The 72,089-nt window shown below is 38.1% G+C and overlaps 1 protein-coding gene across 3 annotated transcripts; it reads left to right on the top strand.

The window, feature by feature from the left end:
* LOC109851493 lies at window positions 20,684-39,307 on the top strand. Of its 3 annotated transcripts, XM_020421654.1 has the most exons (10): window positions 20,684-21,000; window positions 23,022-23,113; window positions 23,682-23,789; window positions 23,905-23,987; window positions 29,562-29,695; window positions 30,310-30,359; window positions 30,454-30,546; window positions 37,271-37,362; window positions 38,620-38,726; window positions 38,855-39,307. In XM_020421654.1, exons 1-10 carry the CDS (start codon window positions 20,791-20,793, stop codon window positions 38,894-38,896), a joined length of 1,011 nt encoding a protein of 336 aa, XP_020277243.1. In that variant the 5' UTR covers window positions 20,684-20,790; the 3' UTR covers window positions 38,897-39,307. The 3 variants fall into 3 exon arrangements, with proteins under 3 accessions (XP_020277243.1, XP_020277245.1, XP_020277246.1); XM_020421656.1 differs by lacking the exon at window positions 37,271-37,362; XM_020421657.1 differs by lacking the exon at window positions 20,684-21,000 and having other exon boundaries at window positions 23,678-23,789.

Here is a 72,089-nt window from a genome sequence, read left to right as displayed (position 1 = left end):
AGTAGTTAATTTACTGTAGCATGAACAGTTATTCTTTGATCCTCCTATTTGTATAAAGGAATAGATTTGCATCGGAAACCTGTCACTGACATATGGGCCATGGAGTAACAATAATTCTATGATTTTTGGGTTCATACTTATGTTAAGAAAAATTCCCTAAGGACCCAAAATATGGGACCAACAGGGGGGGACAGGTGAGGTGTCCCCCTCCTATTGCATAATAAACTGACCATCATTAAATGATGGCCAGCTCATTATATAATAGGAGAGAGACACATCACCTATCCTCCCTGTTGGTCCCATATTTTGGATCCCTGTAGCAAAGCTCTTATGTTAATGTGCAAAATTAACCGATTCAAATATTTTGTTAATCCTATATAATAAGTAAGTATATTTTCTTACTGGTATATTTTATACAAAATGATGATAAATACCTTCTTTTTTCCGGAGCCCAGAACAAAATTCTAACAAGTTCAGTAGGTAATTACTCATTCGCCCTCTCTGTGGCTTCCAACATAGAAGGTAGTTGGCCTCAAAATTATTTAGCAAAATAGACCTCTTTTTGGCCAAAAAGATGCAGTTTCGTAAAAGGGAGCTTCTGAAACATACGGGACTAGTAGTCTTATATGTTTAGTGGCTAGTAATTGGCCGCTAATGTGGCTCAGAAAACCCATGAGACTACTAGTCCCGTGGGTTTTATGAACCCCATACAAAATGTACGGGATTACTAGTCATGTACGTTAAGTCTGACTGTGCCCAACAATTAGGGCATAGTCTCCTCTCTCTAACCTTCCCGATCTCTGACCTCTCCAAACCCGATTTTCATCCACCCTTTCCCAATCTCTCTTCCTCAATAACCCTAACCCCATTCCATTTATTCTCATCAAAATCACCTCTTTCTCCCTTAATTTTCTCTCTCTTATTCTCACCAAACTCATTCTCTCCAAAATTATTCTCTTCAAACCCAAATAGAGACCTTCCCCAAAGTCCACTCTAGCATTGTTGAAGTCCAACATCGTCTCCTCTCTAACACTGATGAATTTTAGATCTTCATCAATGTATAAATTTCAATTTTTTCCTAATTTTCTCTCTATTATTTAGTTAAAATTATAGTTTGGAAATAATTATGTATTTAGAATAATTTTTTTAATTATGATAAACAATGTGATTTGGTTAAATTTTGTTGGATTAAATTTTGATAGATTAAAATTTGTTAGATTAAAATTTGATAAATAATTTGCCTATGATAAATGTTAATATTTCAGTTCGAATGGCGAATGGAATACCAGTTATTTGCTTATTCAATGAGAAACTGAGTGTTGGAATGAATAATATGTCTATATATGAGGGAGGATCTAGAAAAATGTTCATGTTATCTAGCAATTACAACTTCGACGGAATGATGGAGAAAATATACAGAGTTGCTGGAGTTAATCATGGAGAGTATGCCACTAAAGTCTTATGTAATTGTCCGATAAATAAAAAAGAACAATTGTTATAGAGATCACCAATGATCAAGAACTAAGTGACATGATACAACTTCCGAAAAACCAAATCTTAATCGAGTTGTTTATTGAAAATATTCCAATATCCGGTATTGCCCAAGTTTCATATGCTTCAGGAGAGTTCTCCCGCATACTTGACTTAGAAAATAACTCGAGAAAATTCATTTCATCTCCAAGTGCCTTACACTTAGAAAATAACTCGGGTGAAATGTCAAGTGATGTGTTCCATAACGTTTCGGGTCATGTTTCAGTTAATTTATGGGTTGGTTCTATTATAGAAGAGGATGAGGATGCATATGCAGATGATTATTATGGAGATACTAAAGAGGAGGAACGTCTTGATAGTATGCAGTGTGCAATTGGAGGAACCGATGAGAGCACCTGTTGGATGGATGAATATAGTGTACACAACGATTATGTTGAGTCTGAAGAACCGTTGCCAGAAGAGTTTCAAAATGAGGAGTGGATAAATGTCTCACAAGCTGAGTTCGTTGAACTTAGTCCTAATGGCGAATGACTCGAGGACTTTACTTTCATAAAAGGAGATGTTTTCGAGAATAAGGAAACTTTGGTTTTTGCTATACGTGAATGGTCAATCAAGAATCGGGTCAAATTCAAGCCGGTGAAAACGAATACAATCAACTACCATGTAAAATACTACTTCAACGAGAAAGCTCAATGGGAGTATGCAAGTGCTCAAGACGAGAGAAATTCAAAGTGTCCATGGAAGCTTAATGCAGCTGTTAGGAAAAAAATCTAATAGGAAATTTTTTATCTCTAGTTATTGCAAATTTCGTACATGTTGTAATCCAACTGTCAATGTCGATCATAAGGCAACAATGTCCTCTTATATCTTGAAGCTAATTATGCCAGAAGTTAGGCGAGAACTTGATCTTACTCCAAGTTAGATAATTACAACGGTATATGATATGAGAAAAATAACTATATCCAAATATAAAGCGTATGTTGCATGAAGGAAGGTATTGACTAAAATCTTTGGAGATTGGAAGAAATCTTACGAATTACTTCCGCAATATCTTGAAGCAATTAAGAGGAAAAATCCGGGTACCGAATATGAAATATTGTCTAAAGTGATTGCGCCAGAAACGGAAAGGTTCATGTGAGTGTTTTTGGTATTTGGACCCACTATCAAAGGGTTCTCTTTTTGTCATCCACTCTTGAGCATTGATGGCACACATTTATACGACAAGTACAAAGGAGTGCTCTTAGTTGTGACCAGTGTAGACACAAATGGTGATCTATTTCCATTAGCTTTCGCAGTTGTGGAGGTGGAGAATACATCAAGTTGGAAGTGATTTTTTAATATATTTATAGATTCATCCCTACTGTTCAAAATCCTAGAATGATTATTTTTATTTTTGACCGAATGAAAGGAATTCCACAAGCCTTGCATGAGGGGTTTCGAGCACCACGTCATCATTGATATTACTTACAGCATATAAGAGATAATTTTAAGAAAAAAAAATATGGAGATGTCAATTTACAAAATCTATTATGCCAAGCCGGGAGTGCAGCCGACATACTAGTATATGAGCATTATAGGGAGAAAATTAAGTCCCTATTAGTTGAAGTACACAACTGGATTGAACAAAACATGAAGCCGCAATACAAAGATCGATGGACATTATGTAGAGATAGTGGAGTGCGCTATTGTATGATGACAACTAACTGCTCTGAAAGTTTTAATGGCGTACTCAATGGTGCCCGTGCTATGCTAATTCAAGCCTTGGTTACAAGGACGTTTTATAGATTAAACGCATACTTTAATAAGAGACGTGGTGATGGTGCAAATTGGACGACAGGTTACACTCCAAAAAATGAGAGTATTCTGTAGAAAAGGATTGTGGCCGTAAGATCATGTAGAATTACTCCATTCAACGATAATGAATGAGAGGTTAAAGATTGTGAAGGTACTTACACCGTTTGTCTCTATGACTAGGAGTGCAATTGTACTTGTAATATATCATAATTATAAAAACTACCATGTGAACATGTTTTACCGGCTAGTTCCAATCAGGATGGTGGCACTAGATTACCTTATGATCAGTATTGCTCAGCTTGGTATTCAACAAATCATTATCGGAAGGCATATAAGGAGAGTTTTCATCCTCCCGACGATAGTCGTTATTAGCCGGTTTATAATGGACCATGTATATCACCACCTCAATACAAAAGACAGGAGGGAAGACCTCGCTCCGTGCGCATTAGAGGTACTATGGCCCAAGACCAAGAAAGAGTAGCGTCGTGAATTAAATATGGGCAATGTAATCAATTAGGTCATAATAGGTCTCGTTGTCTATCAAGAACAAGTACATAGCAATTAATTAGTAATATATTTTCTATCTCTATTTTCATTGTTATTATAGGCTTATTCATTATCATAGTCTTATTGAATCTACAAGAACTAATAAGTTAAGAATTATATGTTCAGGTATATACACTATGCTTCTTGGGCCAGAAAGTGATGAAGTCCTCTGTGATCAGTCACGACACCATTCAGAGAGTATATCATTTACATCGGTAATGATTCTTATATTTTTAGTCATAAACTTTTTGAATTTAGAGTCACATATTACTTACTCATTGTTATATTCTAATTTTTTTTTCATTATTGTGCAGAGAGGACCAGAGCTAGTTATGATTGATCACAACGTCGGACATATGCGATGGCCACTTGAAGATCCGCGTACGATTGCTTTAGCAGCACAAGTAGGTTTTCTCACATGCTCAAAGTTACGATGGATGAAACTCGATTGGGCTTAATGCATTGATGGATAGATGGACGCTAGAGACTAACACTTTTCATCTATGTGTTGGCGAGACGACTATTACGCTCTAAGACATAGCAGTGATCCTTGGTCTTCGCATTGATGACCCTTGTGTTATGGAGACTGATAGACATTTGTGGTGCCGAATTTGTGATGAGTTGTTAGGACTATCTCCGGAGTTCTTGCCCGTATTAGATTGAAGTGGCAAAAAGAAAATTTTACAAACCCCTTACCCGAAGATGCATCTTAGGTCATGATCCGGCAACATACTCATGCATATATTTGCACATGATCAGAACGCTTGTTTTCCCCGATTAAAGTAAACATAAAGTACATTTGAGGTAAGACAACTTCTTATTCATATACTACACTATATTGGTCATTTTTTCTAGATTTTTACTCATTATTCATAAAATACGATACGACTAAATGCATTTATCATGGGGTAGTGCTGTTTTAACATACCTATATAGGAAATGTCGAATGTTGCTTTTATTCAAAATAAAGAGCTCAAGGCGTGCTTGACATTGTTACAAGTTTGGACATGAGAGAGATTAGTTTTGATGCCAAGATTATGCGAGACGCTAGTTTTAGATGGACAGATTCCATTGGGCAGCATATAAACAATTTTGAATCTAATTAAAGAAAATTTAATTTTAAATTTTAAATTTAGAATTAGAATCTAACCTTCTATCATACACGCAGATGGAACGTCACTAAAGAATATGATGAGGTCCTAGCAAGACAGTTAGATTTTCACAGAGGAGAGCTCGACTAGATGAGAATTTATCAGGTATCGAATTTTTTAAATTTAAGTCAATTTAAGCTAGTTACTAATGATAATTTATATTTTGTAGTTTGATTGGCAGCCATACGGAACTTTTTTACATCGTCTACCACTGATTTGTATGGAGGGACGTGGTATATGGAGAGCTGGAGTTCATCTCATTTGCTTTAAAATTATGGAGATGCATGTGTCGGATCGTGTGCTTAGGCAGTTTTGTTTCACACAGCACGCTCCACAATTTGTAGAAAGAATAGAAAGAAAGACGTCCAAGGGTGGGCATCAGATTGACTGGCCACTTGTGCATAATTAGTACATTGCTAGATGAAATGAGCGACATTTGAGCATTATCGAGCATATTTATCCTCCGATGGAGGAAATCGATTATATAAGATGGTATTTGGGGATTACTAGAAGATGGTAATCACTCAAACCATGCCTCCAGTCGACGAAATTGAGATACGTTCCTAACAAGCAAGATATGTACCAAGGGGTGTAGATGAAAGAGAATGTGTAAGTAAAATGCGTAAATTTAAATAGTTTTTTTAATCCATTAGCTTTCTATATCCAAATATATAATTATATCTTTTTATGTGATTGCAGATAGACGCTATGGATGAGATAGAGGGGATTGTAAATGAAGGTATAGCTACCGCCAGAGAAGATTCAATACATGTATCAGTTATGCGGCGGTGGGGAGGGGTCATAAAGCTTTTCATCAAACTCATGAGGATCAACATGATGGTCGTGAGCAAATGTCACATGAGGAGAGGGTATATGTGCGCCGATGAAGACGAGGTGAATCTTGCTTGCACAATAATGAAGCTGGTTCGTCACAGCCCTACACACAACCGAAGAGCGAGCACGTACAATCTCAAATCAAAGGAGGACACCGACGATCAGAGCAGGTACGAAGAGGGAGACAAGGGGGATACGACAGACTTTTAGGTTACATGTGATATTTTATTAGTTTTTTGCTTAAACTAAATTTGTGGATAGACATGATAGACTTGATATATTTCGATTTGTTTGGACTATTTTGTCGTATGGATATGTTGTATATGACGTAGCTATTGTGTTGTGATGTTGTGAATTCATTAAATGTGTTTTTATCTAGTGTTTATTTCTTAAAATTTATAAATATATAAATATTATATTGTATAACAATTATATGAAGTGGATGTTATATTTTTCTAGCCCAAGGAGGTCCGCCAAATAATGTATATGAAGCGATATAACCCCGTGCATGTTCTGTGCACGTTTGAGGTGTGTCCAGCAAATCCACAGGACCGTGAGTTTTCACATTAGTGGCAAATTACTAGCCACTAAACATACAGGACTACCAGTCACATATGTTTCAGAAGCTCCCTTTTGCGAAACCGACCTCTTTGTGGCCTGCCAAAAAGAGGACGATTTTGCTAAATAATTAGTAAAACGGTCGATTTTGCTAATTATTTAGCAAAAAATGTCTTTTTTGTAAAAAAAACTCCCTGAAAGAATCCCACCCACCCACCCCCTTTCCAAATTAAGGTTCAAAAATTAGGATTCATTTTGGAGGTGTTCTTCTTTCTCTAGGGTTAAATTGGATTAAAGCAACTAAAATTTAACCCTAGGAGGGCTTAATGTTGAAAATTTCATCTTCAATTTTAGTTGGCCTAACCATTTTAGCCCTAGGAGGAAGAAGAATATCTTTTCCTTCGTTTTTGAAAGAATCCCACCCACCCACCCCCTTTCCAAATTAAGGTTCAAAAATTAGGATTCATTTTGGAGGTGTTCTTCTTTCTCTAGGGTTAAATTGGATTAAAGCAACTAAAATTTAACCCTAGGAGGGCTTAATGTTGAAAATTTCATCTTCAATTTTAGTTGGCCTAACCATTTTAGCCCTAGGAGGAAGAAGAATATCTTTTCCTTCGTTTTTCTTTTTTTGATTGTCACCGGATATGGACCGAACTGTCTCACGACGTTCTGAACCCAGCTCCCCAAATTGAACTTGAACTCTTTTGAGCCCTAATTTGAGAAAAGACTCACTTTCAGCTCATAAATCTAAGCTCAAAAAGCTATGTAGGACACACATGAGTGAACATGTGAGTGAATTCGTCGGAATTTTGGCTCCGGCCAAAAAGATAAGGGTATTTGTCATTGGTTTATAAAAACATACTATATCATCACCGAAGTAAGAAAATGTACCTAGTTGGTTAATAGGATTAACAAAAATGTCAATCTAGCAATTTTGCTTTTTTAACGAGTGTAAGAGCAATATAGAATAGGGTTAATTGCTAATAGACCTCCTTTTAGTACCCAATTGCAACTAGACCCATTGTAGTTTTGTTTGTGATGAACAGACCCCTATAATAATGGCTCAGTTTTGTATATACCCCCTTGATGATCTTTTTAACTCTAAAAAAAAGGTGATTTTGCTTTTAACTCAAAGTTTTACCTCCATTTATTTTTAAATTCATTTACTTCTACCTTTACTTATACACCCAAAATGTGTTTTCCTTTTTCTCTTTAAGCCCAAAACATTAAATACACTATATTTCTACACAATATTTACAAAAAAATTAAAATTAAATCTCTAGAATACTCTTGATTTCTTCTTCATCCACCTCTTTTCTTAACTCATAACCCATTCTTCTAAAGTATTCACTTTAATGACATCATTCTCCCTCCTTGGTCCCAACTTCTCCAAGCTCCATCATCTCTAACTCTCCACCGTTACCTCCTCTCCTCTCCTCCTACCGACACATTCTCCTCTCAACTTATCCTCTCCCTCCACCTCCCTCTCCTCCATCAACTTCTCTCCCCCTTTCCCAACGTATATAAATATAGCAATATAAAGTGTAAGTATAGCAATGACGTGTGTAAGTATATGTGACGCCCCAGGGTTCACACAGGGCTGCAGTCCCAGGTGAAACCCGGATTGTCAAACCTGCCAAGCACCAACCACCATGCTATGACAAGTTTCACCATCATAATCACTATCTCTCTAGTGGAAACAATAAATAGGTGAAGGTACAGATAGGTAAAAATAGAAATAGGACAACACTGGATATACACAGAAGAAGCATAAGAAAAATCAATAATGAGCCCAACTGGAATAAAATAGACATATCTCTGAGTCTGGACTGAATCTCAAATACAATGAGTCATATAAACAAAGTCTCATAATAGCTCTCAACTCTATGAAACAGAATATCAATCTAGATTCTGAGATTTATCAACTACATGTGGAGTTCTGCAATAACTACAAAATATGATAAGTAACTAAATGGACAACTAAAAAGTCCCATCAACCTGCGACTCTCCGTGCGCTATACTCGCTGCCTGAAAGGGGGGAAAACAACGAGCGTCAAAGCGCTAGCGAGATCATCACTACCTCTCCCCAGGGGAAGGGGTAGGAGTATATAAGAAAATAGAGTCAGTACATACATATATCAAATCATTCATATAACTCTCTATGAATAAAAAACCAATAATCAAAGATAAATACTCCAATCTCAACATAAAAAATAATCATCTCATCTCGAACTACGCCCGAGTGACATGCTCTATAATAAGAGGGTATTAACAATTGCTAAAAATAAATATATCTGCTGTTCATAACGGGTGCATCAAAATCTCAAAGGAAATACCCTACTCGCGGGTAATTTATCATAGAAGTAAAGCCCACAACTGATCAAATATTTATGTATGCATTATCTTATACTATAGCGATACTTTTGTAATGCTCGTTACTCAATCGCTCTGCGGTAATAGGGTTTATTATTTTCCTATTCCGGATACATATAATAACGATACTGCTGTAATACTATTACTCAATCGTTCTGCGGCAAATAGGTTTTATCTTCCTATTTCTGGATACATGAATTAACGATACTTTTGTAATACTCTTACTCAATCGTTCTGCGGCAAATAGGTTTTATCTCCCTATTTCCGGATACATGAATTAACGATACTTTTGTAATACTCTTACTCAATCGTTCTGCGGCAAATAGGTTTTATCTCCCTATTTCCGGATACATGAAATAACTATACTCTTTCATATGTATTCATCAGCTCAACGTGCGATAAAAAGTATGTTAACACAACATAATCTAAGTGTACGTGCACATATCTCGGTGTGCGTGTCCATATCTGGTGTTCATCATCATCCCAGATGTTAACCAACTCTTAAGCATTGTATATAATAGTACAAGATCAAGAAACTCTCTTAAAAATAACAAACAAGAGCGAAACTCAAGAAACATTTACGTAATATATCAATTTATTTCAAATCAGCACATCTGCAGTTTTCTGCAGGACATATCATTAGTAAATTGAGAATATCTTTCTCTAGACAAACTCTTTTTAAGAATAGTTTTTTTTGTTTTGAAAACTAGACTCACATAGCTATCATTTGACACTGATTTGGTTCAGTTTGGAGTTCATATGATATTTCTAATTTCCAGCCAAACATTTTATTTGTGCAGCAGAATTTCTGCAGAACATATCATCAGTAAATTGAGCATATCTTTCTCTAGGAAAACTATCTTTAGGTATGGTTTCCTGTTTTGAAAACTAGATTCACATATCAATTGGCATTAGTTTGGTTCAAATTTGATTTCATTTGTTATTTCAAATCTCTAGTTCAAAAGTATATGTGCAGCAGATTTTCAGCAGAACATAACAAGCATGATTATTTGCACAAGAAATCATATGTAAACCTTCAATCATGCACGAAACTTTAAAACGAAGCATAAGACATCTAAATTCAGATAAACAATGTTTAAATTATTTTTAGATCTTAAAATACTTCTGTAAATTCGTGCTTAATCTCTTTAACATGAAAAGACCTAGTCTTTATACATATATACAAAAGATCCAATTTTTTATATACAAAATAATTGATTAGGCTCTATAAAACTCATTAAAAACTCTTCAAAAATATTTTAAAAACTAGGAGGGGGATTAGTAGAGATGATACTCACCTGGGGTTGTAGGAAAACTTGTTAGAAGCAACGTCGAAGGAGATCTCCACTCCAAAAGCCAAAAATCAACAAAAACCCAACTTGAAAGCCTCCAATCTTCACCAAGAATTCAAAATAGGGTTTATGGGGGTTTGGTGGCTATTAGGGTTCTTAGATATGATAAAAGAAAGAAATTTTCGTAAAAAATACAGGTATTTATAGAGGCAAACCCGAAACAAACCTGTTAGACCCGAACTAGGAAACCTAGTCTGACTAGGAAAATACCCCTTCGGTATTTTAGTTATAACTTTCTCATACGACTTCGGAATAAGATAATCTAAGACTTGTTGGAAAGATGTTGAAGAGACCTACAACTTTGGTTTTTTACACTTTTCCAAATTATAACTACATCAGTGTGAAAAATATAAAAACTCATAACTGGTCATTATTCCCAGATTTTCACTCTTTTGGCCTTTGTGCATGTTTTGTGTATTTGCACTCATATTTTCACAAATATATATTGAATTGATCTCAAATCAATTCTTATCATATCCAAACATCAAAATATATTATTTTTCACCATATAACATATTTATCATTATTTATCATAAAATATTCAAATTTACGGGGTTTTACATTCTTCCCCCCTTAAAAGAATTTCGTCCCCAAAATTCCACAATCGCATCTCAAAGCTCAAAAACTGGGAAAACACAATAAGAAGGTGTAATTCATATTAAGAATTCCTTCTGCACCCATCTCATAGTATTAGCACAATGATATTTAAAGTTAACAACCTAGAATGCAAACATTCTCCCCTAAATCCCTAATTAAACGAAATTGGTACGTCGAGCGAAATAATCCAAACAAGGAAACCCTCATGTATATACCATATGTTTCAAATGATTAAGGATCAGGTGACAATATCTCCATTCTAGTGTTAAAGATAAATATCATTGTGACTAAACAACATAGATAAAGACTACTATCAAAGCACATAAGCATAAGAATTTATTAACATCATACCTGTCCAAACAGGTGCGGGTAGTCGCGACGAACATCCTCCTCGCGCTCCCAAGAAATCTCTTCGGCTCCTTGCCGGTTCCACTGAACTTTCACTAATGGAATGACTTTATTCTTAAGCTTTTTATTCTCTCTAGCAAGTAGGCATACCGGTACCTCTACGGTAGTCAAGTCATCCTGAATCTCAATCTCTGGTGAATCAATCACTCTCTACTGCTCATCATCCCGTAGATGCTTCTTAAGCATCGAAACATGAAAGACGTCGTGTACACTCGACATCGATGCTGGAAGATCTAATCTGTAAGAAACAGCTCCAATGCGCTCGATGATCCTGAAAGGACCAACATATCTCGGGGCAAGCTTTCCCCGTCTACCGAATCGCTGAACGCCCTTCATCGGTGATACTTTCAACATAACAGAGTCTCCGACCTGGAACTCTAAAGGTCGTCTCCGCTGATCTGCATAGCTCTTCTGTCGACTCTGCGCCGCAAGAATGCGCTCTCGAATCAATGCTACCTTCTCTGTGGTCTGTCTAACTAACTCTGGACCAATTAATAGACTATCCTCTGGCTCTGCCCAACATATAGGCGATCTGCAAGTTCTCCCGTACAAAGCTTCATACGGTGCCATCCCGATGGTAGTTTGATAATTATTATTATATGCAAATTCAATAAGTGGGATATGGTCCTCCCAACTACCCTGAAAATCTAAAATACACGCTCTCAGCATGTCCTCTAAGATCTGATTCACCCTCTCGGTCTGACCATCTGTCTGGGGGTGAAAAACACTGCTAAATGACAACTGACTGCCAAAAGCATCCTGGAAACTCCTCCAAAAATGAGATGTGAAGACTGATCCCCGATCTGATACAATCGTCTCTGGAACTCCATGCAATCTAATAATCTCCTGAATGAAGATCCTCGCATACGTATCTGTCGTATAAGTCGTCCTCACAGGTAAGAAATGTGCGGACTTAGTCAATCTGTCCACTATAACCCAAATAGAATCATTTCCTTTCTTCGTCTTGAGCAACCCCACTATGAAATCCATGGAAATATCTGCCCACTTCCACTCGGGAACAGGTAAAGGCTGTAGGGTTCCTGCAGGTTTCTGATGTTCTGCCTTAACTTGTTGGCAGGTGAAATATTTAGCCACATAATCTGCAATCTCTCTGCGGATACCACTCCACCAAAAATGTCTCTTCAGATCCTTGTACATTTTTGTTGTGCCTGGATGCACTGTATATCTGCTAAGATGCGCCTCGTCAAAAAGTTCCATTTTCAGCTGTAGATTGTTTGGCATAACGATCCTGCCCTTCTTCCTCAGTCCCCCATCTATTCCAATAGTCCAATCATCCTTGGGTTCTTTGGAGATCTCCCCCTTGCGGGTTTGAATCCAAGAATCCTCTAACTGAGCTCTGACTACTCTATCTCTCCAAGATGGCTGAACAGATAACGCTCCTAAGAACACGCGATTCCTGCCAATCTCTGGCATGAAATCAAAATGGCTGAGGGTATAAAGATCCCGATATAGTGAACACCTCAAAGCTGCTAGTCCGTGACGACGCTTCCTACTCAATGCGTCTGCTACCACGTTCGCCTTTCCCGGATGATACTGTATGGCAAACTCATAATCCTTAATAAACTCTACCCATCGTCGTTGCCTCTGGTTGAGTTCTTTCTGTGAAAAGAGGTACTTCAAACTCTGGTGATCTGTGAATAGCTCAAACTGTACTCCGTACATGTAATGTCTCTATGCCTTCAATGCAAAGACCACTGCTGCTAACTCTAAATCGTGCGTGGGATAATTCTGCTCATGAGTCCTTATCTGCCTCGAAATATAGGCGACGACTCTCTGGGTCTGCATCAATACACCGCCAAGACCTAATAAGGATGCATCAGTGTAGACAACAAAAGTCTTATCACTGCTAGGAATAATCAATACTGGTGCTGAAGTCAACTTAATCTTCAAAGTCTCAAATGCCTTCTGGCACTCTGTGCTCCAAATGAACTGTACACCCTTCTTAGTAAGGCATGTGAGTGGTGTGGCAATCCTCGAGAAATCCTGAATGAATTTTCTGTAATAGCCTGCCAGGCCTAAAAAGCTATGAATCTCGGTAACTGTCTTCGGTGGATCCCAATCAAGTACGGCTTCTACCTTAGCCGGATCTACTGCAATGCCCTCCTGGCTGATAACATGGCCCAAAAATCTGACCTCTGATAACCAGAATTCACATTTTCTAAACTTAGCATACAACTGGTGCTCTCTCAATGTCTGTAATGCTAACCTCAAATGCTGTTCGTGCTCTGACTCCGACCTCGAGTAAATAAGAATATCGTTGATGAAAACTATCACAAACTGGTCCAAGTACGGACGAAAAACCCGATTAATCAAATCCATGAATACTACGGGTGCATTGGTCAGCCCAAATGGCATGACAAGAAACTCGAAAGACCCATATCGAGTCAAGAAAGCGGTCTTGGGGATGTCCATCTCCCGAACCCGCAATTGATGATATCCGGAACGAAGATCTATCTTCGAGAAATACTGCGCTCCCTGCAATTGGTCGAACAAGTCATCGATCCTCGGTAATGAGTACCTGTTGCGGATAGTGACCTTGTTCAACTCGCGATAATCTATACACAATCGCATACTCCCGTCCTTCTTCTTCACAAAGAGGACCGGTGCTCCCCACGGAGAATGACTCCGTCGAATGAAGCCCTGAGACAACTCATCGATCCGGATCTGTAGCTCCCTCATCTCAGCAGGCGCCATACGGTAAGGAGCTCGGAAAATCGGTGCGGTGCCTGGCTGCAACTCTATACAGAACTCGACCTCTCTCACTGGAGGTAATCCTGGTATGTCCTGGAAGACATCCTGGTACTCTGAGACTACTCGCATCTCACTCAAATCTGCGCCCCGATCCCGCAATATCGCCTCCTCTACGTTCACCAGAAATGACTCCGCAAGCTAGTTGCCTCTGGAGGTAGCTACAACTAACTCTGATCCATCATATGTTCTCAAACTGACTGTTTTCGCAAAATAGTCGATACTCACATGGTAGGAAGATAGCCAATCCATACCAAGAATCACATTGAATTCAGACATATGCAATATAATCAAATCGATCACGAACTCAGAATCGTCTAAGCTGACGATGCATCTCCTACAAACACTCTCTAACAGAGACAGCTCTCCCAACGGAGTAGATACAGATAAAGGAAAATCTAACGGCTGAGCTATGAGCCGAAGTCTAATCGAAAAATCATAGGAGATAAAAGAATGCGAAGCGCCAGAATCAAAAAGAATACGTGCTGGAAAGGAATTCACATGGAATGTACCTTCCACCACAGCTCCGCTCGCGCCATGATCGCGAGGAACCACTGCATACACTCTACCGGTCTGCTGCTCTGTATCACCTGGAGCGAATAGTGCCATCTGCCTCTGCTGGATCTCCTGGACCACTCGAACCTATCCCTCTATCCTCGGAACTGCTGGAGGTGCCTCAATCCTCAGTTGCTGGCCCTGACCGCGTCCCTGAGCGCGGTTCTGCTGATGCTGCTGAGTCCTGGCCTGCTAGCCTGCTGCGGGTGCGTTGCGGCACTCGGTTGCTCGGTGCCCAATCTTGTTACAATTGTAACAAGCCCCCTGTTCTTACCTGCCGAGTCTGAGTCAAAATTTAATTGTTTTATTGCCCACATTGCTCGATGTTCCAACTTTACTGGTAGGTGACAAGCTTTTCCGAATACTAATCTGTATGGTGACATTCCCAAATTGGCATTGAAAGCAGTTCTATATGCCCACAGAGCATCACACAATTTTACAGACCAATCTTTTCTGTTATGGTTAAGGTGCGTTGCGGCACTCGGTTGCTCGGTGCCCAATCTTGTTACAATTGTAACAAGCCCCCTGGAATCGGTGCTGCTACTGCGCTCTCTGGTCCTGCTGGTGACCCTTCTTATTAGGACCTTGATGATGCGGACCCTTACCCTGCTGCTGGGGTCCTCCTGAGCCTCCAAATGGTCTCTTTCCTTTTCCTTTGTCCTTGGACTGTCCTGACTTGCTATTTCCCTTGTCCTTAATGAATATGGCTGTATCTGTCTCCTGAGCCATGGCAGCATCTGCTACCTCCCGCACTGACCAAAACCTCCGCGATACAATATACCGGCGTAATCCTGGACGAAGTCCCATTAAGAACATCTGAGCCTGCCGCTCCTCTGTGTGCCACATGCCGGTGAATCTAAGCAATGACATGAACTTACTCTCGAAGTCCATGATAGACATATCTCCCTGCTCTAACCGAGCCAGCTCTAACTCTTTTCCGGCTTTCGCTGCAGCCGAAACATACTGCTCATCAAACTGATATATAAAGGTCTCCCATGAAGCCGTCATCCTCTGCTCGGGGGTGAAACGAAGTCGATACCATCCTCCCGCATCGCCCTTGAGGCTGAAAGCCGCTAGCCTCTGCTTCTACACTGAATTAACATTCAGCATATCCAAGATGTTGCTCACATCCTCCTTCCACTTGTGTGCAGCAATAGAATCCGTCGAACCGTGGAACTCTGGAGCTTTCAACTTTTGATACCTCTCAACTAAACGAAGCCAAGCCTCCTGATCAGCTTCTCTGCCATCAACTGGTGGTGCCTGTGGGACCACTGATGTCCTCTCTAATACTTCCTCCCGAATAGATGACTCCTGAACGGGTGCCTCTTCAGGAACGGGGATCTCTGGACGAACCTGTGCTGCTAACTGCTCCTCAATAGCCGCCATACGAGCTGCCAATGGTGGTATGAGATCCACTAAGTACTGCGGAGCCTGCTGTGGCTCCGGCTCTCTATCTTCCTTCCCAACTCCCTGACATCTATAATTTCAAAATAAAGATTATTACGCAGTAAATAGGATCTCAAGCATGAAGCATATAACATATACCCATAAGTAAATCGTATCACTTATATTTCATGTCATGCTTAATTTGTCAAGCAAATAGTTCAAAAAAAATTTTTTTTGTAGATTTTTCGTGTACATATATATAATACGCCCTCACTCATACTAGGGATTCCTAACGGACTGTATACATGATCCCTAGGAAACTCTATCCTAACTCCACAATTTGACACAAGAATGATCCTAAGAATGCTGGCACTAGAGCTCTGATACCAACTGTGACGCCCCGGGGTTCACACAGGACTGCAGTCCCAGGTAAAACCCGGATTGTCAAACCTGCCAAGCACCAACCACCATGCTATGACAAGTTTCACCATCACAATCACTATCTCTCTAGTGGAAACAATAAATAGGTGAATGTACAGACAGGTAAAAATAGAAATAGGACAACACTGGATATACACAGAAGAAGCATAAGAAAAATCAATAATGAGCCCAACTGGAATAAAATAGACATATCTCTGAGTCTGGACTAAATCTCAAATACAAAGAGTCACATAAACAAAGTCTCACAAATAGCTCTCAACTCTATGAAACAGAATATCAATCTAGATTCTGAGATTTATCAACTACATGTGGAGTTCTGCAATAACTACAAAATATGATAAGTAACTAAATGGACAACTAAAAAGTTCCATTAACCTGCGACTCTCCGTGCGCCAGACTCGCTGCCTGAAAGGGGGGAAAACAACGAGCGTCAAAGCGCTAGCGAGATCATCACTACCTCTCCCCAGGGGAAGGGGTAGGAGTATATAAGAAAATAGAGTCAGTACATACATATATCAAATAATTCATATAACTCTCTATGAATGAAAAACCAATAATCAAAGATAAATACTCTAATCTCAACATAAAAAATAATCATCTCATCTCGAACTACGCCCGAGTGACCTGCTCTATAATAAGAGGGTATTAACAATTGATAAAAATAAATATATCTGTCGTTCATAACGGGTGCATCAAAATCTCAAAGGAAATACCCTACTCGCGGGTAATTTATCATAGAAGTAAAGCCCACAACTGATCAAATATTTATGTGTGCATCATCTTGTACTATAGCGATACTTTTATAATGCTCGTTACTCAATCGCTCTGCTGCAATAGGGTTTATTATTTTCCTATTCCGGATACATATAATAACGATACTATTGTAATACTATTACTCAATCGTTCTGCGGCAAATAGGTTTTATCTCCCTATTTCTGGATACATGAATTAACGATACTTTTGTAATATTCTTACTCAATCGTTCTGCGGCAAATAAGTTTTATCTCCCTATTTTCGGATACATGAATTAACGATACTTTTGTAATACTCTTACTCAATTGTTCTGCGACAAATAGGTTTTATCTCCCTATTTCCGGATACATGAAATAACTCTACTCTTTCATATGTATTCATCAGCTCAACGTGCGACAAAAAGTATGTTAACACAACATAATCTAAGTGTACGTGCACATATTTCGGTGTGCGTGTCCATATCTGGTGTTCATCATCATCCCAGATGTTAAACAACTCTTAAGCATTGTATATAACAGTACAAGATCAAGAAACTCTCTTAAAAATAACAAACAAGAGCGAAACTCAAGAAACATTTACGTAATATATCAATTTATTTTAAATCAGCACATCTGCAGTTTTCTGCAGGACATATCATTAGTAAATTGAGAATATCTTTCTCTGGACAAACTCTTTTTAAGAATAGTTTTTGTTTTGAAAACTAGACTCACATAGCTATCATTTGACACTGATTTGGTTCAGTTTGGAGTTCATATGATATTTCTAATTTCCAGCCAAACATTTTATTTGTGCAGCAGATTTTCTGCAGAACATATCATCAGTTTCCAGCCAAACATTTTATTTGTGCAGCAGATTTTCTGCAGAACATATCATCAGTAAATTGAGCATATTTTTCTCTAGGAAAAATATCTTTAGGTATGGTTTTCTGTTTTGAAAACTAGATTCACATATCTTTCAATTGGAATTATTTTGGTTCAAATTGGATATCATTTGTTATTTAAAATTTCTAGTTCAAAAGTATATGTGCAGCAGATTTTCAGCAGAACATAACAAGCATGATTATTTGCACAAGAAATCATATGTAAACCTTCAATCATGCACGAAACTTTAAAACGAAGCATAAGACATCTAAATTCAGATAAACAATGTTTAAATTATTTTTAGATCTTAAAACACTTCTATAAATTCGTGCTTAATCTCTTTAACATGAAAAGACCTAGTCTTTATACATATATACAAAAGATCCAATTTTTTATATACAAAATAATTGATTAGGCTCTATAAAACTCATTAAAAGCTCTTCAAAAATATTTTAAAAACTGGGAGGGAAATTAGTAGAGATGATACTCGCCTGGGGTTGTAGGAAAACTTGTTAGAAGCAACGTCGAAGGAGATCTCCACTCCAAAAGCCAAAAATCAACAAAAACCCTACTTGAAAGCCTCCAATTTTCTCCAAGAACTCAAAATAGGGTTTATGGGGGTTTTGTGGCTGTTAGGGTTCTTAGATATGATAAAAGAAAGGAATTTTCGTGAAAAATACAGGTATTTATAGAGGCAAACCCGAAACAAACCTGTTAGACCCGAACCAGGAAACCTAGTCTGACTAGGAAAATACCCCTTCGGTATTTTGGTTATAACTTTGGTCTTTTACACTTTTCCAAATTCTAACTGCATCAGTGTGCAAAATATAAAAACTCATAACTGGTCATTATTTCTAGATTTTCACTCTTTTGGCCTTTGTGCATGTTTTGTGCATTTGCACTCATATTTTCACAAATATATATTGAATTGATCTCAAATCAATTCTTATCATATCCAAACATCAAAATATATTATTTTTCACCATATAACATATTTATCATTATTTATCATAAAATATTCAAATTTACGGGGTTTTACAGTATAACAATAAAATTGTTGGTATAGTAACAACGTACAATAAGTAAAGTAATAAAACCTGTAAGTATAGCAACAATACATATAACTATAGCAATAAAATCTGTAAGTTGACTGTGTAAAGCTGGAAGAGGTGGGCATTGGGAGAGGAAGAGGGGTGAGGTGATGAAAAAGAGGAAGGAGGAGGAGGGTTGATGCAAAGGGTGGAGGAAGACCTACACGAAGAGATGAAGAAAATGGAGAGAGTGAGAAGAGGAAGATGTATTATGGATGAAGAGAGGAGGAGGAGGACAATAAAATTTAGGGGTTTTAACTTTTTCTTCTATAAATTTTTTCATAAATATTGTATAAAAATAAGTGTATTTGATATTTAGGGCTTGAAAATGAAGAGAAACGAAAGTATTTTCTAATGTATAGATGAATATAGAAGTGTGTTTAAAAATAAATGAGAGGGGTAAAACTTTGAGTGTAAAGGCAAAACCCTTTTAAAAATTAGCAATTGAGGATCTATCATCACCAGCAGAACTATAGGTGTCTATCCGCCTCCTAATTTTTTTTAATGATTTTACGAGTAAGAAATAAAAATGCATTAGGATCTGTTTGCAAAAATAGACCCATAAGGGGTCTATTTGTAATTGAGTAATAATACAGGTGGTCTGATCGCAATTAATCCTATAGAATAATTGATTACAAAACAATCCTATTAACAATGGACTTGTATCCCCTTCAATACCAAAAAGTAGTAGAGAGATTATTATCTTCTTAATCGTTAAGGACCCTCTCACAACCATCTCCATGTGAATGGACCGTTCTTGAGCCTTACACCAGGGGAAACAATTATCAAATTGCCTCCTATTTGTCAGGGGGTAAGGTTGAGAATTGTCCACTCGCATGTGATCATTTTGAGATAACTCATGCTCATTCTTCATAGTTGTTGGTTTTCCTAATGAGTAGTTGTGATTCATTTTAAATTTAGCTCTAATAATATCACTATCCCTAGTGCTTTTAGCCTAGTAAAATAAAAGATGGAGCAAAATTTAGAATATTTAAAGTGTTAATAACCCTTAGAAACTTCGGGATCTTGGAGTAGTACTCATAGGCAGCTTAACAACTTAGGTAAACCCCCTTGGGTAATAGGACAATATTTTTAATTTGATATTTTTTCATTTCCCTTTTGATATTATCGTAGTATTAATATCAACATTTGACGTTAGTTTAATGTTATTTATACAATAAAAATAACCAAATAGATATTTTCAGTGGTAGAAAAATAACTAGAGTGGTCCTAGTATTGATATTAACTAGTCGTGAACACCGTGCAAAGCACACCATATCATTTTTTTCCGCTACAGTAATCTCGATTTTTAAAATGCTACAGAATTTTTTTTTAATTTTTGAATAGCTACAGTTCCGCCTTTGCTACAATGTTTAAAAAATGTTACAGTATTCCCGTGTCCTACAGCTGTATTTTTTAAAAAAATGCTACAATACCCCGTCCCTGTTTGATACAGTAATTATGCCACAACAAATACTACTATAATATAACTGTAGCATGAATAGTGAATCTTAGATTATCCCATTTGTATAGAGGAGTAGATATCATAACGCGCAACTGGAAAAAAAGAGAGGCTAGATTAGAATAAGGAATAGTAAGTCTATCGTAACACACCCGGGACTATCCGAACCGTTCGTTTGGATAATGGGGACAGTTTGGTCATTTCTTAATCTCCCTATTTGGTACGTTCGGAAAAAGAGCGCTCCTAAAAAACGCCAAAAAAAAAAAGTGAACGCTCCTCTCTTCCTCGGCTTCTTCGCTCCTCCCTCCCTCGTGCCTTATCTCGAAACCACCAGATAGAGAAAAATCCAGGGGGGGGGCAAAAAAGGCAATGATTTCCCCATCCCTCCTCCTCCTTCGACCTTCTTCTCTATACCTATCATCATCACCCCGTCAGCTCTCTGCTCCAAGATTAGGCCATGGCTTGCTCACCCGCAGGCGCAAGGGAGCACGTCTGCTTCAAACCCAGAAGCACACCAGACAACCGGCCACTTGCTTCTTCAAACCGAGAGAGAAATCAAATGCTGCTTCGACTGACAAGGTACCCACTTATTATTTATTTATTAAATCTAAGCAGCAGTATTGGGTTTGGAATCGAGCAAGATTCCTATTACTGGGTTTGAATTTAGAGAAACAATTGAAGGAATTTGGTATTTGATCTGTGCATGATATTATATTCTTTAAGAGTACTTAAGTGTGAGGGTTACATAGTTCCCTCTTAAGTGTGAGGGTTATTTTTGGAATTTGAAAAATGGGAGCCACAAACCAAAGGGTGAGCTTTTCATAATTTATAGTATAGATTTAGGTTACGTCTTAATTTTTTCTTTCTTTGTGAACAATTGATAATAGGTGTATGATTTGACAGATAACTTAGTCTTCTGAGGGGATGCTGGGGTTAGTTGAGTTACTGTGCTCATGTTTCATTAGCTAAATGAACCATATGTTTATTGTACTGATCTGTGGAAATTCACCAATAACTTGCATATGCTGCTTGTGCTGCTAGGATCAGTGGTCACTCAGAGCAATCACTATACGATATTAAAGCTTGATGACTGGAGAATAAGAACGCTAGTTCTTTGATATTGGCAATCTATATAGTTATATTTTTCCGTTGTGCATATGGGGATAGATCTAATGATTTAGATTCGTTTAGAGATGATCTATATAGTTAAAACTTAGGCTCTATTTGAAAAATTGCACAAAACTAGGCCAGGACAGGTCCCGACTCAATTTTGAGTTAAATTGGTTGTATTTTGATCTAGGGTAGGTGGATCAAAATAGAGCCAGTTTAATGGCCTTTTTTTAAACTGGCTCTATTTTGGCCTAGGAAAAACTCGGCTAGCTTTGGCTCAGTTTTTCCAAAACTGGACTACCTGTGGCCCAATGTTTTCCCAAACTGAGTTCTTCTTGAAATTGGATCAGTTTGAACATGGTCCAACTTTGGGAGATTTCCAAACATGCCCTTGATATCAACTTTTAAGTTTAATGACTTAGATTTTTGGATAGCTAAATTATTTTGATGTATGGACTGAATTTCAAGTACTTAACTAGTTATTGGTTGTTCATTCCTCAATTACATGTTTTTTGGGTGCGAATATTCTATTTTTCTGAATTTTTTATAATTTTTACTGTATGATAGATAATGTATTTATTAAGAAAAATTCAAAACAACACAATTCCATGTAATCCGAGTAGTTGTTGCAATAATCCGATTGAACTCTACCCGCTCTGGGTCCGAACACAAAAAATCTTGTTCAGAACGTTGTTGTCTATTATGTAATATTCTCAATAAATTCAAAGAAACAATGGTATCTAGTTATTTTGAGGGAGGAACTGTGGAAAAACCCTGTAGTTTTGGCATGCTTAATTGGGAGTGGTACTACGATGAGTGACTTCCTAGAAAGTTCTCAGTTGGGACACAAATGCTACGAGAGTCAGCAATGACTATAAGAGTATTAGGAAAGCCATAGAGCTAAGTGTCTCTTTAAGTTATTTCTCCTTACAGAAGCTATAGAGGCAACAACCAGATGTGACTACCAAATGTATGGGAAGCCATTGCTGGAATCATACATTCATATTTGTTGTAAATGTATTTGCATGCATGTATGCATGGGGCAAGTATTGTGCATGATGTTGATTATAAAGAGGACTGCTAGACAACCCTAAATAATCTTGTTCATTTGATATCCCTTGTTCATACCTCAATAAATCCGATCCTGTTCCATCACATGTCACATCAACCAATTGGACAAACCTAAACCCTGTTCTATTTCTCCATGTAACACTATTGAATCATTTGTTTTCCCTTGAGCTTCCTCATACATTCTAGAAAATTTATGCATACTTGGGATGTCACCCCTAGATTGGCCTTTCTGGATGCTAATTGTGAGATCTTTACTAATCATGAATCTGGTGCCTACATGGAGTTCATAATCCAAGCTACTTTCGTATGGCATTATTTAAAGTTTTTGATGCATCCCACCTTGTAAAGCTTGTTCTTTCTAGTGTTCAGAAGGGACTTCAAACTTTGTGAAGTTCTGATTTATGCATGCTTTTATGCAGGGTTCATCTGGAAACTGGCCCATCCTTGAGCGATGGGATGTACCTTGGCAGTGGCAAACCGTTGTCCTCACTATGGTTGCATGTGGAGTAAGGTACTTGCCCATCTATGTTCACACTTATTAGGCAACAGTTTCACCAATACCTTTAAAATGACCTTCTATGTGCTATGTACCATTTCTTTTGTATGATTTTTATTGTAAATGCTTATTCATCTTCAGTTTCTGTGCAGCAGAATTTAGTGTGTAATCTTGAGTGTTTCGCATAAGGTTGACTCGTTTCTTACGTGGATACTTCAAATTTTTTTTGCTACTTTATGATTTTCTTTTCTTTGCCATTATTTTCCTTTGATTCATGATTGTCCAAACAAATCTAAGGTGTAGTCCCACCTCTCTTCCAATAAAGAGAAAATTTATCTCACTATATTGGTTCATGGCTTAAACTTGTGCTATGCCTTAAACTTGTGATATTTCTATATCACAGATGCTTTAACAACTGCCTCAGTTCCTTGTTTGATTAAAGCAATTGATTCTATTTCTATCTTTTGGGATTATCATGCACTCGTCTTTTTTTGATTGAACATGCACTCATTTATTTCCAGTCAATGAGTTGTCTTGAGTATGTTAATGCTGAGAAAATATTACCTAAAGTTTCTTCAGACAGCTTTGCTTTGACAGGGTTGGTTGAAGCGTCAGCTTTGCCTTATCTCGGTTTCCAGGGTGGAGACATGAGTTTAGACGAGAAGGCCGAGATACTTTTTGGTGGTCAATTGTACATGCTAACATTCAGATTTTTTTTTCTATACAGTGCAACTCCTTGTAGTTTTTAATGCTTCATTCCTTAATCTGCTATTTCTTCTTTGTTTTTCTTTTTTTTCCTTATCTAGTACTGTGACAGCTATTGTACTAGGAGTTGTATATGGCATCACCAACACCTTTCAGCCACTTCCTGATGATCTTTTCCGCTATGGTAGGTTTCTGTAAAAGTTATAATCACCTTTTTCAGATTTGAAGTTGGGAACTATTACTATTAGTATTTTGTGCTTACATTAAATGAACCAAGCTCTTATAGTTATCTGTCCTTTGACTCCAGATTGATCAGCTTGTTTTTTATCGATCTCTATTTGTTGGGTTAATCAACCCTCAGCGGTCCGCAGCGGTCTGATCAAATATACCAAAATTAACACACTAAACACAAAACCAGAAAATAGAGAGACGATCACAAACACGCAATATTTACGTGGTTCGATCAAATTGATCTACGTCCACGGCAAGAGGGAACTGTACCAATGCCAACTGTCTTGCAAACTGCATTGTTGCCCATCAAAACTGATCCACCACTTATAGATCTGTAAGTAGTGAACCAATCTTTATTTGGACACATATGATAAGACGCACCTGTATCCAAGATCCATTCTCTATCGGAACGGCCATCCAAGGGACAAACTGCAAGAACTGTCTCAACAACAACGACAATATCAGCCTTTGTCGTATTTAGCTGAATCTGAGGTTTCACCACGCTGGTTGTCTTTCTTCTTTAGAGCATAGCATTCTGACTTGTAATGTTTCACCACGCTGGTTGTCTTTCTTCTTTAGAGCATAGCATTCTGACTTGTAATGCCCTTTCTTGTGACAGTAGAAACACTCCACATGTTTCTTGTTTTGGGCTGACCTGGACTTTGAACGATTTCTGGATTGTCCTTTATCACCCTCTCCGGTCTTCATTCTACCTCTGGCTAGCAGACCATCAGCCTGCCTATAGGTATCTCTCCCATTCAACTTTGTTCTTAACTCAGTAGAATTCAAAGAGGCCTTTAGGCCCTTCACATCCTCAAGACTTATGGATTCTCTTCCATACAACATAAGTTAACAAAGTTTTCATAAGAGTCAGGTAAGGAACACAACACAATGAGAACCTGGTCTTCATCATCAAGCTTTAGATCCAGGTTTTTTATATCCATGACAATTTTATTAAATTCATCAAGGTGTTCCTGAATGGGATAGTGAGAACTTTATCAGATGTGAGACACATCCCAGACATAAAGAAAAATCTGATTTCTTTGAGTTCTTTGGATTCTATTGGGTGTTCTTACACTGGTGGAGGTGAAGCTCTTAGAGTTACTAAGGGTTCATTGGTTGTGATGAAAGATAGTAAGATGATCAGTCTTTATGTTCTTCAAGGCAGTACGGTGACAGGCTCTGCAGGTATGTCCTCTGATGCTGATAGGGACACTACTCAGTTATGACACATGCGCTTAGGCCACATGAGTGAGAAGAGGATGACTATTTTGAGTAAACGTGGCTTACTCTGTGGTGCACATGCGCTTAGGCCACATGAGTGAGAAGAGGATGACTATTTTGAGTAAACGTGGCTTACTCTGTGGTGATCATACATCATCACTGGATTTCTGAGAAGAGGATGACTATTTTGAGTAAACGTGGCTTACTCTGTGGTGATCATACATCATCACTGGATTTTTGTGAGCATTGTGTGTTTGGAAGCAAACTCGGATCAGCTTCTCGACTGGCTCACATACAACGAAGAGCACTCTCGACTATATCCATTCAGATTTGTGGGGACATGCTTAGGTTCCATCCAAAGATGGTGCTATTTATTTTCTGACGTTTATTGATGATTTTTCAGGAAAGTTTGGGTTTACTTTCTTAGGCGCAAAAGCGAGGTGTTCAAAACTTTCAAGAAGTGGAAAATACTTGTTGAAAATCAAACTAAAAAGAAGATTAAACGTCTCCGAACAGATAATGACCTAGAGTTCTGCAGTGGTGAGTTCAATCAGTTCTGCTCAAATTCTAGGATCGTATGACATCACACAGTCAGACACACTCCTCAGCGAAACGTGGTGGTAGAACGCATGAATATAACGTTGATGGAGAGAGCTAGGTGTATGATCTCAAACTCTGGGTTGGATAAAGACTTCTGGGCTGAAGCTGTTAACACAACTTGTTATTTGGTGAACCGGTCTTCTTCTACCGTCATTGAACACAAGACTCCAAATGAGGTATGGTCAGGTAAACCAAATGGCTATTCAAATTTAAAGGTATTTGGATGTCTCTCTTATTATCATGTTAGAGAGAGTAAGCTTGAGCGTAGAGCTAAGAAATACATATTTATTGATTATACTGATGACGTTAAAAGCTATCGTTCCTGATTCTCCTAAATTCATTATTAGTAGAGATGTTATTTTTAATAAAAGATATATGCTTGATCATGGGAAAGTTTCTGTTGAGTCTACAGGAAATATAGAGAAGACCATGGATAAGGTGGAGCTTCAGGTAGAGCTTGGAGGAGAGATTTCTCAAAAGTCGTCTATAAAATTTGCTCCTACAGTTGTAGAAGAGCAACATGATTCAGGCATCAGATGATGATGATGCTGAGACTGAAGAACCTTATTCCATAGCCACTGACAGAGAGATGAGACAAATCAAACCTTCTTAAAGATATGCACATACTGAATTAGTGGCGTATGCTCTCACGACAGCTGAAGAGATGTGTATTCAAGAGCCATCAAACTTTACTAAAGCTGTCTCATGCGGAGAATCTAGATGTTGGGTCACAGCTATGACAGAAGAACTCGAGTCACTTTACAAGAATCAGACTTGAGATTTGATGCAATTACCTAAGGGTAAAAGGACAATTGGATGCAAGTGGATTTTTAAGAAGAAAGAAGGGATCCTAGAGGTTGAAGATGCTAGATTCAAAGCACGATTAGTGACTAAGGGTTATAGACAAAAGGAGGGAGTTAACTATGATGAAGTGTTCTCTCCGGTTGTGAAGCATACCTCCATTCGTGTATTGCTTGTCATGGTTACTCTATTTGATCTGGAGCTTGAGCAGCTTGATGTGAAGACTATATTTTTGCATGACGAACTTGAGGAGACTATCTACATGTCTCAGTCAGAGGGATACTTTGTAGAAGGTAAAGAAGATCAAGTTTGCAGATTGAAGTAATCTTTGTATGGCTTAAAGCAATCTTTTAGACAGTGGTACAAGAGGTTTGATAATTTTAGGCTTAGTCATGGGTACTCAAGAAATACTTATGATAGTTGTGTGTACTACATGCATCTAGGTGATGATTCTTTTATTTATCTTCTATTATATGTCGATGACATGCTTATTGCTGCTAAGAACATGTCGCAAAATCTTATTTTGAAGAAACAACTCAGTGATGAGTTTGAGATGAAAGATCTTGGTGCAACAAAGAAGATCTTAGGTATGGAGATCAGGATGGACAGGAAAGCTGGAGCATTATATCTCTCGCAGAAAAGTTATATTGAAAAGGTGTTTGAACGCTTTGGGATGAAGAGGACCAAGCCTGTTACAACTTCTTTGGCTCATCACTTTAGGCTCTCGGCTTCAGATTCACCTACAAGTGAGAACAAGAAGAGGGAGATGTCATGTGCTCCTTGCTCTAATGCAGCGGGTAGCATTATGTATGCTATGATTTGCACTCGTCCAAACATTACCCAAGTAGTCAGTGTAGTGAGCAGATACATGGCTTAACCAGGGAAGACATACCGGGAAGCAGTGAAGTGGACCCTTCGGTATCTCAGGGGTACCTCAGATTTAGGTTTAGTTTTTGATAGTAGTATGTTGGGAACCTCAGTTGTAGGTAGGTTTTGTGGATTCTGATTATGCAAGTGATCTCGATAAAAGAAGATCTTTGACTGGTTATCTTTTACTCTTTCTAGCTCAGCTATTAGTTGGAGATTTACTCTACAGTTGACAGTTGCTTTGTCTACTACAGAGGCAGAATACATGGCAGCAACAGAAGCGGTAAAAAAGGCCATTTGGTTGAGAAATCTCGTAAGGGAGCTTGGACTTTAGCAGGAGGCTAGTTCAGTTGTATTTTGCGAAAATCAGAGTGTAATACATCTAAGCAAAAACTCAGCACATCATGAGAGGACAAAGCATATTGATGTCAGATATCATTTTATTCGTGAGGTAACCGCTGAAAGAAACATCACGATGAAGAAGATTGGTACTGCAGACAACCCAGCTGACATGTTGACCAAACCGATCCCGACCTTCAAGTTCAAGCACTGCTTGAATTTGGGAGGCATTCGCACTTGTTAGGTAGTCCCGCTTGGGGCATTGTTGGCAAGACGAGTGAAATTCTCTAGTTATTGATGTTTGAGGATTCAATCCAAGGTGGAGATTGTTGACTTTTTAGCTTGAATCCAAAATGGGTGGGACCCATTTCAAATCTCTTCTCTTAATTTTAGATTGTAGAATGACAGCATATCTCGGGGAGTTTTTTTATTTGATTGGGGGTCACTCTTACTTGTAGGCCCCCCCAATCAATCATACTCTCATTTTGTTTTCGGTGAGAGTTTTAATAAACATCAGAGCGACAAAGAGATATACATCCACGAGAGCTCTTAAAATTTTGTACTTGTGTGGAAACTCAGAGAGAAATAAAATTTAGCCCCCTCTTGCCGTGGATGTAGATCAATTTGATCGAACCACGTAAATATTGTGTGTTTGTGATTGTCTCTCTATTTTCTGGTTTTGTGTTTAATGTGTTAATTTTGGTACATTTGATCAGACCGCTGCGGACCGCTGAGGGGGTTAAATTTTATTTCTCTCTGAGTTTCCACACGAGTACAAAGTTTTGAGAGCTCTCGTGATTGTATATCTCTCTGTCTCTCTGATGTTTGTTAAAACTCTCACCGAAAACAAAATAATAGTATGATTGATTGGGGGACCAACAAGTGAGAGTGACCCCCAATTAAATAAAAAATCTCCCCGAGATGTGCTGTCATTCTACAATCTAAAATTGAGAGAAGAGATTTGAAATGAGTCCCACCCATTTTGGATTCAAGCCAAAAAGTCAACACTTTTCAATAACGGACCAGGTTGTTTGTACATATAGTTTATGACTTATGTAAGTTGTTTAACATAATTTACAATATAATTGCTTACCTTTATAATTACTAGTACAATATAGTATCTATAATTCTTGATCCCATGCTAGGACTATTGCTACATCTCTCATAACAATTGTTAGGGGGTGCATTTGCTCATGGGGAAAGCCTTTGGATATGTATATGACTGTAAATCGTAAGTGCAAGTGAGAACACACCATTGTTTGAATCCCAGTATTACAGTTTGATAGCCTCGCGTCTTTTCTCTTTAAATCCCCCATCCCCGGAGTCTTATTTTCTACATATGTTATGAGTCAATTTGCAGCCCTTCATAACCCTGTACACTTTAGTTTGAATGCATCCATTGATACTTGTCTAATGGTGATTCACTTTCCTCTGGTGTTTGCTTAATTGCTGATATCAGTATCTGGACCAGATGTCTGTTGCTGACTGGTTAGTGGTTACTGTATCCAAATATTTGTTGTCCTCTGTTTACTGTTTTGATGTCTCAAGACTTCTAACAGACATCTGATTCTGCCTGATCCTTTAATATAAGAAAATATCCAACAATCAAGCTGCAAATTTGTATAAATTACAAACTATAATGCTTTCCAATGGATAAGGAAGCTAACTGATTCTCTGCTCATGTTCGAAACTTCAGAATGGAAGGAACCTTTCAATTTGCAAAATGGCTGGCTACTATGGGCAGGAATTGGCCTCGGGGGTGCAATAATTACTATTGCTTTAGCGGGAACTGCCTTGACCTTTTTTAATGGAGAGCCGCCACAGAGAGAGGTTATATACAATCTTTGCATCTTGTCAAAATTTATATTGTATCCGCATGTTGATAAATGACGATGGCAGCAATATTTTTTGCTGAAATAGGCCAAAACACCCACTTTTCACTGCATATTTAAGTTCATGGTTGTTATTAGTATGTTACGTATTAATCTTCCCTATCAGGTTGTCGTATGTTCTTGTCTGTTATTGATTATGTTCAGTTAATGTATTTTATCACCTAGTGTTTCTAATAATCCTATATTTTGGTTATCTTCCTCTCCGCTGTTCGTTCTTGACGACAGTGCTGGTAACACCTAAAATTTTATAAGAGAATTTAACAACAAGAAACCATTAAAAAAGTTATATAGAAAGAATCACATCAAAAAAAGGAGAAAGAGCCACATTGTCTGCAGAACTAGGATGGACGCATGACTCAATCAATTTCAGAATTTTTTAAAGATAAAGTGGATGAGATCATAAACTCCAGCCAGTGATTTCATTAAGAAATTTAAGGTTAATCAAATTCTTTCTCTGGGATATACAAGTTGGTTATACACTTATACTAAAGGGATATAACTCTCTGCTTTGTGCTTCAATGTGATTTATATTTATATTTTTGACTGTTTCAGACTGATGCCCTAGTTCGCTTGTTGCCATTGATTGGCTCATCTGGTATCAGGTACTTCTTTTCTAGCCTTTTCTAAGCATGTGGAAGAAAGTAATAAAGGCTGATAGCACTATGACTAATATTTCTGACTGTGTGATTACTGTAGCACTGCCTGTTTAGTAGGCGTGACAGGTGTTTTAGCCCCAGTTCTTGAGGAGACTGTATTCCGGGGGTTTCTGATGACATCTCTAACGAAATGGTACTTTTTTTTTCTTTTCTAACATGGTAAAGCCTTTAAATTTGAAATTGATATTGACAGAGAGTTATACTGTAATTTATTTTTCCTTCTAGATTATTGTACTTCACTTTACAAATAAGTTGCTAATTTCCTCAGAATTCTTGAAGTATCTGGCAGCACAATTTGCTGTAGTCACATGCAGTATGGGCACTTAGAGTATACTCTAATCAAACATCTAAAAAGACTGGATTAAATTAGGTGAACCTTGGTAAATGCATCTTGTAATTCTTCCCTTCTAATATCAAATGTTAGATGTTGACATATTAGTATTAGTTAGGGACTTATTTGTAAGTTTTGTAGGGGCCTATATAAAGCCCAAGAGATCTCATAATGAATTAGGGTTTTCACATTCTATATGGTATCAGAGCCACCAAAACCCTATTTTCCGCCTGCAGACCACCACCCTTCCGACTCCTTTCCGGCCTGCAGCCCCTCGAACCTCCTCCTGTTTCCGCCTGCAGATCCCCCCCCAGATCCCCCTCTGTCCGGCATCCTAACCAGACCGGCTTTGTCCGATCCAAACCAGAACCCCCCACCCGAACCCAAAACAGTCCCTGACCTGACCCCCTTTCCAAACCCCTGACCTTCGAACCCAAAATTGCCCCAGGACCCGGGACCCGAACCCCCCCCAAAACAGCCCCCTTACCCGACCCCTCTCTAGCCCCTGATCATAGCCGCTGCCACCTCCAAACCCCTCTCTAGCCGCTGCACTTGCTGCGCCATGTCGGACCTAGAGTTTGACATGGGTTCCTTCGACTCAGTCCTCGAACTGATGATAGGAAGAGTATATATCTCACATCGATGAGATATATAACTGTTTTTGGTTCTTGTTTCCTCTGAGAAACGAGAATTTGTTTGTGATCCTACTCTTGTTGTGCAGCAGAGGTGCTGCCGAAATTTTCACTGCACACAACAAGGGTCGGAAGAGAAGGTGAACGGTTGGTGGGTCTGAAGCCTGTTCGATGGAGGAGATCATCAAGAAGTTGAACCCTGCGGAGGTGTCAACTTTGATGAAGTTGATGAAGTTGTCGGCTGATGAAAGCGCAACAAGACCATCGAAGAAGTTGGAGCTTCCGACCATCGATCTGAAGCTTGATGGACCGAGTACCTACCTGAGTTGGTCACGACGAGTGAGATACACCCTTGCAGGGAGGAACCTGGAGGGTTACTTGACCGGAGAGAAGACAGAACCAGATGAGAACTCGGGAGGACGAGATGAGTGGAAGTCCACTCATATGTTGGTGTACATCTGGCTTCTCAACTCGCTGGTCCCGACGATCGCCGCCACGGTGGATGGCATTGAGAAGGTGAAGGACGTCTGGGAGAAGTTGAGGAGGACATATGATGGAGTGGGGAATAACCTGAGGGTGTTCCAGATTAAAGGAGAGATCGACGCCACAGTCTAGGGAGAGAGGACTATACAGGAATATGCTACAGAGCTGGAGCGCCTGTGGCTGGACTATGATCATTTTTTTCCTCGGGCTAGCTGCAAGGACCCGGGGTGTAAAGAGCGGGAGGCCTTTCTACAGGAGAGGACTATTGTGTTTCTCAAGGGATTGACATCAGAGTTCGCTCAGCGAATCGCATTGCTGCTAGCTCAGCCGAAGATTCCCACGCTTGAGGAGGCTGTCTCTGCTATGATCCAGGAGGAGACTCGCATTCGGCTGCAGGCGGGGACAGGTGGACTTCCTGTGGTGAAGTCAGCACTGGCAGCCTCTAGCAGTACTGGATCTAGGGGAGAGACTCGATAGTGCTACAATTGCGGTGCGGTGGGTCATCTAAGGCATGCTTGCACCAAGCTATCCAAAGAAGGAGATTCGGGTGGACGTGGGCAGTTCAGAGGTCGTGGTCGTGGCTGTGGGGGTCGACGAGGTGGAAGAGGAGCAGGAAATCGGCCGAATCTGACGGTAGCAGAAGAAGAAGAAGCTGAGGTGGTCTTTACAGAGGAGGATCGTGCTCTTCTCACGATACTCAGGAAAAAACAACAAATAGCAGGGGATGGAGATTCGAGGAGTGGGACTGCGGAGGCATCCACTTCGTTCTTCGTCAGAGACAACACTGCTACCTATGCTCATTCGATCAAAGGTACTAATGACATACATGCTATTGCTTCTATGTCTCCCGACAGATCATCAGAGTGGATAGTCGACTCCGGTGCGTCTCGTCATGTGACAGGTAATGCTAGTGAGTTCTCATCATATACTCACTTAGCATCGCCTGATAGTATTCAAACAGCTGATGGTACATTTCAGCCGGTGGTTGGTAAGAGTACAGTAAATTGTACTGGTTCTGTAACTTTGTCCAATGTTTTGCATGCTCCTTCCTTTCCAGTCAATCTTTTGTCCATTAGTTCTATCATCCTTCAACTAAAATGCATTGTTTCTTTTGATATTCCCAAGGTGATTTTCCAGGAGAAGGGGACAGGGCGGAGACTTGGGACTGGCACATGGCGTAGTGGACTATGGTATCTGGATCGTGAAGGGCTGGATTCAGCATTGGTGTCAGTCATAGAGGAAGCAGGAGTAGGATATATAATGAGTGCTGAAAATGAGTTAATGCTTCATCACCAGCGTTTGGGACACTCATCCTTTAGTGTTTTAGGTAGATTGTATCCTTCTTTATTTGAGAAAGCAAATAAACAGAAACTTGTGTGTGATGCATGTGAGTTTGGAAAGCTTACTAGAAGCTCTTATGTTAGTTCTGGTCATAGAAGTTCTCATGCATTTGACTTGGTACATTCAGATGTTTGGGGGCCTTGTTCCACAAGTTCTATGAATGGATACAAGTATTTTGTTACATTTATTGATTGCTTCTCTCGTGTTACTTGGTTATACCTGATGAAGAATAAGAGTGATGTGTTTGGGTGCTTCCAAAATTTTCATAGGACTGTTCAGACTCAATACAGAACAGTGGTGAAAGTATTGAGGTCAGATAATGGGACAGAATTTACCAACAAAGCCTTTGAAGAATATTTGTCAGCTCAAGGAATACATCACCAGACAACCTGTCCATACACACCAGCTCAAAATGGGGTAGCGGAAAGAAAGAACAGACATCTTTTAGAGGTTGCTAGAAGCATGATGATCTCTATGAATGTCCCAGAAACATTATGGGGGCAAGCAGTATTGACCGCAGCAGCATTGATCAACAGAATGCCCTCGAGAGTGTTGGATTGGAAGTCTCCGTATGAGATATTGAAGGGAGATAATGGTGGGATCCTTCCACTCAAAGTGTTTGGCTGTGTGTGCTTTGTAAAGGACAACAAGCCATCTGTCGGGAAGCTTGCCCCTAGAGCTGTGAAGTGCATCTTTGTGGGATATTCTGCTACTCAGAAGGGATATGTTTGCTGGAGCCCGGTGGAGAAAAGATTGTTTGTGAGCATGGATGTGCACTTTCGAGAACTCGAGCCATATTACACCCAAGAGGTAACTTCAACCGCTGGTAACTCGCCCAATACTAGAAGTATGAGGCGAGAGGAGGAGAATGGTGAGAGAACGGTGAACAATGTGGAGAAATCCATTTCTGTATCGATTCCTTGGGAGGGAGAATTGGTTGAGGAGGAGCAGGAGAATGACGAAGAAAAGGAAAATGAGACGAGGTGTTCGACCCACTGTTCAAGGGGAGCTACTAACTTATAGTAGGAAGGACAAGCAAATTACAGGAACAGTACCTACAGTGCCACTAGTGCTGCCAAGTCTCTTGCCAACGCCTACCCCGACTCCTGAAACACCTACACCACCACCAGTTTCATCCCAAGGTGATAACATTCCTACTGATAACATTCCTCTCCCTACTGATAACATTCCTCTCCCTACTCCTCCCACACCAATATCAGTACAGAGGACTACTCGTAGTAATGCGGGAAATCCTTCCGATAGATATGGTTGGGATGTTGCCCAATTTGTATCATATTCTAACATCCACCCTGCACATGAGGCATTCATTGTATTATTGGACTCTGTTACTGTACCTAATAATTGGCAGGTTGCTAAGAAGGACCCAAAGTGGAAAGCGGCTATGCACGAGGAGTTAGGAGCTCTAGAGAAGAACCGCACTTGGGAGCTAGTAAAACTACCAGAAGGAAAGAGAGCAGTTGGATGCAAGTGGGTCTTAACTGTGAAGCAGAATCCAGATGGACAAGTTGAGCGCTACAAGGCTCGTCTGGTGGCAAAAGGGTATAGTCAGACATATGACATTGATTATGACGAGACCTTTGCACCGGTGGCAAAGATGAGCACTGTTCGGACCTTAATCTCTCTAGCAATAAATGGTGGATGGAAGCTACACCAACTAGATGTGAAGAATGCATTTCTTCATGGAGATCTAGTGGAAGAGGTATACATGGAGATACCACCAGGATTCGGTACAGATCAGACAGTGGGAAAGGTCTGCAGATTGAAGAAGTCTCTTTATGGGCTAAAGCAGTCTCCTCATGCTTGGTTTGATAGATTCAGGAGGGTTATGATTGGTATGAGGTACCAGCAGATCAGCGCCGACCATACCGTGTTCTTTCGAAGAAGTGGAGGTCACATCACCTTGCTTGCAGTATATGTGGATGATATGATTATTACAGAGGATGATGAGAAGGAGATTGCCCAACTCAAAGCGAGATTGGGTAAGGAATTCGAGGTGAAAGATCTTGGCTTGCTTCGATACTTTCTTGGAATAGAGATAGCTCGAGGAGCGGAGGGGATCGTCCTATCCCAGAGAAAGTATGCACTGGATCTTCTCAAAGAAACAGGAATGTTAGGATGCAAACCTGCAACTATACCGATCGATCAGAAGTTTAAGCTGGGTGCTAAAGCTGGAGAACCAGTTGATCGTGACAGATACCAAAGGCTGGTGGGCAGGTTGATCTATCTGTGTTACACACGTCCTGATATCTCTTTTGCAGTGAGCGTGGTGAGTCGCTACATGCATGATCCAAGGAAGGGTCATATGGACGCAGTGTACCAGATTCTAAGGTATTTGAAGAATGCCCCCGGAAAAGGGCTAATCTTCAGGAAGAATGACCACATGAGCATTGAGGGCTATTGTGACTCTGATTGGGCTAGCTGTGCTGATGACAGGAGGTCCACATCAGGATACTGCATCTTTATAGGAGGCAACTTAGTCTCGTGGAAGAGCAAGAAGCAGTCGGTGGTGGCTAGATCGACAGCTGAGGCAGAGTATAGAGCTATGGCCTTAGGAGTTGCTGAGTTGCTATGGTTGAAGAGTATGCTGGTGGAGCTGAAGCTGGATCAAGGAGCTAAGATGAAGTTGTGGTGTGACAACAAGTCAGCCATCAGTATCGCCAACAACCCAGTGCAGCATGATAGAACCAAACACATCGAGATCGATAGGTTCTTCATCAAAGAGAAGTTGGATAGTGGACTACTAGAGCTAAGTCATGTTTCGACTAAGGACCAGGCAGCAGATTGTCTGACTAAAGGACTTAGCTCAGTAGATATGATTAGAGGATGTGACAAGATGAGCTTAGTAGATATCTTTCGCCCATCTTGAAGAGGAGTGTTGACATATTAGTATTAGTTAGGGACTTATTTGTAAGTTTTGTAGGGGCCTATATAAAGCCCAAGAGATCTCATAATGAATTAGGGTTTTCACATTCTATATTAGATATTATTGGACATAAGTTCAGAAGAGCAGGAATATATAACATGAGCATGTTCTTTTGGATGTTATTTAATGAAAATTTCTCTACTGATATAGATTAATATTTAAATGGAACATTGAGTTTACTTTACCTACTTTGGAGGAATATATAACATGAGCATGTTGTTTTGGACGTTATTTAATGAAAATTTTCTCTACTGATATAGATTAATATTTAAATGCAACATTCAGTTTGCATTTACCTACTTTGGAGGTTGTTAAAGGAAAAATTATTTAACGATTAGAGTAATTTTTTTATGCAACATTCAGGTTCTATGACAGTTACGAATGGTTAAGGCTTTGGTTTGGTCTTGTTGTTTACTTTTGCTCTTTGGTATCATCTAAATCTCTTGTTTTGGTTTTAACTTATTTAGTTCTTGTAGTTTACTATTTCCTATGAAGCTTTATATCCTCTAGTTTGATGCTCTCTTTTTTATATTGTATAGAGGTGGCAAATGGACTGGTTTGGCCCACAGCCAACAAATCCATTTCATTCTGAGTTTTTGACTGTCACTGCTTAAGTCACACTTGGTGTTCGCAACACAGTGAAATAATAACCACTGATCGAACTTTTGATAACAGCATGATCCTTGATTAAAAAAAATTCGATGGAAATCTTATAATCCATGAACTTCTTTTGCTTATAGTAATAGTAGTAGAACATTTCCTATTTTAAGCGCAAAACCTTTTCTAAGTGTAACCACTGGGGTTCCAAAATTTAAATCTCATAACTTGCAAATTTAGAAAAAGGCTTAAAACATTGATTTATTCCTATAAAACAAACCAAATGCACCCTTAATCCTTCTTTCTCATAGCCTTGCTTGTATGTTTCTTTCTTTCTTCCTTTTTTTTAAAGGTTACCAGCATCAGCTTCTGTGCTTATAAGTGCTGCAGCACTTGCTCTAATTTAAATTCCATTACTTACAAATTTAACAAAAGTTTAAAACGTTAATTTTTTCTATAAAACAATCAAAATATATCCTTAATCCTTCTTTCTTATAGCCTTGCTTATATGTCACTTTCTCTTTTGTAGGTTACCAACACCAGTTTCTGTGCTTATAAGTGCTGCAGTATTTGCTCTTGCTCATCTCACTCCTGGACAGTTTCCTCAGCTCTTTGTGTTGGGTATTATTTTTTAAGCCTGACATATTTCTATAGTTTCATTCTCGATCTCAGAAATTCTTGAGAATTGCTGACTACTTGAGTTTTCTTCTTATTAAAGCCTTTGTACAACATGATTAGTTAACTGTTAGAAACTCTGAACTTTGTCCATACAACTGTAAGGTATGATCAATTTTCTTCAGAAATCAGAATGTGTAAGCTTGTATGGGAGGGCAGTTAAGCCATTAATCATGCACGTTCAAAGGAAAACTTATTGATAACTAAACTTAATTGCAGGTACTGAGCAAATGGTTCTGGCTGGGATCTCGATGATGTTATTCACATACAAAAAATTAAAATAAAAAGAAATAATCAAATAAAAAATAACTCCTCAATTGGTTACAATGAGTCATTTGTTTTTGCTAAATCTACAATCAGTTGGTTGAAGCAACCTAAGAGTTTGCACAAATTAGTCTCCACTCTTCAATGATCTACAAGCTCGCACGCCAAGTGAACAGCAGGAGCAGTGTAAGCTATGATTTATAATGAAAAAAGCCGAGTGGAAACTTCGTAAATAATCATGGTGGTCTAATATATCAGTAGTTTTAGGTGCAGGTGAACTTTAACTTTTGCAAGATTCCTTTACATAATAATGTAACCATTCAAAAGTCTAGAAGTTAATTAAAAAATGGCTAGATGTACTTCATTAAAAACTTTTACTTTGTTAAAGAAAAAAACAATTCGATTTTTCTCTTAAATTTGTTTGTTCGTTTTCCTTTTAATCCTAAGTAAATTCTTATTTTTTTTAACTTCAGAATATGTCAGTGTTTTGGAGAAGTCTAAAATTTATGTTTTCTTCCTCTACCCTCATTAAAGAGAAATGAGGAACCAGCAGGTGGCCAGTACATTTTAGTAAATTTATGTGTTATTAAGACAGCATTAGCAAAATTTCCTCCCCTTTTTCTTTGTATTATTTCCTATGTTTTCGATCTTCTAAATGGTTCTATTTTGTCTTTCATCGTCTCTTACATTTGCACAGCTACAGCAAAAAAAGGTTACTTCCATTTTGCATTGATTGTTAAATGAAAGCCATCAAGTTGTTTAGCTTTCTAAATGTGAAGCTTGTCAGTAAATTTGAGTTCTATGTATGGGTGCAAAGATCTCCTGGAAAATAAATGCATGTGAAGAGATAATTTCATCATTAACATCGTCATATAGAATGTTTTAATGAACTAATGGGTGATTCATTTATCTTCTTGCTCTGTAATTATATTAAAACAGGGACCGCTCTCGGGTTTTCATACGCACAGACTCGAAATCTGATGACTCCCATCACTATACATGCTATCTGGAATTCAGGCGTAATTTTACTGCTAACGTTTCTTCAGGTAAATATTTTACATGATTATGCATTATGTCAGTCGAACATCACCACCAAGTTCACCGAAGCTATACTGCATGCTCTTAACTATTTGCACCTCTCATTCATAAAGGTTTCTACTTCTGGTGTTTGCAGCTACAAGGATATGATATAAGAGAGCTGTTGCAGGCATCTTAAAGTATGACCTGATTCTAAGCGAAGCTTTTGGTTCAATCTGGCATCATTTCAAAATGATCAGTTACTACCTTATCTATGAGATGATCTGAAGTCTATACAACAAGAGACTCGAGCTGGAAACCGAGAAGTGCACAATCAGCTACTCCAACAACAGCATAGGCTGCTGCAAATTGAATATTTCTACTCCCATTGCCCACCCCACCCCACCCCACAACAACAACAACAACAACAACAACAACAAAAAACCACGAGAATGTAAATGCAATGACATACCTCTCGAGCTCCAAAAACATTTGAAGGAACGTTGTGTTTTTTTCTTTTCCTGACAGAAACTGGAAATGTGTCATTAGGCCAGGGCATATTATGGATAATGATTGACCTTTTGCAATTATATGCACTGCATGCTACAAATATATTGCTACCATGCGACGAAACTTGGGTAAAATAACAGAGAAACAGATCTCGTATCCAATACATTCGAGCACATTCTCTGCAAAAATAAAAAAAACCCGAGAAGTCCCTGTCAAACTTTTGCGTGCTGTTTGCAAAAAGGGTGTTAGTGGAAAGTAGAGGGGCTAATTCCTATCTTTTTCATTTGAAGCATCAATTATGTGCTGATGGGGTTTAACGTTACATCACTTGAGAGTCTGAAATATTATTCCAATTTAAAGCTTATTAAACTGGTTTAGATGTTAACCTGAACCAATTCAAAATTGGCTACCGATGATCTGGATCTTTGTCCCTCTCTTTCTCAGCAGTGAACGAAGGGGGTGCTTACGATATGAGAATAGTAATAAAAATATGACTATATATCATTTTTAATTTGATTGAATAATTATGAAAAAAAAAAATCCATGACTTAAATATTACCGACATTTTTTAGTTTATTATTATATAACTAATCACGGACTTTAGGTATTATCTTAAAGTACCGAAGAGCTTTCTTATCGTTATAGTATACTGTATTTTTTTCTACTGATTTCAAACTTTATGATATTTTTCTCTAACAAAAATCGACACTTTTATGCAAAACCCTAGTACTCATGAATGAAATTTATCCTAACAGATGTTGATGGAGTTCAAGAGAGAAAGAAGTTAAGAAAGATGAATATTCAAGGCGATATATACACTCCTATTTAAAACAAAGTTAAATAATAATAATAATAATAAAAGTCAAGAAGAAGAAAAAGAGTTTAGAATAAACGGGGTAAATTAGACTAAACATCCAAGGACCTTCCGCATTTTTCCGTAGAACCCCAATAACTTGTAAAATTGCATTGAAAAGCCATTAACTATTGGATTGTAGAAAACCCCTAATAAGTGACTGTTCCACACTCAAAAATTAATGTGATCACTAGTACATAATTGATAATGAAATATGCTAATAATTGTTAATCTTGAGCACAAGAATTAACACGAGCAGACTGCATTGCTAAAAGAGACAAAAGAACAGGTTACATGCATCACATGACAAGCTATACAGATCCATCTTGTAATATTGGAATGATTTGAACATTGATTATTTTCAAACACACATATATTGGAATGATGAGAACACTAATCATTTTCAAGCAAACTTTATATTTTAAGGAATAAACTGTGTACATACCGTTGTGCGAAGCAGAACCAAAAGAGCACGAACACAAACGAGATAGAATCACAAAACAATAACCAGAACACAAGCACCACACAACAAGACACCCAATTTACGTGGTTCGGCAATGTGCCTACGTACACGGGGCAATGGGGGAAGAGATTTCACTAATAGGGAGAAAGAGAGTACAAATAGGGTTTACAATCACTCAATAATCTCACAAAATAACGCTCAAACAAAACTCTCAAGTCCCTCACAAATTCTTCCACTCAAAGTGCTCAAAAACTGCTAATACTCTCCTTCGGAAACCCTAAAAACTGTGTTTGTATTTATACAAACACTCAATCCCAAACCAAACAGGAAAACAAAAAACAGCCCAGGAACCCGTCCTCAGTAGACTGATCAGATCATCAGTCGACTGATCGCCTATCAGTCAACTGAGCAGAAAAGAAATCACAATTCTGGGGCATTTCATGAGTCAACTTATCAATTTATGAGTCGACTCATGACATGCGTAAGTCGACTCATAACACTAAAAATCGATTTTTCTGAGTTTTCAACAATTCTCCACCTCGGCGAAGTTTTCCAATAAAACTGAGCCGACCTCAATACCAACCATCCCACTTGTTGCGTCTAGTACGAAGTGGAATTAATCCACAACAACGAACTCAATCCATAACAAGTCATGAATCCAAATGAGAACTCAAACAATCTCCCCCTTGTCGATATCAACTCATCAATTTGGCTGCATCAAAATAACTGTCTACGTATCCTCTTGCTCAAGGAATCAAGCCTTACGTGTAGTTCACCCAAATAGCCTTCAAAGGCCCTCAACAACGAAAAATGTTCAACAACTCCAAACAATGACTAAATTTCACCCCAGTGACAACTTTGGTCAACATATCCGCCAGATTATCCTTTGTGTGGATCTTCTCTAATATAATGTCTCCATCATCCAAGACATCTCGCACAAAATAAAACCTGACATTAATGTGCTTTGTTTAGGTATGATACATCTGGTTCTTTGCTAAATAAATAGCTGACATGTTATCGCATTTTACCCTAATGGTATCCTGTGCAGTCAAGTCATCCAATAACCCTTGTAACCACAAAGCTTCCTTCACAACTTCAGTCAACGCCATATACTCTGCCTCCGTAGTGGAAAGAGCCACTGTAGACTGAAATGTATATTTCTAACATACTGGTGCTTCTGCTAGTATAAACACATATCCCGAGTAGACCGACGCTTGTCAAGATCCCTAGCATAATCTGAATCCACATATCCAACACAATCCTGCCCATTTGTCTCATTCTTCTCAAATACCAAACCAACATCCATGGTGCCTTTGATATACGATAGAATCCACTTCACGGCCTCCCAATGACCCTTCCCGGGGTCGTGCATGTGCCTAGGCACCATGCTCATAGTCTGTGACATATCTAATCTTGTATACATCATAGCATATATCAAGCTATCCACCGCACTGGCATATAAAACTTTTGACATGCACTCATGATCCTCAATTGAAACAGGTGACATCTTAGCTGAAAGCTTAAAGTGGGGAGCTAATGGAGTACTCACCGCCTTGGCATTGCCATCAAAACTAAATTTCTTCAACATCTTCTGCAAGTAGCTCCTCTGAGTTACCTTCAATCTCCCATTCGCCCTGTCTCTCTTAATTTTCATACCCAATATATTCTTTGCTTCACCAAGGTCCTTCATCTCAAATTCGAATGACAATTCTTTTTTTAACTTCCTAATAGCTGAAGTATTCCTAAAAGCAATGAGCATATTGTCAACATATAATAATAAATAAATATACTCACCATTCTGTAGCTTGTGCATATATACACACGGGTCATATGGGCTCCTCGTGTACTCTTGGCCAATCATGAAACTGTCGAATCTCTTGTACCATTATCGCGGTGATTGCTTCAATCTATAAAGAGATTTCTTCAGTTTACATACCAGATCTTCCTTGCCTGTAGCTCTAAAACCCGTCGGTTGTGACATATAGATCTCATCTTCTAAATCTCCATATAGAAAGACTGTTTTCACATCCATTTGAACCAAATCCAAATCCAGCTGTACCACCAATACCAATAGTATTCTTATCAATGAATGCTTCACAACAGGTGAGAATACCTCGTTGTAATCAATACCCTCAAGTTAGGCATACCCTTTGGCAACCAATCTGGCTTTGTATCGAATGTACCCATCAGAAAATCTTTCTTTGCATATACCCACTTGCATCCAATTGTTTTCTTACCCTTTGGTAATTTTGCAAGTTCCCAAGTATCATTCTTCTGAAGAGAGTGCATCTCCTCTTCAATAGCTTCCCTCCACCTGATTGAATCAGAACTTGACTATGCTTCCTTATATGTAGAAGGAACCAAATCATCAACGACCTTTATTGACAAAGCATATGCAACCATCACGTCATCATATCTAGTTAGCCGATGAATGACTCTTCTTGGTCTGTTAGCTGCAATAGACTCCTGAACATGACCCTGTTCCTGAGTCCCAATATCCACTTTATCCTCCATCTGCCCATCTGTCATATCTCCTCCCAGTGTCACCTCTGTAGGAGCCTCAACAGATACAGTGCTATCTGAAGTCTGTGGAGTCACATCATCCTCCACCTCCTGCGATATCCCGCTAGTTTGACCTTCATCCACTTGCTGAGGGACCTGAGTCCTCATCATGTAAGCCTCATCAAAAGTGACATATCTACTAATGATTATCTTCTTGTCTTCTGGATCCCACAACTTAAAACCTTTAACTCCATCTCTAAAACCCACAAAGACTGTTTTTTCTAGCCCTCGAATTCAATTTTTCATCATTCACATGATAGTAAGCTGGACACCTAAATATTCAAATCAAATCATAATCACTAGCCACTGAACCAGACCATACCTCCATAGGAGTCTTCCCATGTATCACGGTGCACAGAAACCTATTCACAAGATGGCTTACATAAACTAACGCCTCGGCCCAAAAAGATCTAGCTAATCCACTCCGTGACATCATACAACGCACTTTCTCCAGTAAGATACGGTTCAATCTCTCGGTCACCCCCGTTTTCTTGCGGTGTCCCCCTAACTATGAAATGTCGCCTAATTCCATGATCCTCGCAAAACTACAAAAATGAATCACTCTTGTACTCACCATCATTATTCGAACGAAGTACCTTTACCTTTCTACCCGTTTGCAGCTCCACTTCCTTTTTCCACTTCACAAAGATATCCAGGACCTCATATTTATACTTCATCATATATATCCAATTCCTCTTGAAATAATCATCAATGAAAGTGATAAAATAATTGGCCCCACCAAGTAATGTGTGCTTGGAAGGACCCCAAACATATGTGTGAACGTAATCCAATATAGCTTGGGTGTTGTGAATTGCGGGGCTGAATTTCGTTTTTGTCTTCTTCCCAAGTACACAATGCTCACACAATTCCATCTTGTAAGTCTTTGCACCTTTCAACAGCCCCTGTTTCGCTAATATCTGCAGGCACTTATCACCAGTGTGTCTCAATCTCATATGCCATAAACTGGTAGTATCATCCTCTGTGGTAATCGAAGTTGCCAATCCCTCTGTTATTGTTTTGCCCTTCAAGTACTAAAGATTGTTTTCCTTGACACCTCTCATCACCACCATGGACCCCTTTGTGACCTTTAAAGTTACATTCTCTAAGATCACCTTATAACCAGATGCCTCCAAAGTTCTAAGTGAAATGATGTTCTTCGTCAATTGAGCGATGAATCTCACTTCTTTCAACTCCCTAGTCATACTGTTATACATCCTAATTCAAACTGTTCCAATACCACCAATAGGACATACGTGATCATTACTCATGGGCACGACATCCCTTTTTTCCAAATTCTTAAAGCTGGAGAACCAATCCCTCCTAGGGCAAATATGATATGTAGCTCCTGAATCCAATATCCACTCCGTAGAGTCAGCATAACAAACTAACAGTAGTGCTAGACATGAGTAGCCCGAAGAATCCGAATCTGAATTGTCGCCACTAGATTTGGTAACATTCATCTCTGAAGCTTGTACGACTTTTCCCTTATTCTTCCCGGCTTTATCCTTCAACTTTGGGCATTCATTCTTCTAATATCCATTCTCTTTACAAAAAGCACATTGATTCATACCCACACTTCTATGGCCACCTCTCTGCTTCAACTTTGAGCGATTAAATGGACGGCGGTTTGGACTACGGCCTCTCATTGCCAATGCATCTCCCGATGCCTTCTCGGTGGGTTTACCATCATTCTTCCTCAACTCATAATTTACCAATGCTGAGGTCACCTCCTTGTAGCTGATAGTGGTTCTACCATTGATCATAGTAAGGACAAAAGTACCATAATCATCCTTTGGCAACGAACACAATAACAACATCGCCTTGTCTTCATCCTCTATCATGATATCTACATTGGTCATATCCGACAGCAACTTTGGGAAGTTATTAACATGCTCTTTAATGGAAACTCCCCACTTCATTGAATTGATAAAACCTCTTCTTTAAATGAAGCCGATTCTCAATGCTCTTCGTCAAGTACTTGTCATTGAGTGTTTTCCACAACCGTTTCGCCGACGTTTCATTCATCACATCATAAATTAAATATGGCGTTAAACATGATCTAATAACTCCACATGCTTTACTATTAATTTTCTTTCAAACCTTGTCCTCCATATCATCGGGTTTCTCTTGTAATTCAAGAGTCTCCTTCAAAATTTGAGCATCCAACGCATCCATCACTCGACACCTCCACAAACTAAAATTTATCTTGCCATCAAACTTTTGAACATCAATCTTTATGTTAGTAATGCTCAAACCTTGTATCGCCTTTGTTAGGGATGATCCGGATGTACTTGATCTGATCATTGTGACTATCCAATCTCCTTGAACGAGAATCTGCATGAAATCCTCGAAATAGAACTCTAAGCCAAACCCGAAGCTCTGATACCACTTGTTGTGCACAGCAGAACCAAAAGGGCACGAACACAAACGAGACAGAATCACAAAACAATAACCAGAACACAAGCACCACATAGTAAGATACCAACTTTACGTGGTTCGGCAATGTGCCTACTTCCACGGGGCAATGAGGGGAGAGATTTCACTAATAGGGAGAACAAGAGTACAAATAGGATTTACAATCCTCAATAATCTCACAAAATAACCCTCAAACAAAACTCTCAAGCCCCTCACAAATTCTTCCACTCAAAGTGCTCAAAACTAATAATACTCTCCTTCAGAAACCCTAAAACTGTGTTTGTATTTATACAAACACCCAATCCCAAACCAAACAGGAAAACAAAAAACAACCTAGGAACCCGTCATCAGCTGACTAATCAGCTCATTAGTTGACTGATCGCCTCTCAGTCGACTTAGCAAAAAAGAAATCATAATTCTGGGGCATTTCATGAGTCGACTCATTAATTTATGAGTTGACTCATGACAAGCGTAAGTCAACTCATGACTGTCATGAGTCGACTCATAACACTAAAAATTGTTTTTTCTGAGTTTTCAACACATACTAACAAACGGCGTCTACACAGATCTTTTCGCAGTATAAAACCATAGTACTAATCATGCTTAAGATACACTAATTTAAACTGAGCCCCCCCATATCTTTCATTAATCATAATAAGATGTCTTTGGGGCCCTTTTCTTTTAGATATAATTCTTTGAACTGAGACGAGAAATGTTAGGTTATTGGTTTATCTTGGAAATGACAAGGAGAAATCTGACCGTTCTTGGTAATTTAATTAAGGGTAACTAAGACATTAGTCCCTCAAATATTAATAATTCGATAATAATCTCTTAAATCTTTGGAATTTCTCCCTAAAATCCCAAGGGTCATGCAATTTGGTCCCTCAATAACCAAATACCCATTGTTAGATTAAGTCTATTGGGTATTGGGTTAATGGGCTGTGACCCGTTAACCATACCCCTATTTGTCATGGTGGATATTTATGCTCCAGCTTGAGGGGGAGTGTTAGATTAAGTCTATTGGGTATTGGGTTAATGTGCTGTGACCCGTTAACAATACCCCTATTTATATGACTATATATATATCTCTCTAGTATCTGAATAAATTAATCAAGTTAGGGTTTTGCTCTCTCAATTATCTCTTTCTACACCCATCAATTTATGTTTTCCGGCAAAATCCCTATTGTTAGAAAAAAGAGTTGCTGAGCGATATTTTGGTCATTGAGGGACCAAATTGTATGACCCATAGGATTTGAGGGACGTATGAGCAATTTTAAACATTTAAAGGATTAATGTCTCAATAACCCTTTAATTAAAATTAGGTTGTTGTCAATGTGATGTTTTGAAATAAGAAAATTATGACGTTCGAGTAAGTTGAAAGCAATCTAACATACAAGTCATGGACTTCAGAGCAGTCCAAAGTGATAGAATAATCTAATAGCAATTAGAATTTGTTGTTAGTAAAGAGAGAGAATTGTAATAGTACACATGTGTATTGTTTTGAGCGTATGCACTAACATCAAGCATACTCATAAATGTGATGACTTCAATATCACAAATTCCTAATGTGGATTGTTATAGAAAACTGTATTATAGAAAACTGTCCTTTAACTTGGTAAGTAAACAGGCATGTTATTGAACTATTTCTATGCTAGACATAGATGCTACGTACACTGCAAGTTATGTATTTTCTTACAATTAGACAACTTATTTGAGAAGGCATTAAGTCTACCTTTTGAAATATTTTACATATTCCAAGTGCATGGGTACTCTGTCAAGGAAAAGGGATGAAAGATTAATAGCAGATTTGGTATTAAAAAAAAAAAAAAACTCTTCATATGCTGAGGTGACAAATAGGAACCTAAAGAAATGAAAAAAGAAGAAGGTATATTCGGTGCTTTACTTAATCAATATCCTAAGAGAAAAACCATTTAGAAATCACAATATATATGATATTTAAAACTTATATTGGTATAGTTTAAGATAAAATTATTACAGTAGATATAATAGAAATAATGAACCATTTGATTACTAAATACAACATTACATGATCTATTTAAATCTGACCAAAGAATTATGCAATATAATCCGTTATGTGCTACTACAGTGGACCCATTCCGTAAATTTCTCCAACCACTTGATAGTGATAGTGAGTCCCAGAACTAAAACATTTTTCAAGGTTTAAATTACTAATTTCAAAATTTTTAGAAAACTCATTAATTACAACACCTAACAACATCCTATGAGCATGTTTATTATATGTGAATTTATTATATTTTCATTACTATTTGACCAAATCCATTTTTCATCAAGATGAGCCTGTTGGGGTTGAACACACAACCCGTGCCCTTCCGGATCTTGTGCTGAAAGTAGGCAAGCAGGAAATCACAACAAATAAAAGAAAAACTTGCAGGAAATAATAATCAAACCAAAGAAAACCAGATTTAATGCGGTTCGGCAAACGTGCCTACACCCTTGGGAGCCACACCACAAAAATTTGATTAATTAAAGAAGATTATAATGCCCACAAATAGGTTTTTATCTCTCTGAGATCTCTCTGAAAGAATCATCTCAAAACCATCTTTTTCTATGTTTTCTTAAACCTAACTTAACCCTAAAAACGTATTAGGATATATATATATATAAACTCAGCCCAAAACAGAATCCAAAATCAATTAGGAAACTGGAAAAACAGATTTCAGTCGACCGGACCATGTGAGTCGGTCGACCGGCCAGAACGTCATCTTTACAGGATTTGCTTGTGCACCTTTTCGGTCAACCGGCGCATGCCTCTCGGTCGACCGACCAGAGCGTCGATTTTGAGTTGTTTTCCTACAGGTGTTGCGATCGACTAGATAAGGCCCGTCGGTCGACCGAACTGAGTTTTTTTGCTTCCTGATGATTTTTAACTTCTGGTTTCGGTCTTCACACTTCCAAAACCAACAGAGCTCAGACACAATGCTAACTCCTTATTCTCTTAACAAATAACAATTAATAAGAAATTAATCTGCCAAGGATTGTTCACACTACGAATCAGAAAGCAAATATCCTAATTATTAAAAATGGTTGATTAGATTTTTAAATATAAATTTTCAAGTGCTAATGTTGACAATCATCACAGGAAAGAGAGACTAATCAAGTATCCAATCACCATCGAATACGCACATCAAGTTTACTTCCAGAATCAACTACTCCCTGGAGCAGCTTCTTGTTATTTGCACTAGGTCACGCAACAGACGAAATTCTAAATGATCCAAAGGTGAAATCGGAAACATATACAAGAAGCAAAAACGAAAGGATCAGATATGCGTAATTTATCTACCATTGACCATATGCTTATTTGGAGATAACTTTATTTGTCTTCTTAAAAATACTCATATTGCATGGAATCTTAACTACTTGGTACTATATTTTTAAGGTCTCTTTGTCTATTCTAATGTTATATTAACTCTAGGATGCTCTATCCTGACCCAAAGATCACGTCTCGTTATCTGTGACGCGTCGGCTATAAACAATTCATTCATGGCAAAGACTAATTAGAGCCTACTAATGATAAACTAATCACATTTATTATATGAGGGAGTTTGTACATTGGAAACACGGTATCTCTGAGTGTTCACATGCCAAGAGGAGAGACGCGCGCTTAGCTTAGGTTTGAAGGGTTTGAACCGTTATTTTTAACTTAGTTCGCACGCTTGGATTGCGACAAGACCAAGGTCAAGCAACAGACAAAAAGGGTTTCTAACGAGGGCAATTCTTGGGGAAACCCACAATGGGGTTTAAGGTCCCCAAAAATGGAATTTGACGGAGTTTGTACATTGGAAACACGGTATCTCTGAGTGTTCACATGCCAAGAGGAGAGACGCGCGCTTAGCTTAGGTTTGAAGGGTTTGAACCGTTATTTTTAACTTAGTTCGCACGCTTGGATTGCGACAAGACCAAGGTCAAGCAACAGACAAAAAGGGTTTCTAACGAGGGCAATTCTTGGGGAAACCCACAATGGGGTTTAAGGTCCCCAAAAATGGAATTTGACACTTTTCCCTTATTCTTCCCGGCTTTATCCTTCAACTTTGGGCATTCATTCTTCTAATATCCATTCTCTTTACAAAAAGCACATTGATTCATACCCACACTTCTATGGCCACCTCTCTGCTTCAACTTTGAGCGATTAAATGGACGGCGGTTTGGACTACGGCCTCTCATTGCCAATGCATCTCCCGATGCCTTCTCGGTGGGTTTACCATCATTCTTCCTCAACTCATAATTTACCAATGCTGAGGTCACCTCCTTGTAGCTGATAGTGGTTCTACCATTGATCATAGTAAGGACAAAAGTACCATAATCATCCTTTGGCAACGAACACAATAACAACATCGCCTTGTCTTCATCCTCTATCATGATATCTACATTGGTCATATCCGACAGCAACTTTGGGAAGTTATTAACATGCTCTTTAATGGAAACTCCCCACTTCATTGAATTGATAAAACCTCTTCTTTAAATGAAGCCGATTCTCAATGCTCTTCGTCAAGTACTTGTCATTGAGTGTTTTCCACAACCGTTTCGCCGACGTTTCATTCATCACATCATAAATTAAATATGGCGTTAAACATGATCTAATAACTCCACATGCTTTACTATTAATTTTCTTTCAAACCTTGTCCTCCATATCATCGGGTTTCTCTTGTAATTCAAGAGTCTCCTTCAAAATTTGAGCATCCAACGCATCCATCACTCGACACCTCCACAAACTAAAATTTATCTTGCCATCAAACTTTTGAACATCAATCTTTATGTTAGTAATGCTCAAACCTTGTATCGCCTTTGTTAGGGATGATCCGGATGTACTTGATCTGATCATTGTGACTATCCAATCTCCTTGAACGAGAATCTGCATGAAATCCTCGAAATAGAACTCTAAGCCAAACCCGAAGCTCTGATACCACTTGTTGTGCACAGCAGAACCAAAAGGGCACGAACACAAACGAGACAGAATCACAAAACAATAACCAGAACACAAGCACCACATAGTAAGATACCAACTTTACGTGGTTCGGCAATGTGCCTACTTCCACGGGGCAATGAGGGGAGAGATTTCACTAATAGGGAGAACAAGAGTACAAATAGGATTTACAATCCTCAATAATCTCACAAAATAACCCTCAAACAAAACTCTCAAGCCCCTCACAAATTCTTCCACTCAAAGTGCTCAAAACTAATAATACTCTCCTTCAGAAACCCTAAAACTGTGTTTGTATTTATACAAACACCCAATCCCAAACCAAACAGGAAAACAAAAAACAACCTAGGAACCCGTCATCAGCTGACTAATCAGCTCATTAGTTGACTGATCGCCTCTCAGTCGACTTAGCAAAAAAGAAATCATAATTCTGGGGCATTTCATGAGTCGACTCATTAATTTATGAGTTGACTCATGACAAGCGTAAGTCAACTCATGACTGTCATGAGTCGACTCATAACACTAAAAATTGTTTTTTCTGAGTTTTCAACACATACTAACAAACGGCGTCTACACAGATCTTTTCGCAGTATAAAACCATAGTACTAATCATGCTTAAGATACACTAATTTAAACTGAGCCCCCCCATATCTTTCATTAATCATAATAAGATGTCTTTGGGGCCCTTTTCTTTTAGATATAATTCTTTGAACTGAGACGAGAAATGTTAGGTTATTGGTTTATCTTGGAAATGACAAGGAGAAATCTGACCGTTCTTGGTAATTTAATTAAGGGTAACTAAGACATTAGTCCCTCAAATATTAATAATTCGATAATAATCTCTTAAATCTTTGGAATTTCTCCCTAAAATCCCAAGGGTCATGCAATTTGGTCCCTCAATAACCAAATACCCATTGTTAGATTAAGTCTATTGGGTATTGGGTTAATGGGCTGTGACCCGTTAACCATACCCCTATTTGTATGACTATATATATATCTCTCTAGTATCTGAATAAATTAATCAAGTTAGGGTTTTGCTCTCTCAATTATCTCTTTCTACATTGTATCAGAGCATGAAACTCTAGCCGCCACAAATTCTCATTCAAAAACCCTAGCCGCCGCCGCCTCTTCTCCTTGCCGCCGGCACTACCGCCGCCGCTAGCCGTGCTGCTAGCCGCTAGTCGCCGCCGTCGCTACAGTGTTGTTGCTTGTTGTTTTGTCCTTTTTTCCCCATGGCCTTGAATAGGTGATTCGAGGCTACATATGACCCGATCCGGTCATCTACTACTGCTTATTTTTTTGATCTGCTCTTAGTCTATGTTTAAAGAACAGATCTCTACTACTACCCTGGCTATTTGACTACTACCTACCTACCACTATTGTGCAACAATGTCAGAAACCTCTCCTCCTCTTCTACATCTCCCTCTGCTACTGCTGGTCAGACTTCTGCACCTAAGATAGTCTTGGGGACTACAATAAAATTGAATAGTAAAAACTATCTGCTCTGGGCTCAGGCTTTCCGCATCTTCATTGGCACTCAGAGCAAACTTCTACATATTCTGGCCTCTTCTCCACCCATCACAGATCCCACCTACAGTTCCTGGCTCTCGTCTGATTATTATGTTATGACGTGGCTCTTCAACAGCACAGAACCACAGATTAGTAGCAGTGTTATGTTCTTAACCACTACGAAGGAGATGTGGGACAGCCTGAAGATTATATACGGGAATGAGAAGAATGCTTCCCATGTATTTGAGATTTATGAGCGATTGTTTGCGCTCAAATAAGGAGATAGGTCAGTTTCGAAGTTCTTTGGTGAGTGAAAGTGACTGATAGACGAACTGGAGATGCATCAGCCTGCAGTAGCTGATGCGGCGACGCTGTTGGGATATCACCGTGACTTGACAGTGTTCAAGTTTCTTTCTGGATTGCACCCTACCTTACAGTCCCAGGTGAGAGGACAAATATTGGGTGGAGATACCATCCCCTTTCTGACTGCTACATTCTCCAGAGTCATGCAGGCCTCTACTGGTGTTATTTCTGATACTACTGCACCATCTCTACCTACAATGGATCAGTCTGCCATGTTCTTTGGTCGGGGGCAGAGGTTGTAGTCGTGACCGTGATTCAGGGGGAGGACGTGGCTCTTTTGGTGGGAGGCCAGATGAATCTGATAAGGGCTCACGTTAGTGTGGTCACTGTGGGAGAACCAATCATATTTCTGAGAAGTGCTGGGAGAAGTTTGGTCGTCCTCAATGAGCCCAAGTAGCCGATGCCGAGTCGTCTCGTTCACATATTTCTACTACTACTTCTAGTAATCCAGTTGCTACTATTCCTACTATTCAGATCTCTCAGGCAGATTATGAAAGGTTACGCCAGCTAGAGCTCTCTCAGAACAGTCATTCAGCTACTCATGCATCCTCTTCAGGTATGGATGCTTACATAGCTTCTCCTAATGAACCATTTGTACTAGATTCTGGAGCCTCATCCCATATGACAGGTATAAAGGATCATTTTGTCTCTTTACATCTTTCTGATAAGTTTCCCTCTATTCGCATCACTGTTGGTACACTTTCTCCAGTTCTTGGTGCTGGAGTAGTTCATGCTACTTCCTCTTTGAAACTCACTGATGTGTTATATGCTCCTAAATTCCATGTTAGCTTATTATCCATTAGCAAGTTTACAAAGCACAATAACTGTAAAGTCACCTTCTTTTCTTGTTATTGTATTTTTCAGGACCTAGCAACTGGGATGACGATTGGTTCGAGGCATGAGAGAGGAGGTATGCACTATTTGGATGACAGTGTGCCGGGTACTGGTCTTGTTGTAGCACAGCCTGATTCTACCTTACTATGGTACTGGTATCTGGGTCATCCTTCACTACAGAAACTTAGATCAGTAGTTACTGTTCAGTCTTCTCTTTCTTCTTTAGGTTGTGAGTCATGTGAACTGGGTAAGCACCATCGTGCTTCTTTTCAGAGTCGTGTCGATAAACGCAGTAGTTTTGCGTTTGAGTTAGTTCATTCTGATGTCTGGGGTCCTTGTCGTGTTCCCTCTGTGAAGGGTTTTCGATATTTTATTGTTTTTGTTGATGATTTCTCTCGCATGACTTGGCTATATTTGTTGAAAGAGAGGTCTGAAGTCTCGCATGTTATTGAACTTTTTTATAATGAAATAAAAACCTAGTTCCCTACTTCTGTTCATATTCTTCGTACTGATAATGCTTTGAAATATATGAAAAATGACGTTTTAAAATTTTGTGCTCTTAATGGTATTATTCATCAAACTTCATGCTCTCATACTTTACAACAAAATGGAGTTGTTGAGAGGAAGCATAGACATATTCTCGATGTTGCTAGAACACTGATGATACATATGAATATTCCAAAGTACTTGTGGTCTGATGCTGTCCTCACTGCCTGTTATTTGATTAATCGAATGCCTTCCTCTATTCTTGATGGTTTGATACCATTCCACTGTCTTTATCCTGCTAAAAAATGTTTTTTTGTGATTCCTCGAGTTTTTGGTTGTACGTGTTTTGTTCAGGATTTGACTGCTAGTTAGGATAAATTGTCTCCTAGGTCCATTAAGTGTGTGTTTGTTGGATACTCACGTACTCAAAAAGGGTATAGGTGCTATTATCCGACCATCAGGAGATATTTTGTTTCTGCTAATGTTACCTTCTTTGAGTCTGTCCCATATTTTTCCTCTGGTTCCACTACCTCTGTCAGTCCACAGGTACCACTACCTTCTACGGTTCACACTGTTAGACCCTAGAGGGGGGGTGATTAGGGTCTTATGCTAATATAATCCGATTAAATACTAATTAAAATTAATTAACAAGTTGTATTCTTGCAAGATAGATATACAAGAGTTATAAGTAAGAATAAGCAATATATACAAAGTGATATATCCTATATGATGAAATATATATGCAAGGATATATAAACTAAGGGTGATATAAACATAAACAAGATAAACAAGATAGTGGACAATGTGAACAATAGATAATGGCAACAAGAATGATATGAATAATAAGCACAAGTGAGACGCCAAGACAATCACAAACACACAAAGATGATCACGGAGTTCGGACCTTCCGTCCTACGTCTCCGCTCCCCACTCCCGGGGAGAATCCACTGTCACAACCGGGTTTTCTACGCTCACCCGAACAACGTTTACACCTCACAATTTCTCTCACAGAGTTCGGTCCCCACGACCTACGTCTCTGCTCCTCACCTCGAGGAGATCTCCACACACTCTCACAATGTGGCTACACTCCACCCTCACAATACGGTTTTCTAGTTCACCGAAAACTTCACAACACACTCAATGTAACAAATATAAATTTGTTCTCTATAATAGATGAGAACTCAACTAAGCACAACTCAAAGTTACAATCTCTCACCACCCAACTATACTATGTATGTAAATACTAAAAGCTCAATGTGGGTGTGTGTAATAATGAGATTAAATAAATCAAAACTAAACTCAATATAATTCTAGCTTAATAACAATGATAATCAAATATATAAAAAGAGCTAGAAATAGAGTTTAGAAGACTTCTCAAGTAGATCAAGAGATTGAAGGAGGAAAGGTTGAATGCTCAAGCACCAATAGAAGAACTCCTCAAGCTCTTGTGAAGTTAATTTCACAAACCCAAACACTCAAATGCTTAAAAGCTTCTTAAACAAACTTAAACAACACTTAAACAAGTTTAAACCATTGTTAAACTTTTTCTAAAACATTCTCTTAGATTTCTTAAAACTAAGGTATAAGGGGGTATTAACATTCTCTTAGATATTTTAAAACTGAGGTATAAGGGGGGTATTTATAGCCTCCCAATACCTCAAACAAAAGCCCAAACAAAAAGACCAAAAACCCCTCCAACGGATACAAAAAAATAGCCGTTATGAGCATTCTGGGAGCTGGGCGGTCGACCGACCTTTTTTTCGGTCGACCGCTCGCACTGTACAAACCTGAAAAAGTTCCAGAGACATTTCCGGTCGACCAGTCCGGTCGACCGGAGTTACTGTAGCAGTGCGCAGCTGTTTTGTAAAATCAATTTAAAATAGTAAATGAACTCAAAAAATTATGAAATTTTATGGGAATGTTCTAGACATGTAGAATAACATGTCAGAGAAAGAATTTCTGAAAAATATTTTCCCAGTTGAGAGAAATAAATATTTGAACACAAATTTACAGTTTCTGAAAAACTGTTAACATATACGATTTTGTAAAATCAATTAGGCACAGTAAATCAACTCTAAAAATAGAAACATACACGAACATGTGCACGAACGAAAACGTGAATTTGTAAATTCCTTTAAACATAACAAATCAATTCCAAACTTGATGAAACTTTGAAAAATGTTTGCAAATGATATTTTGAACATGTTACAAATTTTTTTTTCCAATTTGCATTTCCCAATTGTGAAATCTCATTATTTTGCAAAAGTGTTCAAAACATGAAAAAAGTGATATACATGAAGTTTGATGTTTTGACATAAACAATGTTTTGAAACTTTGCACAATGATTATATAGACTTGATAAAATATGTATATGATGATTGTTAAGTCTATAAACTGAGAATACAATATTTGAGCTTAGAAACCAAATACGTGTGTGTATATGATATTGAGCTTAGAGTATCTAACACACATAATATAAAACCTAAACTAAATATACCAAAGCTTGATCTTGATCTTCAATAGGCTTGACTTGATATATTTGCGGATGAAGCTTGAACTCGATCTTTAACTTGAATTGCATAAGCTTCACCGACATTCCGCCAACCTCCTTTGGATATGATCGTTGAAGCTCTATTCCATCCATCCTCCAACTACGTTGTTTGTCTACAATACATAGGAATGCACAAACACTAGACAAACAACATTAGTAGTAAATTGTTTGTAAATCATCATCAAAATAAGAAGGCCAACAATCTCCCCCTTTTTGATGATGACAAACAATTTACAAAAAAAGGATATATGCATGAAAGAAAATAAATATATAAATTCTAATTCATATGCATATAAACAAGAAAAATGTATACTCACAATATTTCTCCCCCTTTGACAACATCAAAAAGGGGACAAAGGTATGAAGAGAGCGAAAGCTCCCCCTATCAATAAGCATGGGTGAGTACAAAGCAAATAAAGGGGACAAAGGTATGCAGAGGCCGAATATAGAGCAATGACTCACACTGCTTGTGAGATGGTGTGGCTACGAAAGTTTATGACAGAACTTGGTTTTGTTCAACCTGGACCCATGCCTATGTATTGTGACAACCAATCTGCCATTTACATTGCACAAAATCCTGTATTTCATGAGAGGACAAAACATATTAAAGTTGACTGTAATTTTATCAGAGATGCTTGGGAGAAGAAGATAGTGTGTCTCATATTCACTCCATCCTCACAACAACTTGCTGATATTCTTACCAAGGCTACTTCTTCAAAGGTGTTTTCTACTATATGTGACAAGCTGGGCATGGTGGATATTTATGCTCCAGCTTGAGGGGGAGTGTTAGATTAAGTCTATTGGGTATTGGGTTAATGTGCTGTGACCCGTTAACAATACCCCTATTTATATGACTATATATATATCTCTCTAGTATCTGAATAAATTAATCAAGTTAGGGTTTTGCTCTCTCAATTATCTCTTTCTACACCCATCAATTTATGTTTTCCGGCAAAATCCCTATTGTTAGAAAAAAGAGTTGCTGAGCGATATTTTGGTCATTGAGGGACCAAATTGTATGACCCATAGGATTTGAGGGACGTATGAGCAATTTTAAACATTTAAAGGATTAATGTCTCAATAACCCTTTAATTAAAATTAGGTTGTTGTCAATGTGATGTTTTGAAATAAGAAAATTATGACGTTCGAGTAAGTTGAAAGCAATCTAACATACAAGTCATGGACTTCAGAGCAGTCCAAAGTGATAGAATAATCTAATAGCAATTAGAATTTGTTGTTAGTAAAGAGAGAGAATTGTAATAGTACACATGTGTATTGTTTTGAGCGTATGCACTAACATCAAGCATACTCATAAATGTGATGACTTCAATATCACAAATTCCTAATGTGGATTGTTATAGAAAACTGTATTATAGAAAACTGTCCTTTAACTTGGTAAGTAAACAGGCATGTTATTGAACTATTTCTATGCTAGACATAGATGCTACGTACACTGCAAGTTATGTATTTTCTTACAATTAGACAACTTATTTGAGAAGGCATTAAGTCTACCTTTTGAAATATTTTACATATTCCAAGTGCATGGGTACTCTGTCAAGGAAAAGGGATGAAAGATTAATAGCAGATTTGGTATTAAAAAAAAAAAAAAACTCTTCATATGCTGAGGTGACAAATAGGAACCTAAAGAAATGAAAAAAGAAGAAGGTATATTCGGTGCTTTACTTAATCAATATCCTAAGAGAAAAACCATTTAGAAATCACAATATATATGATATTTAAAACTTATATTGGTATAGTTTAAGATAAAATTATTACAGTAGATATAATAGAAATAATGAACCATTTGATTACTAAATACAACATTACATGATCTATTTAAATCTGACCAAAGAATTATGCAATATAATCCGTTATGTGCTACTACAGTGGACCCATTCCGTAAATTTCTCCAACCACTTGATAGTGATAGTGAGTCCCAGAACTAAAACATTTTTCAAGGTTTAAATTACTAATTTCAAAATTTTTAGAAAACTCATTAATTACAACACCTAACAACATCCTATGAGCATGTTTATTATATGTGAATTTATTATATTTTCATTACTATTTGACCAAATCCATTTTTCATCAAGATGAGCCTGTTGGGGTTGAACACACAACCCGTGCCCTTCCGGATCTTGTGCTGAAAGTAGGCAAGCAGGAAATCACAACAAATAAAAGAAAAACTTGCAGGAAATAATAATCAAACCAAAGAAAACCAGATTTAATGCGGTTCGGCAAACGTGCCTACACCCTTGGGAGCCACACCACAAAAATTTGATTAATTAAAGAAGATTATAATGCCCACAAATAGGTTTTTATCTCTCTGAGATCTCTCTGAAAGAATCATCTCAAAACCATCTTTTTCTATGTTTTCTTAAACCTAACTTAACCCTAAAAACGTATTAGGATATATATATATATAAACTCAGCCCAAAACAGAATCCAAAATCAATTAGGAAACTGGAAAAACAGATTTCAGTCGACCGGACCATGTGAGTCGGTCGACCGGCCAGAACGTCATCTTTACAGGATTTGCTTGTGCACCTTTTCGGTCAACCGGCGCATGCCTCTCGGTCGACCGACCAGAGCGTCGATTTTGAGTTGTTTTCCTACAGGTGTTGCGATCGACTAGATAAGGCCCGTCGGTCGACCGAACTGAGTTTTTTTGCTTCCTGATGATTTTTAACTTCTGGTTTCGGTCTTCACACTTCCAAAACCAACAGAGCTCAGACACAATGCTAACTCCTTATTCTCTTAACAAATAACAATTAATAAGAAATTAATCTGCCAAGGATTGTTCACACTACGAATCAGAAAGCAAATATCCTAATTATTAAAAATGGTTGATTAGATTTTTAAATATAAATTTTCAAGTGCTAATGTTGACAATCATCACAGGAAAGAGAGACTAATCAAGTATCCAATCACCATCGAATACGCACATCAAGTTTACTTCCAGAATCAACTACTCCCTGGAGCAGCTTCTTGTTATTTGCACTAGGTCACGCAACAGACGAAATTCTAAATGATCCAAAGGTGAAATCGGAAACATATACAAGAAGCAAAAACGAAAGGATCAGATATGCGTAATTTATCTACCATTGACCATATGCTTATTTGGAGATAACTTTATTTGTCTTCTTAAAAATACTCATATTGCATGGAATCTTAACTACTTGGTACTATATTTTTAAGGTCTCTTTGTCTATTCTAATGTTATATTAACTCTAGGATGCTCTATCCTGACCCAAAGATCACGTCTCGTTATCTGTGACGCGTCGGCTATAAACAATTCATTCATGGCAAAGACTAATTAGAGCCTACTAATGATAAACTAATCACATTTATTATATGAGGGAGTTTGTACATTGGAAACACGGTATTAGAAGGTTCTGTCCTTGTTCACCATTTGGCAGACATGGTTAGCAAATTTTAGTCATTGAAGTTGCTTAGTATAGTTGTTAATTAGGTGGGGCTTTGCTCTTTGTGCCCCTACTTTTTGTAGCGAAGTTTTCCTTAAGTAGAACAAGAATTATGGGTTAGAAGGTTCTGTCCTTGTTCACCATTTGGCAGACATGGTTAGCAAATTTTAGTCATTGAAGTTGCTTAGTATAGTTGTTAATTAGGTGGGGCTTTGCTCTTTGTGCCCCTACTTTTTGTAGCGAAGTTTTCCTTAAGTAGAACAAGAATTATGGGTCCTAATGAAACTATTGACAATAATTAGCTAGATTAATATTTCTATGGAGAAAGTGCACCTATCAAACTTCTTGTGCCAAGCTAAACCATGAACCCAGGGAGCAACGACGTAAGACCTTGTGTATTCATGTGAAGCACTGTTTTGTTTATGTGAGTTTGTACATGATTATAGTGGTCATAAAAGGGGAGATGCGCTGATTCAACATTTTCAGTCATACACTATTTTATTCCAAGAGTATATTTTCTGAATTGAAATAATAATTGTGATCAAAGAAGATAACGTACAAATCCGAGGATTGATGGAGGAATAGGTCAAAAGTACATTCTAGTAACCTTGTTTCCTTTTCAGCGGATCCATTCCCCCTTGATTCTACTCTTCGCCAATTAATCTCCCTGCCTGCCGATATTTCTGCAGGATATGAGAACCCATAACTTACAATTTTGAAGAAACATGAAAGTGTCTGAATTATTGAAAATCTACTTTAAAATGAAATTAGCAGAACTACAGTAGAGAATAGGAATACGGTCTCAAAGCGAGAAGAAAACCCATAATTATTCATTGATCATATCTTTGGTTTGGGGGACTTGCATGTACACTCCCAGTAATATTTACTGACGGATTCCAACAGACAATAAAGAAAGTGACAAGAAATAAGGAATCAGTTCGGCACGATTATTGTCCTCCAATCTTTAGGATATGCATCATAAGGCCATATGCTTGACCTACCGAAACATAGATTCTAGGAGAAGATTTCTAGGCTGTAGGAATATTCTCAAATAATGAATTTATTTGCACATAATCAATCTAAAATATGCTCCGTGAAGTCAAGTGCAATTGTTCACGGATACTGTCTGATTTGGTGTTCCTATGGTCCCGAAAAATAATGATGTTTTTTTCTTTCACTCAAAACGTTTCAGAATTCTGTAGTCTCATCAAATATATCAATATTACCGGAAACTTCATACTAGCTCCAATAGGACAGTAGAACGAATGAACGAGTCACCGAAAGCCGAAAGGGTGCTTAGTCACTCGCTGTTGATATATTAATATAGTTAGGGAGTTATTTGTAAGATGTGTCTATAGGGGCCTATATAAGCCCATATTATCTCATTAATAAACTAGGGTTTTTCATTCAACTTGGTATCAGAGCCAAACCCTAGCGTCAGCCCCCCCCTTTCTCCCGCCCACGTCCGCTCTCAACCACCCACCCGCCGCGCTAGCCTCTACGTCGTGCCCTCACGCCTCCCGCTCAGACCCGTAGCCACCGAAACCTCGCCCATTCACAGTCCACGGACCAGCCCCCCTGCTGTCTACCCCTCGCGCCTCAAAGCCCCGACCCCCTGCTGCCTTCCCACCATGCTCAAGCCCCGAACCCCCTGCACTCAAAGGCCCCGACCCCCTGCGCTCAAAACCTCCGACCCCCCCCCCCTCGCTCAAAGCCCCCTAACTACAGATCCGCGCTCCAAGCCCCCGACCCCCTGCTGTCACCCTGAACCCCCTTGCCTATCACCTCGAACCCCCTGCTGCCTTCCTTCTTTAGCCACTGCCACCCGAACCCCATGCTGCCTTCTCCTGTCGAACCTAGAGTTTGGCATGGATTCCCTCGATATTTCAGTCCTAAAACTGATGAGAGGAAAAGTGTATATCTCAAGATGATGAGATATATCACTTTCGATTCTTGTTTCCTTTGAGAAACGGGAATTTTTGTTGAGATCTTACTCTTGTTGTACAGCAGAAGTGCTGCCGAAATTTTTCACTGCGCACAATAATGGTTTGAAGAAAAGGTGAACATGTGTTGGATCTGAAGCCTAATCGATGGAGGAGATCATCAAGAAGTTGAACCCCGCGGAGGTGTCAATTTTGATGAAGTTGATGAAGTTGTCGGCTAGTGAGAGCGCGACAAGACCATCGAAGAAGTTGGAGCTTCCAACCATCGATCTGAAGCTTGATGGACCGGGTACTTACCTGAGCTAGTCACGACGGGTGAGATACACCCTTGCAGGGAGAAACCTGTAGGGTTACTTGCCAGGAGAGAAGACAGAGCCGGATGAGGGCTCGGAGGGAAGAGATGAGTGGAAGTCCACTTATATGTTGGTGTACATCTGGCTCCTCAACTCATTGGTCCAGTTGATCTCCGCCACAGTCGATGACATTGAGAAGGTGAAGGACGTCTGGGAGAAGTTGAAGAGGACCTATGATGGAGTGGGGAATAACCTGAGGGTGTTCCAGATCAAGGGAGAGATCGACGCCACAGTTCAGGAAGAGAGGACTGTACATGAGTATGCCACAGAGCTGGAGCGTCTGTGGCTAGATTATGATCACTTCTCAACTCGGGCGAGCTGCAAGAACTTGGAGTGTAAAGAGAGAGAGACCTTTCTACAGGAGAGGACTATGGTGTTCCTCAAGGGGCTGACATCGGAGTTTGCTCAGAGGACTGCATTGCTGCTAGCTCAGCCAAAGATTCTCACACTTGAGGAGGCAGTCTCGGCCATGATTCAGGAGGAGACTCGCATTAGGCTGCAGGCAGGGACAGGTGGACTTCCTGTGGTGAAGTCAGCACTGGCGACCTCTAACAACACTGGATCCAAGGAGGAGACTCGACAGTGCTACAATTACGATGAAGTGGGTCATCTAAGGCATGCTTGCACAAAGCGACCCAAGGAAGGAGATTCGGGTGGATGTGAACAGTTCGGAAGTCGTGGTCATGGTCGTGGGGGTAGACGAGGTGGAAGAGGAGCAGGCAACCGGGCGAATCTGATGGTAGCAGAGGGAGAAGAAGAAGCTGAGGTGGTCTTTACTGAGGAGGATCATGCGCTTCTGGAGATACTCAGGAGGAAGCAGAGAGTAGCAGGAGATGGAGATAGGAGGAGTGGGATTGAGGAGGCATCCACTTCGTTCTTCGCCAGAGGAAACACTGCTACTTATGCTCATCCGACCAAAGGTACTGATGACATACATGCTCTTGCTTCTATGTCTCCCGATAGATCATCAGAATGGATAGTCAACTCTGGCGCGTCTCGACATGTGACAGGTAATGCTAGTGAGTTCTCATCATATACTCACCTAGTGTCACGCCCCGAAACTGCAGCAGAAATTCAAAAAATACGGGATGCGCGACAGCAGCGACCCATGCACAAGACAAGTCCTGTGCACGAGTAAAGCATGACAGTTATACTCCATAGTTTATCTCAAAGTATTTTTAAACTTGCTGATGATAGTAGCTCAAAACAAACTATATATATACTTATAAATGTTACTTACATTCCATAACCCTTACCGTTATAAATATTTACAGCGTAAAAATTCTTTTGCTGAACATATCACCACTGGCAATTAAGCACTTCTCAACCATGCCCACGATCAAAATTTTGGATTATCACTTTTCTAACTCAGATCTGAAAAAAAATTAAAAAATAACGGAGTGAGCTAAAAAACTCAGTGAGAACATTTCCCACTAGAGTTCCTAGATAACTAACAAAATAATAATAATAATAATTCTGAGAATAACGAATTATAAGTTTTGCTCCAGAAATTTAAAAATAGCAAAATACGATCCAAATATCATAATATTGTCATATACACGAAAGAATACAACAGTTATATTTTCTTTCTTATGTGTAACTGAATATATTGTAACATTTTATTAAAATCAGACCTTTTCGAATCAAGGTAAATATTAACAAGAAAAGAAGTTACTAAATTGGGTACAAAACCAGAGGACTATTATTTTCTCAATTTCACAGTCAATTGTCAGAATCTTAAATCTCGATGAATCGTATTCTTCAAATTCACGCTCAAATCTTAAAATCACAAATCTATTACTATCAGGCGATGTAGTCTCTAGAGGTAGCTCCTACAAGCTCTAGAGGTGGCTCCCACCACGTCCACACGGTGTAGCACTTAGCCCCGTATAGCACTTAGCTCCATATTTTCGACTAGTAATTCATGAAACACAAGAATCACCTCATATGTCACACTAAGGCTACTGATTATAGTCCAGTAGCATGAGAATGCATAAAACGCATCAAATACCAGATAATTCTCGGGTATCGAATGCACCTAACACTACCATAAGTTATTGGCCAAATACAGAGGGGTCAGAACACATTTCAGAAGGGCCAATACAGAGGGGCCAAATAAGGTGCATTCACCATATGGCATGTAAAATTACTCAATAGTGGACTTTTAGAGGGTTTGAAAATATCGAGAATCACTAGTCACAATGAGTAATACTTTGCATATCAGAATTTACAGATATTTTCAAATGAAGTGGACAAGGTAAAACTTCTTATCCCATTTAAAATAGTTTACGAATTTTCATTTTTCTTTTTTTTATCAGATACTATGTCATAGAAAATCTTTGAATCCGTAAAATTGTTGAAATACGTTCAAAATATTTCATCAAAAACTTCTAGATAAAGCAATGCCCAAAATTAGTTGAAACTACATGAGAGCCAAATTCGCTTTTCATAGTTCGTATAAAATCAAATTGATTTTTCATATCTTGTACGAAACAACATCATATTTATGGTTTAGGCCACAACAGAAGTAGATCAAATCTTTTATATACATGAAAATGATATATTATTTATTTATCGATCATAAGATAAATCAAACATAACACTCATGCAATTTCATATTATAAAAATAGTAGTGAGAAATGAACTCACCTCTAGTGATCGCGACTTTCTCAAAATGTTACTCCCTTGGATATTAACCAGATCCTATAATATGAAGTTATAAAGCTAATATTAATTCATGAGCACATATTACAGGTTGATCAATTCATAATCTAGAGTCGATAATTTCAAATATAATCTATAATATGGATATGGATTTATTTCTTAAATTTAAAATCCATAAATATGATAGATATGGATTTATTTCTAACTTATGATGAGGCAGGGGGTTATGGGTAATTAATCCAGCCCAAAAGTGATCTCTTAATCTTCAAATTGGACTTATTTGTAAACAAATCAAATTACAGGGGTCTATACGAAGTTATCATGTCCATATATGATCTTAAATTCTCTATTAGGGTTCATTTGCGAATTTTTAACCTTTCAGGGGACCTAAAAATGTTTTTTTATTCCTCTTGGACTCATATACAAACTAAAAATATTTTAGGGGTCCCAAAATAATTTTACTATTTTATTTTAAATTCTCCTCTCTCTCTTCTTCATCTCTTCCTTCCAGTTTCCCCTCTTTCTCACTTCCTTTTCGTTTTCTTCTTCTCCTCCTCTCTTCTTCTTCTTTTTTTTTTCGGTTGCACACGAGTAGGCCGCCTCCAGATCCTCTACGGTGGCGATGAGGCTCGCCGGTCATCAAGGATCAACGGCGAGTTCCTCGCCGGCGATGGTAAGCGTTTTCTTTTTTTTTCCTCTCTTTTCCATTTTCTTAAGAAATCAGAGACTTTAACCCCATAAAATCAAAGATTTCAACAAAGAGGATAGTTCATACCTTTGGATTGTCTTGAATTTTGATGAAATTCCTCTCTTTTCCTTTTTCCCTAATCTTCTTCTTCTTTTCTTTTCTTTCATTTTCCTCTTTCTTTAGCCCTAAATTTTCCCCTTTCCTCCCCTTTTATATTGTCGGGAGGCGGTGAAAGAAAAGTTACCGCCATAGGTGAGACGGTGAGAACAATACAAATATTTTTGTTTACTTTTTTTTAAACTTATATGTATACATATCTTAATCTCCAAGAAGCTCTGAATATTTCTCTCGCATAGAATCTTCAGTTTCCCAAGTAGCTTCTCTTTCTGAATGGTTCTTCCATTGTACTTCCACATATCTTATGGTACGATGATTAAGTACTTGTTTCTCCTCAAAGTTAACTCAGGTTTGAGCTCCACTAAAGATAATTCGATTATCTCATTTGGATCTCGGATGAACTTCCGCAACATCGATACGTGAAATACGTCATGTAGTCCAGATAGAGATAGCGGTAACGCTAATTTATATGCCACTGAACCAACTCTTTCAAGAACCTCAAAAGGACCAATGAATCTCGGGCTTAACTTTCCTTGGGTTCCAAATCTTTTTACTTCTTGGGTAGATCAAACCTTTAAGAAAACATGATCACCCACCTGAAATTCCAATTCTCTTCTTCTTTGGTCAGTATAACTCTTCTAACGACTTTGTATCGTGCGAAGACGTATACGAACTAATTGAATTTTATCAATTACTTGTCGCACCAATTCTGGTCCCAGAAATTTTCTTTCTCCAACATCGTCCCAATAGGTAGGAGACATGTACTTTCTTTCATAAAGAAGTTCATATGGTGTCATCCGAATACTAGTCTGATAGCTGTTATTATATGCAAATTCAACCAAGGACAAATAATCTTCCTACGATCCCTTCATATCTAGTATACAACATCTCCGCATATCTTCTAGTGTTTAAATTATCCTTTCTGATTGATCGTCCGTGTATGGATGGTAAGCTGAGCTAAAATTTAGTTTAGTCTGTAGAGCTCTATGCACATTTTTCTGGTATTCTGATGTGAAACTAGGATCTTGGTCAGAAACTATTAATATTGGTATACCATGCAATCTCACTATCTCATTAATGTATAATTTAGTCAGCTTTTCAAATAAAATTTTTATATTAATAGGTAAAAAAAATGTGCTGACTTAGTCAGTCGATCAACAATCACCTATATCACATCATTCTTCTTTAAAGTATTGGGAAGACCAGTGATGAATTCTATAGTGATCTTTTTCTATTTCCATATTTGTATATCCAAATTTTAGACTAAATCGGTTGGTCTTTTGGTGTTCAGCCTTTACTTGTTGGCAAGTAAGACATTTCGCAACATAAGTAATAATCTCTTTCTTCATGTTATTCCACCAATAGATTTCCTTAAGGTATTTATACATCTTTGTTGATTCAGGATGCATAGTATACAATGGTGTGCTTGTTTTAGAATCTTCTTCTTTATCTCTGTTATATCAGGCACACAAATTTTATTTCTAAACCTCTATGACCAATCTTCATGTATTTTAAATGCTCTTCGAGTGCATTCTTCCACATCTTTCTTTATCTTCACTAGTTGAGGATCCTTCTGTTGGTTTGCTTTAATTTCATCTATCAAGGAAGATTGTATCACCATATTTGCTAGTTTAACCCCAATTTGGTGAATTCTAATTTCAATTCGAGTACGATCTAACTCCTCCAATAACTATCTTTGAGAAGTAGTTAAATATGCTAGATTACATGTACTCTTGCGGCTCAAAGCGTCAGTAACAATATCTTCCTTGCTGAGGGGATAATTGATGGTAATGTCATAATCTTTTAAAAGCTCCAACCATTTCTTTGCCACAAATTTAACTGAGGGGATAATTGATGGTAATGTCATAATCTTTTAAAAGCTCCAACCATTTCTTTGCCACAAATTTAACTCCTTTTGAGTGAATATATATATACATAATCTTTTAAAAGCTCCAACCATTTCTTTGCCACAAATTTAACTCCTTTTGAGTGAATATATATATATTTCAAACTCTTATGGTCAGTGTATATTTCACAATGTACACCATATAAATAATGTCCTCAAATCTTGAGAGAAAACACTACTGTCGCTAATTCCAGGTCATGAGTGGGATAGTTTTGCTCATAAGGCTTTAACTATCTTGAAGCATATGCTATGACTTTTCCATTTTTCATAAGTACACATCCCAATCCTCTTCTAGAGGCATCACTATAAATAGTAAAGTCTGTGTCTCAATTAGTTAATGTAAATATTAGAGCAGACACTAGTCGACTTTTTAGCTCTTGGAAACTTTTCTCACATTCATCCGACTAGATGAATTTAACCCTTTTCTGGGTAAGACGAGTCAAAGGGGAGGCAATACACTACAATGGTAAAACATGAGATACCTAATTTCATAATTGAACAACATTCTTTCTTTCACTTGTACTAATGAATAAATATTCACATATCCCGTCAGTAAATTCTTATTAAGCAGACATATAAGTACTAGATTGGTGACTACTGTTATCGGATAAACTTTGGCAATGATAAATATAATTTTCATCTACCTCTCAACTTCCAACAGTAAGCATAAAGAATATGCTCCCACAATTTATATAATCATCTCCAACTATTCTTCTGTTTGCAAGTATAAAAGCTCAAATTCAATTTTGTTCTGAAGCGTTGTTCAAGTTTTTCCCACATTTGGAATGAAACCTAAATTCTCTGTTAGATATTATAACCACTAGTATTCAATACAACTCACACATCTTTAATACATATGATCATTACTATTCTGACTCCTAAAGCCAGTTAGAAAAATGCATGGCTGTTTATTCTCATTGTCATAAAATATAATGAGGTTAAACAAAGTCTAAAATCTTATAATGCTCAACCTTCACAAGCTCAAATTGTCATAAAATATAATGAGGTTAAACAAAGTCTAAAATCTTATAATGCTCAACCTTCACAAGCTCAAACATCAAGCACAGAAACATAATCTGCAATCTATATTTCCTATGAATCAACCGGAATGCTGCTCACAAGTCTTTATACATCCTTGTACTGCTTGAATAAAAATGTATAAATAAGAGATTGACTTCTAAATTTCTATCCTTAGCTTAGGATCATTTCGGGCACATAGGCTATTCTTTTTTATAAAATCTCCGCGGTTAAGTCATTAGCACGAACCTTTTCTTACATTTGGTTATTTTTTTTCCATGTCAAAATATCATAACAATGTACTGTCACAATCCTTTCAATCAAGATAATTTGGATTCTAAAATAAGTAAACATCGTTGCAGAGTTGGAAATTTGAATATCAAATCTAGCCTATTCAAGTCCTCCAATATATCTTTCTATTTCAAAATTGAAGTATAAATACCAGTACTTCACTTTGTGCTCAAGAAATCTACCTTTACATTCCTCTGGCTAAGGTGATAATCAAAACTGAAGTCATAAACTTTCATTGGTTTGGACCATTTTCTTCTCATACAATGTCTCTTTCATGGTAAATATAATTCTTGAGATACTAATAATCAATGTAAATATCATCTACTCTGCAACTCATATAACTTTATCTTCCAAGATCCATATATATTCCCATTTTGTAAAGAATGATTCAAAGATAGTATATAAGAATTATTATATGCTAATAAAATCTACTGATCGTGAAATAAGTGCATAAACAAATCAATCCTTTCACAAATTTTTTTTGCACTTCTCATTCAAGATAAATCGCATATTCAATTACGTTCAAAGCAATTGAAAGCTATTATCAAAGTCATCACTTCATAAGCTTTCACCATGTGCTACACGGTGACTGAGGGGAAATAATATAGTACATCTTAATACATTTTCAGCATCTACAGCGTAAACCTAAGTGGGCTAGTATCAAAATGCTTATACTAAAATAATATAGTGAGTACAAAAGCAAGGAATACTCTCCAACAACTTCACATTTCTACAATTGTGTGAATAATTTGTCATATATCAAACTTTGCAAAAACATTTTTGAGTGTCCTTCAACTCATGGTATTCTATCTTGCACTTGTTAGAATACTAAAATAAATCACAAATTCAACATAGGTCCATAAACATTGAAAGCTATTAATATATTAACAAACTAAAAGAAACAATCTTTAATCAAAATTCAAAACGTAATAACTTTATCTAAATTTTAGCTCTATCATAACGTCGCAAAAATAATCCTCAGATATTCTTTTGCCCATGTCGACTCTTGAAAAAAAAAATTCATACATCATCAAAGAGGCCACTACAAATTGATTCATTTATGATTAGACTATCTCATTCACCAAATAATTTTTTTTGAAGTCTATCAATGCATTATCATCTGGTTGGTGTCATCAAGGAATAATATCATAATTCATAATAACAATCATCAATAACATTACTCTATGAAATACTCAAGTTAGGTACATAGGCAATATTTAAGTAATAACCACATATTTTACCCTGTAGTATGCTGCACAAGCTATACATGTAAGTCCTTGAAAAAAAAATCAAAACTAAATAGCCTTCATAGTCTTCCACATTTATAAAGTCTATACTTTCATGTTTCTAACTAGAATTCATACATAGAATTTTCTATAATCATCAACCAACTAAGTTGGCATACTATCTACTATAACATCTCAAAATAAACCATCAAATTTCTTTTCTATAAATCTCAAATGATAATCTCTCCCATCAAGTGTCATCACAACCTAACATCACCAAAATAAATACATTTAGCATGAAAGTTTAATCATAATGATCATCTATAACTAATCCCTTGAATTTTCCTTATCATAATAGCATATATCATCAGATAATATTTTCATGAGCCACATATGTCAAACATGCCTCCAGTTAAGCTGAACTAATTCCTTTATATCCAGGAAAACTAAATAAGGAATTATGTAATCCATGAATCTAAAATCATATACCTCTATAACTAAAGTTGATCCAATAATATTTATATTGTCCTCAATCAGACTTCAAAATAAAACATCAACTTTCATTTCCATGCACCAAAATCCAATATATATTTTTTTCTTTCATTACTTAACCATCTCAAAAATTAATTAGGACCTACACCCTAAGCTCTGATACTACTTTACTGTCACGCCCCGAAACTGCAGCAGAAATTCATAAAATACGGGATGCGCGACAGCAGCGACCCATGCACAAGACAAGTCCTGTGCACGAGTCAAGCCTGACACTTATACTCCATAGTTTATCTCAAAGTATTTTTGTGACGCCCTTGGGTTCACACAAGGCTGCAGTCCGAGGCGAAACCAAGGATGTCAAACCTGCCATGCACTACACCGTGCAATAACATGTTTCACCATCACAATTTTATCACTCTAGTGGGTCAATAATAGGTATAGGTACAAAAGCAAGTAAAAGATATTACAAGAGATAACTGATGAAAAGATAGAGATCAAATAGTATTCCATCATCCAACATACAGGAATATAAAGTCAATGTCTGAAATGAGCAAACTGGAGTTCTTAATACATCTCAAATACAACAAGTCTGAATAAAGGAAATAAGGCACACAGCCTTTACAACATCTAGAATAAAATCCTCAATTTCATAAGCAAAGTCTATAGTGGAGCTCCAAAATAAAGCATAGCTAGAATAGATAGTCGAACACTAAAGTGTGTCGCCATCAACCTGCGACTCTCCGGGCTCCTGGCTCGTGACCTGAAAGGGGGAGGGACAACGAGCGTCAAAGCGCTAGCGAGCAACATCACAACCAACCCCAAGGGAGAGGACTCGTTGTATAAGGAAATACAGTTATCACAAAATACATATATATAAAATCAATTATCCTAAAAATAAACAATAGGTTTTAGTACTTAGGAAGTTTCAACACGGGCATAGGTACGTCGAGCGAAATAATCCAGACAAGGAAACCCTCATGTATATACCTTATATCCCAAATTGAAAGTCCCTAAGTACCAAACCCGGAGTCTAATACGTGAACAGAAATAAGTAACAAGGAAATACAACCCATCTCAGAACATAAATACAGTACCTTGTACTGACCTACATAAATACCATGCCGTGTTCTACATAAGTGTCATACCCAGCCTAGGTAGCTATCATGTCTTATCGGTATCAAAATGTCGTGTCCCAAACTCAAATGTGTACCATGCTCAAGGTTTAGCAAAAATGTCCAACACATGGACTAAAAGGGATGCAGGTCCAACACATGGACTGAAATAAAATGCATGTCCAACACATGGACCAAGATGACAAGTATCCAACACATGGATCAATAATAATGCATGCTCAACACGTGGACTATGAACGAAGAAGTGCAATTCTCACTAGCATATGTGGAAATACATATACATGTCCCAACTGTGCACGTGTTTCAATGTGCGGGTCTAAATTCGTATCATTCAATTCCCATGTATCGGTAAGTTACTAACATCACAAACTAGTACGAGGCATAAGAGATGAACTCTTAAGCACACGAAAGGAACAGCAAAAGAAAAATATCAACATGCAGATGAAACTGCAAGGCGATCGACCGCAGAGATCACTCCGGTCGACCGCTCGCAGAGTCGAACGTCACTAGGCTCAAAACTGAGCGGCGGTCGACCGCAGAGATCACGCCGGTCGACCGCTGAAAGGGCAGAAACGATTCTGCTGGAAAAATTTTGCGACGGTCGACCGCTTATCCCGATGCGGTCGACCGC

This window comes from Asparagus officinalis, chromosome 8, assembly GCF_001876935.1.
Source record: "Asparagus officinalis chromosome 8, Aspof.V1, whole genome shotgun sequence".
Classification (NCBI taxonomy): Eukaryota; Viridiplantae; Streptophyta; class Magnoliopsida; order Asparagales; family Asparagaceae; genus Asparagus; species Asparagus officinalis.
This window is presented reverse-complemented; position numbering and strand designations above follow the sequence as displayed.

Bases quoted from the DNA above. Each gene is read 5' to 3' on its own strand.
- LOC109851493 (XM_020421654.1), top strand. From the start codon at position 20,791: ATGATTTCCCCATCCCTCCTCCTCCTTCGACCTTCTTCTCTATACCTA. The intron at 21,001-23,021 runs GTACCCACTTAT...GCTTTTATGCAG, and splicing joins ATGCTGCTTCGACTGACAAG to GGTTCATCTGGAAACTGGCC. The intron at 29,696-30,309 runs GTTATATACAAT...TGACTGTTTCAG, and splicing joins GAGAGCCGCCACAGAGAGAG to ACTGATGCCCTAGTTCGCTT.